We start from the raw sequence: 60,948 nt of genomic DNA, 5'->3' as shown, positions 1-60,948 counted from the left end.
GTGTTAGCTATGAGCTAGTACATTCTATTTAATTGTTCACCAATTATAGTTTTATTCTATGATTATTTACAGTTTTTCATACAAGTCTGCATTTCATACAATGGGTTCCTCCAAACTCTTTCATAAGTGCAGGCCAGTGTTTCTTCATTCCCAAGAAATGCATCAACAACATTAACATATCATACAACTTTATTACTCTTTTATGGTCAGTGTATTTTTCCAGAATGCCTGTTGTATAGTTTTGATTTCCTTGTTCCACAACTGTTCAAACCTTGGAAAACAATGCTTGCTGGAATCTGGAACCTGCCCTGGCCTTCAGCATAGGACTGAATTTCACACAGGGTGAAGAGCATATAGGTGTTCTGTTACCACTGAGGGCAAGTTTTTATTTATCTGCAGTTGAGCTCTGGTTTTCACTTGTTTATAGCCATGTTATGAGGACTTTGGTGATCCTTCATGCCAGATTAAATTGGGTGTCCCAATCCCTTGACTCCTGAGCCAGGGAGCACAGCACAATGCCAAGGTATAGTGGGAAGTATGCTCTAGAATCATAGAATGGGCTCTGTTGGAAGGGACCTTAAAGACCATCTAGTTCCAACCCCCTGCCATAGGTAGAGACACCGTCCACTAGATAGGCTGCTCAAAGCCTCATCCAACCTAGCCTTGAACACTTAAAGGAATGGGGCAGCCACAACTTCTTGAGACAACCTGTTCCAGTGTCTCACCACCCTTCCACATTCCTCAGCAGTGACCTACACCTGAGTTTTGAATTTGTCTCATGAACCATTTACAGACTTCCTCAATCACAGATAATCACAAAAATGGTTGTTAATGGGGATATCTGAAAGCCACCTAGTTCACCTTACTGCCTGGAGAAGGTCTATCACCAATCCCAGGTCATATATGTGGGTTTTCTGAGGCAGTAGAAACAGAAAAACACTAGTAGCGTATATTTTCTATTACTTTAACAAGCATGGTCATAATCTTTTTAAGCTGTTAGGCTACACTGAGAAACACAGGCATCATGCTATTTACAGTTAGTCTGTTGTCTAGTATTACTTTTAATGTCTAAGAAAAGAATCCTCACAACATTTTCTGAGCACATAAGAATTCGTGTCTCAAAACTGCAACGATTTTCAAAGACATTTTTACCCTAAAGCTTTCCTAATTTTAAAAATACGTATGATCTTCTGGTTTTGTCCAGAAAAGCTGAACGGAAAAATGTATCTCCAAAGAGTAAATGCAGCAATCCTTTTTCCTTTTAAGTCTGCAGTTAAGTTGGCATAATCACTATTCTGAAACTAGTATGAGAAAAACCCAAGAAGTTCTGTTGAATTTAACAGGCAAGACTTTGATAAGGACCTACTGATTCCATGGTTAAACGAAGAGAACTGTCCCCCTCCTGAGGTCCGTTGAGTCTAGAAGGGCCCCAAGACTTTTTCAGGGTCATGAGCACACATCCTGTTGGTATGCATTTCAAATGATCACAAGGAATTGGAGTCCTGAAGAGAATATTACTGCTCGTTGGCACTCCCTAATCAGTTAAGCTCCACCTGCACCAGCTTTGCAAGTCATGCATGTAGATGATGAAAATCTTCAATATGATAATCCGACAGAAACGGGTGGTGGAATCTATCATAGTTCAAAACACAAATGATATTCTGTTGTAACTATTATATGATGGAAAACTGGGGGGGGGGGGGGGGGGGGGGAGGAGGCACAAAAGCATTTTGAAAAATGAGCCGTACATATTTCCAAAGGCCAGAACTTGAACTATGATATTACAGAACTAATTGCCACAGAGCATTCCAGCAAGTCCTCAGAGGCTTGCATTATTCCCCATCAAAAAGGTTCATTTGAGCCTAAGCTTGCAATGCAGACTGGAATCCTGCTGAACTTGCACTTCTTTTAAAGATAATTTTTACTCTACCACATTCCTACTGGTATAGATGAGGAAAAATGTAAATCACTTCCCAGCACAGACAGCAACATTATAAAAAACTGGAAGTATTTGTAGCATGTTAGATTTTTGTCATACAAATGACTGCAATCACTATAAACTGAATTCAAAATTCCTACTGCTCTTCTTTACTCCACTATTACATTGCATACTTAATGAATAGAGGCTATTATGTCACTAGGGGCCAGCACTTTCTCAAAGTAGTTGTATAAAAGGAGCAATGTCTAAACCCCAAACATTCAAAACCGGTTGTCAGCCTCAAACAACTAAGGGCATTGGGGCAAAACCAATTTCCTAGGTTTCATGATAAAATACCGAGAACTGGTAAGGTGCTATGAATTAGATGGGTTAAAGCCAAGGGTTAAACCCAAAATTTGGGTTAAGGCCCAAATTCCCTAATGGACATGTTTGGCAGATTCTTATCAGGGGTTCCTGATATCAATTTTAGGGCTCCAAGATCCAACTGGAATTTTCAATGCCATATTCAATATGTAACTTTGTGGGACTTAACCATGGCCAAAAGTCTCTGTGACCAAAGATAAGCTGAGATCTGAATTCTCTCCTTAGTGAGAAGACATTAAAACCCACATTTCTCACTGCAGTATTCTTATCACCACACCAAATGTATTCCAGGGTTGAAGTTATTTCACTGTGGTTTACAAGCAAAACAAAGGTAGAAATGAATGTCTAGCTTACTTGTAAGGAAACTACTGTGGGCACTTTCTACCTAAGTGCCTGTGCTCTGTTTGACTCACTTTTACTTTTCTTCTGCCTACTCAAACTTTATTTTTTGTATGTAAACCAGAATCATTTCATTAAGAAGTGAGAATCCCCTCATGCCACAGCTGCCTGTGGAGTAGGAAAACAGAAAAATAAGGAAAAGCTGTATGATATTAAAGACTGAATCTAAGGGTCCCACCTCCTTTATAACTGTGGTCCTATAAAGGTGAGGATGCAATCTTGCTTCCTTTGATAGTTTTAAAGGAGTTGTATCCAAAGTTAGGTTTGCAAATCTACTAAGGGTCAACTAGTTCATCCTGGTTTCATATGGGAAGATCAATTTTAACCTTGCCACCTGCAGTTTAAAACCATAAAACTTTGTCCTGTTTGCATAAAAATATTTTAGGACTTTCTTCATATTAGCCCTTATTCTTCTCCTCCCAGTCTAACCATGGACATTTTTAAAAATCTTTTCCTTTAGAATCTTTTTTTCCAGATCTTCCATTGCTTGTTCCCTCTGGACTCTAGCATGTTTCTTGATGGGTGGCTATCAAAATTACAGACTATCCTACAACAGGATAAATTAGCAGCCTGCAAGTCCTACCTACAACAATTTTGGGTACCTTCCAGAATAATGTTCACTTTTTGATGATAGTAAGAAATTATTTTCTGCCATAACCTGACTCTCCATCTAGAACTGTTTCTTACCCAGTTCTTTCCCAAGATCACTGTGCAATTGCCAACCCCCTCCCAAACAAAACCCAAAACAAGAAAAACGCCCTCTAAAGAACCAAAACACAAAACAAAAAAATAAAAAAAAAACAAACCCGCACCAAAAATCTCAACTGCAAACCATCTTTTACTCTGTGAAGAAAAACAAGCGCAGTAAATTTCAAAAGGGAGTTCATTTTTATGTTTTGAGGGATGTACCTTCTCATTACACTGACAGGTGTTTACACAAGCAGTATTGGATTTACAGCATTCTCTCCTCAAAACTCTTAGCAGCATATTCACTGCAATGCTGACTTTTCAGATTCACGTTTATAAACGCTTAACTCTCCCTGTGGTATTGCTGAAGTGGTGTTGTCTTTTATTGATGGCTGCCCCTATATAATTGCTTAACTTCTGTTTCGTAGAATCATACAATCAGCTAGGCTGGAGAAGACCTTTAAGCTCATCAAGTCCAACCTTCATCCCAGGACTGACAAGTCCACCACTAAATCACATCACTAAGGGCCACAGCTATACGTTGTTTGAACACTTCCAGGGGTGGCGATTCCAGCACTTCCCTAGGAAGCCTGTCTTTTGGTGAAGAATTTTTCCTAATATCCAGTTTAAACCTCCCCTGGCACAGCATGTGACTACTACCTCTTGTCCTGTCACTTGTTACCTGGGAGAAGAGACCAGCCACCTTCCCTTATCCTCCCTTCAGGTAGCTGTAGAGAGCAATAAGGTCCCCCCTGAGCCTTTTCTTCTCCAGACTGACCAATCCCAGTTCCCTCAGTTGTTTCTTGTAAGAGTTGTGCTCCAGACCTTTCCTCAGCTTTGTTGCCCTTCTCTGGACCTTTTCCCCCAAGCAGCTTTCCAGCCACTCTTCCCCAAGCCTGCAGCATTGCATGGAATTGTTGTGGGCCAAGTGAAAGACCCAGCCTTGTTGTACCTCATACCACTGGCCTTTGCCCATCAATCTAGCCTGTCCAAATCCCTCTGCAAAACCTTCCCACCCTCCAGCAGCTCAACACTCCCACCCAGCTTGGTGCTGCCTGCAAGTTTACCGAGTTTGCACTGATTAAGGCCTATGTCCTTTGTTAATGATGGAGATGAAAGCAGCCATATAAAAAATAAAAAAATAGTGAAGCATATGACAACCGTTTGCTCCCCACCAAACCTGTATCAAAGCACAGACATCCCACGACAAAGAGCCCAGCAACAGAACTCAGTGGACGAGGGCTGCACGATAAGCGTTACACCACGTAATCCCACCATCCAGGAGCTCTCCCGGCCAGACGTACCGCATCACCGCGTACAACCGGAGCACGGGACGCGGCGGCGGAGGCCAAGCAGAGGACGCCCAGCAAAGGCAGTGACAGAAGGTCAACCCAAGCTCACCACAGACTAACGGCCGCTAACAGGAGCCGGGCTGAAACCCCTCACAGCACCGCTATCCTGACCGCCCTCCTCCCGGACTACTCCCGCGGCTCAAGGGCAGCAGAGTGGCAGAAATTAAAGCTGCCTGCCGCCTCACCGAGCGCTCCTCAGCGGTGCCACAAAGCACGCCACACACGGGAACCCACGCACACACTCCCCACCGCCGGCGACGAGGGACTGAAGGGCGTGGCAAGGGCTCCTTCCGCTCGCGCCCCGCCCCGCGCACGCGCGCTCCCACCAGCGGCAGCCCGCGGGGCTATGCTTCCCGCCCCACGTGACATGGAGGCGGAGACGGGAAGGGAAAGGTCAGTGTCGACGCCGGCGGAGGGGGAGCGGAAGGTCAGGGTGCCGCGGAGCGGAAGTGGGAGCCTGAGCTCGTCCGCCATTGTGGGGAAGCGGAGCCTAGAGCAGGGGGGGAAGCGGTGCTGCGTCCGGCCGGTCGGCTCCTTCCAGTGGGAACCCGATCGGCGGCGGCAGCGAGCCTACGCGGCGGCGACGACAATCAAGCGGCGGCGGGGAGGAGGCGGAGGAGGAGGAGGCGGCGTCCGCTGCGGTGAGCGGAGCGGCGGGCGAGCGAGCGAGCGAATCTCTGGCGTGCGGAATCACTCGAGGCCCAGGCGGAGCGGAGCGAGGGGATCGCGGCTCCCCGTGAAGAATGTCAGCCACCAGCGTCGACCAGGTACCGGCCGCGGAGCGGAGGGGCGGTCGCCCGCTCCCTGCCCTTTTCTCATCTCTGGCTCATCGTTAGCCCCGGCGGGGGAGGGGGGGGGGGTGGCAGCTAGGCGGCCACCTGCACCTTCCCTCGTCGTTGGGGCGGTGCGGTTCGCGGCCTTCTCCTTCCCGCCCTCCCTCTTTCCCCCGCCGCCGCCATAGGGAGCAGCGATTAATCGGAGCCGGTGGCGCCCGGGATGGCAGACCCCTTTCCCAGCCCGGCAGGCCCTATTTATAACTAATGATCCGCGGCAGAGCCGCTCCGCCTCCTCGCCCGCAGGGCCCGCCGGCGCTCAGCCCCGCGCCTCCCGGCCCGCCGCCCGCTCGGCTCTCCCCGCCTGGCCGGCCCTTCGGTGTGTTCCGACACCCTCCCGGCCCAGCCCCTCCGAGCTCCCGTTTTCTCTCTCGGCTCCGGGAGCGCCTGGGTGCCGGGCTCCCCGCGGCTCTCTACTCCGTCTCTTCCCTCCCAGGGCACCCCTAATTTCTCAGGCTCCTCCTTACCGCATCATTTCTCTTCTGTCACCCATCTCTTCTCCCTTCGGGCTCCTGGTTTTTCGTCCTTCCCCGCGGCCTCCGCTTTTCCTAGCTGTTCTCTCTGCGTGCGCTGTGCTGCACTTTTTTAGATGCTTCTTCATGGAGCTTAAGAGTTTGTTATTTTGTATGTTTGCTAGGCCTCCACTGGCGTTTCTTTCCGGCTGGAATCTGTTCTGTCTTGGTCTTTGCTTCTTCATGGGCTTCTGCCACTCCCTGAAAGTTTTGGCCCTGCATTCTGCTGCTCCCTTTAATTTTGTGTCTCTGTCTTTAATGTTTTATTTCTTAAGTCCCTGTGCATGCTCCCAAGTTTCCTTTTAAGCACTTCTTTCTAGCTGAATGATCTCTTAGTTTTTCATTGCTCAGTCTTCCACGAAGGCTTCTTCCCAACTTTTCTAGTTCTATGTCTCTTGTTCGTCTCTGCATGCCTTGGTGTTTGGATCAGAATCGTCCTAAATGATGAGGCGTTTGGGGGGTTTAAGTTTACAGAGGTTTTTTCTCTGGTTTTGGGAGATGGAAGTAACCAGTGCAGCCTTAGAACAGTGTTAAGCACTGTTACGATAACTCTGAGGCAGATGCACATGAAAGCAAGATGGAGGGGGTTGCCTTCTAAACTTTCAAACCTCTGAATACTGTTTTTTTCAGGACTAAAAATCATTAGAGAGTAATGGAGCTTTGGAAACCCTCCCATGTTTAGTTGTATGTAGGAGCAGAGATGAACTAGATTTTCATGAGCTGACTTTGTTTTTTCCTAAGCTATTTTATTTTGCTATAGAGGAATTAAGGATACTGCAACTTGTACTGTTACAGTGATTCTTAGTGCATGGCAGAGTGTTTTGTAATAACTAATCGTGAAAAGAAAAAAGTCCTTATTAGTTCCTTGTGTGAAAGCTTCATACAGGCTGCATCATTTTCTCAGTGTGATTGCCTAGATGAGGAATGCACAACTTGTAGTTAAGCTTACGATATCACTCTATATTCCTTTGTGTATCTAAACAACAAGGCACTGTACAGTACTGCCTGATAAGAACCCATCAGTCAAAAGATGACATATGATAAGTTCTCATGAAGTTCTAGTACTGGTAGTTACCTTAAGCTACTAACCTTAATTGTTCTTTTACTCTATGCTTTGTTTATTGTTTATATTTTGGGGAACACATGACACAATCAAAATCCATTTGTTCACGTTTTCAACGCCATTTATACTTTACAAGCTGTAGAAGACTAGGTTATTTCAATGTTTTTTGGTGAAATTACTTCTGTTTTTAAGTTTTGCTTAAGGTAATATTTTACATTATTTTATATAACAATAGTTTTTACAATAGAATGTTTTTAATAATATTTTAAACTGATACATAAGTTGAAAGAGCAGGTTGGCAAATAAATGGAATTATCCTGAAGTAAACATTAGAGGATTCTAACTGTATTTGTTTTGCCTCTCCCCCCCCCAATTTTCTACATACAGAGACCTAAAGGACAGGGAAATAAAGGTAAGTTGAGTCCTTGTATTTCATCACTAATATTGCTGCTTATGGAGGTTAATATGTCTTCAGAAAATCATGGGAAGAGAACGTAGCTATTGAATGTCTTTTATTTCAGAGCAAGATGACAGGAAATTTTGTGCCAAAATGTTGTTTCCCAGCATTTTTACTGCAGCACAGCAGTGCATCAATTTAAAATGGTTTATTTTGCAAATGAAAATTAATGTCAGAAGTAAGATGATAACCTAGGAATTTCTTTTTAGTTGATAGTGATATGATTGTGTAATCTCTTTAACAGTACACCTTGGGCCTTTCTGTGCAGAGAATAGAATCAGTCTACTAGAATCATCAGGAAGAATCTTTTGAACAGCTTCCTTAGCTTGTGAGACAACAGCCACGTGACTATTTAGTTACTCATATCTATCTGTGAGCAGAACACATCACCTTCCTTATTCTCGGAATCTTTGTGGGCTTTTCATTTCACTGTCAGTATAGAATATTCCCTTAGTGTTAGTAGGCCTTCTGCTATTCTACTTTTTTCCATATTTCTGCCAACACCTTAATTTTTAAATGCCATATTCAGTGGGGTTTCTTCTCTCCCACAAAAATAAGGAATGAACTACTTTATGTTCTTCTCTCTAAAATTCTTGGCAAGTCTGTTGTAAACAGCATCTCAGCTTGTATCTTGCAGTTTCTTTCTGGTTGGCAATTTCTTTTCTTTGACATAAAGACTAATACTCTGGGAATTCTTTTTGCCTAATCTGTACACTTGTGCCCATTTAATTTTTAGGTATAGAATAACATGTGCACCGTTACCTTCTTGTGTTAATATCCTTATTGTTTGTTTACGCAGATAAACTTTGCCTCTCACTGTTCATTATCTGAACTAGTCTAATTGTTCTCTATGAATTGTCATTCAATGTTAACTGCAGCATACTTTTTCTGTGTGCATATTACCTGCTGCTTATTACAAATATCACTTATGATGATGTTTGGTGAGTGGCACATGATTCTTGAATCTTGCGGAATTTGTTTGTTCCCTTTCATTTCTCTGCATTCAGAGTAAAATGAGCTTGTGTTTACATCCTCAGACCTCCTCAGTTTCATCACTCTTGAGTACTTGTTGTCTCGTATTCTAATACTTCTATATTTCCTTCCCCCCCCCCCAAAAAAAAATAAAATGGAGTTTTTAACTATTTCTTTGTGTCTTTGAAATAGTTTTTATTTATATATTCCATATTGCCCTAAAATGAGAAGAAAAGTGAGAATCATTTTAACAAGTAGTTTGGGGCGTTGTGTTCTTTGAATTACCCTATCTCAGTTTTAGTAAGGTTATTGAGATGCATCTTCTAGAGAGTCATGCAAGTAGTGTTTGAACTGTACTCCATTTATATGGATAGGAGCAGATATATTAACCATTTCTAATTGTGTGTTATGTTGCAGTTTAACAGTGAAAGTGTAAAAGTCAGCTTTAACTTATTTATGTTGGCATATTTTTGTGTGCTGTTGTTTGTAAATACCACAGAATGTTTGCATCAAAACACATCTCCTAGTTTGCTATGTATGGAAGAAATTCTTGTACTTCTGTACTTGGATTTGTATGGAATATATCCTTTTAAATATTGTATACTTCCTGTATATTTTCTTGGTAAGAATATAACCTAAATGAAAACTGTAGTGAAACAAAGCAAAATCTCCTCCATTCTATTAAATTATTTGGTTTAATGTCTATTTAATGACACTAAGTTATGATTCAGCATTAGATTAAAGGGCTAGGAGGTTGGAGATATGGTAGCACAGTGGAACATGAGTAGTTGCTTTGGTTTAGAGACTTTTTTGAGAGGATAAATTAAGTTGGTATCAGCAATCCTTACTAACAACATATTAGCAGACAGTATTTTCTTTTCAGGTGCCATGTTAGGCCCCAGGTTAAGGGAGCCTCAAGGGAAGATGTGATACTGAGTTTATAGACTAACCAGGGGTTGGTTCTGTGCATAAGAATTACAACGTTAGAGGATGCTAAAAGATTACGGTCCGCGGTTTTGGCAGCGCATATGAGAGAATGTGAGTGAGCAGTATAAGGGGTGTATGCATGGAAGTAAAACAGTTTTTCATATTGAAACAAAAAATCCTAGACCTGCAAATGACAGGGGGAGGTAGCTGATTTGTATTGTTTAGTAAAATGTTTAGTGTGCCTTGTTTTAGTTAATTATAAATTGGTGTATTGTGCTGTTTCCCTTGACCAGAATTTGTGGGATTGAAATTCTAGTAGAACTGTACTATCCATCTGTTGTGTTGGATATCAATGATAGCATTTCAGAGACTTGAGTGAGTAAATTATCCTGTCTTCAAAGTTTTCTTTTGATTGTCAGCTACTGTACAGTTGACAAAACGTCAGAGCTGACATCAGTCAAATGATGATTTTTTTTTTTTCCTTTGTTTGTTGTGCCAGTGTATCACACCTGTTGTAGGGAAGTGCTGACTTGTGTTTACATGTGTGTGTATAATCTTGGTTTTGTAGAAGGTTTAAATGTAAGCATTAGTTTTAAAACAAGAATGAAATGTTCTTTCTTTTTGTATTTATTGTTCACATTACCCAGGGTGTAATAACATCTAATGAAAAATTTATTCTTATGCCTTTGGCCATCGTTTGTGCATTTTGCAAGTGGTTATTCAAAGGACAGTAGTGGTTAAAAGAATATAAGCTTTAAGTTCCTTTACTTAATGAGTTGTTTCTTCCCAATATCCAATTACACTGTATGTTTTCACAGTGTTTGCAAAAGTATATGGTATTTTCAGAATTGGATTGATACAGATATTTTTAGTAACTGTAGATTAGTTTCAATTGGTATTCTTCATTACTGCCCTGTTCAGTTGGAACTTAATGTGAGATTTTGGGAATAAGGCATGCATCTTAATCTGTTTGCTCTTGTTAAATGTGTGTGGGGGCTACATTCTTCATTATTAACACATTATGTAAGTTAGAATGAAAAAACAGAGGAACATGCTTCCACTGATGCTGTTTCACTGAAAAATGTGTATGTTTACTAGGAAGGATGTCAGTGCAGAACTGTTTTGTGTCACTGACTTAAGATCTTGGTACAAAATGAATAAGAAATAATATTCTTGTAAGTGTATTTTCTATGTTACTTGTAATGGCAGACCAAAAATAATTGTGTCTTAAGTGACCTTTAGATACCTCTGAAATAATAAGCACAGCAGATGCATGTTTTGTGAAGATTAGCTGTCAGTATGAGGAGATTAATTTTGATAGGATTCTGGTCTTGACATACAGCTGTTTATTCCTTTGTTTGTGGTAGCATGCTTTTAAGAAACTTGTATGCTGCCATCTGTGTTTTTCATTATAACAGAATTCTGTGTGAGAATTGTGCTCTCCTACTATTTGGTTAAGTCTAAGCAATAGCATTGACAAAAGATTTTGAGGCTCATCCGTCATGTGACTGGGCCAAATATAGAGAGAAATATAGTCTTCCAGCTCATTGATATGTTATCATTGTGTGTGAATTTAGGATGATTAATGACCTTTCCTGAAACTCTTTATGGGGAAGAAAAAACCTCAACACCTGCAATAAATTTTTAAATCTTCAAGAAGATATTTAAAACACAAGTTGCTTTCTTCCTTTCCAGATACTTGCTTTGAAAAAAAATCTTATGTTGTTCTGTGTTAAATTATGCATTTTTAGCTCTTTACTACTGTCTGAAGTGAAATTTTCTCAGAATTTTAGTTGCTCCTGGTGATTTTGTCTATTCTTCTGTATTTTTTTTTTTCTTTCCAGTTAGTTTCGTTCCTTGAAAGCAGTTTGTTTCAGAGATGTTAAAGTCAAATGTGGGGAAAGGAAAAATAATAATGAAATGAAGTGTCTTGGTCCAGGCACCCCTTAGTTTGCAACATGAACTTTGGGTGGCAAAGCCTCCTTCTAATAAATTGGAAAAAACACCGCTCTTAAACACTAATTCCAATAAAGTTGAAGGTTTTGTTATATGGTTGCGTATACTTTTCAGAAGCTAAAACAGGGAAACCACTGAGTCAGCTCCTGATTTGTCATCTCAAGTTGTAAGAAAGTCAGCTGTTGTAACTTCTGCTGTCACGGTTTCTCAGTGCACCTTCCTGATCACTATAAAACCTTGAGAAATAACAAAAAAAATGCATTCAGAAAAGCAGTTATTTATTTTTGAGAAGAGGTCTTAATCTTCAAACTGTATAACTGCAAACTGCTGTTTTAAGTCCCTGTTCTACTTCGCACCACAGGAAGCAGTGGAACCTAGTAGAAATTTGTGCAATTTGACTTTGTTTGAATAGTAGCCTAGGGGAGGGTAGAGAGACACTTCAAGTAATTTGGGCAGCTGGAAAATTCCAGGTAGGTGTAATGCCTTAGATGAAATTAAAGGTAATAGGAGGCCAAGTAGAGCTGGTAAGAAGAGATTCCAATGTATAGGGGCATACATGCTAGGAAAGGATTTGTAATCACCGTTGGGGACTTTAGCTCTTGTTTCTCTCCTGCTTTGTCCCCTCAGAGCTTCAGAGATGCCACTAATGCAGAACACCGTAATAGTTACGTAGGAAATACAGAATAAATAGCTGAATAATGGTGTCCTTCATGGTTGTCTTGGTGGGTAACTGCCTTTCCTCCTGGCAGGAGAATGTTGTATGTTACAACTTTCCCTGAACCTATTGAGTATGTCTGATCTGGTTGGTCGGTCTGCACATTTGCACTTGGTCTGGTACTTCTGGAAATGCTGGATTTACTGCCTGTGCAAATAAGGTGTGCCTATAGTTTTTTCTTTGTCTTTGGAGCTCAGGAAGGAGTAGTCAGGAATAGTCTTCTCTGGTTTCCATCTTTCCAGACCTCTCTTGAGATCTGATCAGGATCATCAGTAGAATGAGCTATTTTCTTTGACTTTAGAAAGCAGTGTGTAGAATAGTACGTCCAGTCTTAACAAAGCATAAGTAGAAGCATTTCAGTTTACAAGTGATTAAGAAGTATTATCTAGATTAAAAGTGCAACATAGATCTTCCAGAGAGCATACCTAATACAGATTTACTTTTAGTTTCAGTACAAAACGGTTCGATTCATCAAAAGGATGCAGTAAATGACGATGATTTTGAGCCATATCTAAGTAGTCAGACAAATCAGGTAAGTGAGCATTGTTTACTATATTGAAGTTAATTTTGGAGTTCAACTGACTTCTAGACTTAATTTTTGGATGATATTTCTTAGCATTACTTGCTTGAATATTCACTGAATTTTTATTTATTTATTTTTTTATCCTTGTCTTATCATACAGTATCTTAAACAGGTAAAATCTTCTTAATCATTCTGGAAAAAATTTGGTTTAAAAGCATGCTCTGATGTGTTCTACTTTTGTGCTTGTGCTCTGACTTCAGAAAAATAAAGTTACAAGAAGCTTGAGGAAAAAAAACAAACCCAAAGACCAAAACGCAAACCCTAAATCAAAACCCTACAACTTAAAACTTGCCATGAGATCATCATTTATTGGATACAGTTCAAAACAACAACTTAATTTGCTCTGAGAAAATGTTAACTGCTTGGACATGATTTCTTTTGAAGTTGGTAGAGGTAGCTCACAGTTGATGGCAAAATAGATTGAAGTGTAATATTACTACAGTTTAGTTACAACTCTTCTGCCAGGAAGTTAATGAGCAGTGAATTGTTTCTGTAGTTGAAAGTTAATACTTGTTAAGTTTGTAAACTGTAGCAGTCTTGAAAGAGGGAGAAAGTACAAATTATTAAAAGGCTTTGAGAATTTTGCTTGCATTCTCATTTTGTTGTTTTTTTTTTAGTTTTTTTTTTTTAACACAACATGAAGGAAGCATCAGCTAGAAGATGATAATTTTGCATTACTTTCCCAAAACCATCAGAAATGATATATGGGTAGTCCTTCAAGTGTCTTTGAACTTTATCTTCTCAAGAAGTAAATGCTGTGGTTTTCCATGAGTCTTGGGAAGTATGATTTGAATTTAGCTAGGAAACTTTGTTCTGCTGTATAGTACTTAATGACCATTCTCAACAGCGTAGAAATGTTATGGTTTGATTGTTGTTCCTCCTGAAAGACAGACATTCTTGTATCCTTTTCACTGTAATATTCCAGCAGGAAGCGAGAAACAGCTAGAAGTGAGGAATTTGACAAATAACTAAGAATACCAAAACTTCAGATCGTAGTTGCAGCTATTTTTCTGTGTTTATGAAATTACAGTTGTTAAGACTTTCTTTTTTTTCCTTTTTTCTTTTAGTAGCTTGTTATTTTCTTCATACTGTTGACATGGAGGCATTTTAAGCTTAGCTTAGTTACTAAAAATAATCTATTACAAAAATGGAGCTCCTTAGTCCTTTGAGAAGGTCTCTTGAGGAAAAAATGGTCATATCTAATGGATACCTTGTGCATCTTTTACACTAGGAGGAATGGTGGAAGTTACAAACGCATTCATGTAATCTTTAAAAATGTTTTGGACTGCAGTACAGTGTATTGGGTCTTTTTCCCTGAACATAATGTCTGTATTGCTGATTTTTGGTCTTATTTTCTTTTTCAGAGTAACAGCTATCCACCAATGTCAGACCCATATATGCCTAGTTATTACGCTCCATCTATTGGATTTCCATACTCTTTAGGCGAAGCAGCATGGTCAACTGCAGGTGACCCTCCAATGCCATACTTGACAACTTATGGACAGATGAGTAATGGTGAACACCATTACATACCTGATGGTGTATTTAGTCAACCTGGGGCATTAGGAAATACCCCTCCATTTCTCGGGCAGCATGGATTTAATTTTTTTCCTGGGAATGCAGACTTCTCTACATGGGGGACAAGTGGATCTCAGGGACAATCAACGCAAAGCTCTGCTTATAGCAGCAGCTATGGCTATCCGCCTAGTTCTCTTGGGAGAGCCATAGCAGATGGACAGGCTGGATTTGGCAGTGATACTCTGAGCAAGGTGCCTGGGATTAGCAGCATTGAGCAAGGCATGACTGGACTGAAAATTGGTGGAGATATGACAGCCGCTGTGACAAAAACTGTAGGCTCAGCTCTTAGCAGTACAGGTATGACAAGCATTGCAGCAAACAGCGTGCCCCCAGTTAGCAGTTCAGCACCTAAACCAACCTCATGGGCTGCCATTGCAAGGAAGCCTGCTAAACCTCAGCCGAAGCTCAAGCCTAAAGGTAATGTGGGCATTGGGGGTCCTGCTGTACCGCCACCACCTATAAAACACAACATGAATATTGGAACTTGGGATGACAAAGGGTCAGTAGTAAAAGCACCCCCAGCCCAACCAGTACTGCCTCCTCAGACTATAATCCAGCAGCCTCAGCCATTAATTCAACCACCACCACTGGTGCAAAGCCAACTGCCTCAACAGCAGCCTCAGCCACAGCAACCACAACAGCAACAAGGACCTCAGCAGCAGGCCCAGCCTCACCAGTTGCAGCAGCAGCAGCTGCAAAACCGCTGGGTAGCTCCTCGTAATAGGGGTGTTGGCTTCAGCCAGAATAATGGAGCTGGTAGTGAGAACTTTGGTTTAGGTGTTGTATCCGTCAGTTCCTCACCTTCTGGTGTGGAAGTGCACCCAGTGCTGGAGAAACTAAAGGCCATAAATAACTATAATCCCAAAGACTTCGATTGGAATCTGAAGAATGGACGGGTGTTTATAATCAAAAGTTATTCAGAGGACGATATTCATCGCTCCATTAAGTACTCTATCTGGTGTAGTACTGAGCATGGTAATAAGCGCTTGGATGCTGCTTACCGTTCCCTGAATGGAAAAGGCCCGCTCTATTTACTCTTCAGTGTGAATGGCAGTGGACACTTTTGTGGAGTGGCTGAGATGAAGTCTGTTGTGGACTACAATGCATATGCTGGTGTCTGGTCTCAGGATAAGTGGAAGGGGAAGTTTGATGTCAAATGGATCTTTGTCAAGGACGTTCCCAATAACCAACTGCGGCATATTCGCTTGGAAAACAATGACAACAAACCAGTTACCAATTCGAGGGACACTCAAGAGGTACCCCTAGAAAAAGCCAAGCAAGTGCTTAAAATAATTGCTACTTTCAAGCATACCACCTCAATCTTTGATGACTTTGCACATTATGAGAAGCGTCAAGAGGAGGAGGAAGCCATGCGTAGGGTAAGAAATCAGTGTCATTATACTAGCTCTTCTGGTTTTTTCTGGTTTTGGAAACCTTGTTTTTCATACAGCTGGAACTTGAATGTGTGAGTGTTGAATCAGAAAGTGGTGCTTTTTACCCAGGGTGTCTGTACTTGATATAATTGGCTTTTAATGAAAAGATTGCAGTTCCTGTAACTTAGCACAGGTATGTGTTTAACCACAATACTAACGTAGGCCTGCACAAGTGGACTTCTAACATGTTTCACCCTTCAAAGTAAACAAAACCTGAATTAAGTATATTATCTATAACTCAGGTATTTTAGTTTAGATGGACATTTCTGATAGTTAATTTCCTAAAAAAAAAATAATTAAAGAGTAATATATAGTTAATATCTGCAAAGAAGAGTATACATAGGATAAATCTATACAGAAACTTTTTTGTACTGGAGAAACTTCAGATAAACAGACAAGCAAAAAAGGCATTTAATTTAGGCTGCTGTGTAGTACTTTGTCTTGTGTGTACTTTCCCTACTTGTGTTCACCATTGTCCACATTATTTACTTTTACTATATTTATTTTCCCCCCGAGGCTTGCTAGTAACTAAATGATATGGTTAGAAACGTATCAGGAACTATTGTACTTGTTAGATGATGTGCAAGTATGCAGAAATGGGAGTTTGCATCAGTGCAGTTGGGTGGTAGTGCTCTCTGTTCAACCTGTCACACCACCTACATAACCACGCCCCAGCCCCAAAAATCTAGGGTTTATACTAGGTAGGGGCCTTGTGGGATGTGGCATCTTGAAGTTCACTTCTTGAAGCTGCCACAATTTTGGCTGTGCAAGAAGTTCACCTGCTTCACAGTCTCCTTTTAGATTTCTAGTGCTGCAGTGGTTCCGCTCTTCTTGTACGTTCCTAATCCTTCAACACACGTGTTGCATCTTATAAACCAGTTGTGCATGCACAAAATCAATTTTATAGTTTTACTGCACAGCTCTGCAATAAATTGTCACATTGAAAGTTTTTATTGTTTGGAGACAAGATGAATATCCCAGTTGGGTGTGTAGTGCCTTTTGAATTTTTTTTTCCAGAAAGAAAACTCAATATGTCCTAAGTCAGTATTGTTACTTCCATGCTATCTTGATGGTGGAAGAATGGGCAACATTCTAAACTATATATTCAATGTAAGGGAAAACTTTGAGGTTTTAGTACAACTTCACTGTGATTTTGATAATGTTTCAGGACTAAGACTATCATCTTTCTTCTGTGTCATTCTTGTTTCAGTATTTTGTAAATTTTTGATGGTGTAAGGCACTCCACAAATGACTGGCTTGCTTCAAAAGTATGTACTTTTGTGAAAAAAGGAGTTACAATCCAGACATGCCCAAGCAACTGAGGAAGATATATTCCATTTGTGGTTTTGTTTCCTCAGTAGTAGATGAAACCACAAAGTATAATGGAGAGGGGGAACACAATGTTTCTGTATATGCTTAACTTAAAATGCAGAGTACAAAATTCAGCATTTAGTAGGTCTCTAACTAGTCGACTCTGATTATGCATATTTGTGTAATAAATAACATTGTTTCTTTTAATACCCTCAGGGAACCATACAGTACCTGTATGACTCAAGTACTGAACTCTGCGTTTGTCTGTTAAGCTATCTTTGCCAATACTATTGAGAGAAAACATAGTGGTCAAAGATACTAGGCATTGATTCTTCTGCAGCATTGTACAAACTGGTTTTGAGACAAATGCTGAAAAAATTACTTTAGAGCTGGATATTTGGTTGTAAGGTTTTGTCTTTGTAGATATATTTGAGATTGACCTTAAGGAAATGAGTACGTATTTAAAATATAGGAAGTCCAAATTAATCTGTAGTTACTAAGAGTTCATCTTTATCATTCTCTTATGATTATTGATGTTAAACCTCTAGGTTTCTTCTGTATCGCACAATGTACAAGCAACCCATCTTTAAATTGTAAACATACAATTGTTAACTCTTCTATGATTCAAGTATAGTTTGGAAATGCAACAATTAGTATTGTAAGCCCTGGTTTATGGTTAATTGAGTAATCCTTTATTACTAGTGCCAGCTAGGCTTTTATGGAGCTGTATTTAAATTTGTGTACTTTCTACTGCCAGTAGAACTGTGTAAATTAAGTTCGTGCCCATTTTCTGTGGCAGCTGGGGCAGTCAGTTTCTAGTGTTTTGGTCATGAAAAATATGTTTACCGCTTTTAATAAAATATTAAATGCATCAGGCAGTAGTAGTCATTTACATGTTCCTTGAAGGTTCAGTTAATGTTTTATTGTTGCATAGGTGGTAGCAAACTTTCATGTAACCAGTGATCTAAACATAGTAAACAGCATGTGATTTATGGATTTACTTTATGACTGTTCATCATTCTAGCTAACTTACTTTAAAATAATTGGTTGTAAAAGTTTAATCTTAACAACTCGGGGGGATCAATAATTAATTTCCAATATGACCCAGCAGTATGTTTTATTAAAATATGGCAGCATAGTTATAAAAGTGCAAGGAATAATATGTGACTAACATGAAACTTCAGTCACTTTGCCATTTGATAGTTTACTTGCAAATGACTATGAATAGTCTCTTTAAGTGTAAATATTAGAACTCTGGTGTCTGCCACTATTTGATGTGATCCTGGTGTCTGGAGGGTACCTACAGTTGGGGTTGGAACCAAATTGTGCACTAACTATTCACACTTTTCTTATGGCTCAGGTTTCAGTGTTCTATTTTAAACATACAAGTGCTGTGATCTTTTACCAAAGGAGCTAAGAAATCTGTGAAGTTCTCCATGAGTTCTCTCCGTAGGATATTGAAGTAATCTGAAATTGCATTAGTCCTTAGTTTGACCTGTTGCTTTGTGGTGTAAATGTGCATATTTGTTTGGGGGGGGTGGTGGGGGGGGCGGAGTTTGTATTAGTAGTTATGCACCTGATCTTCAGTAAATATATAGATCAAAAATAAATGTCTCGTATTAAAAATGCAGCTGTTGGAAGATTATACCTTACCTTCAGATGGTGGCTTGTTAACCTGCAGTTACCTCTTGTCCAGGGACAACTTTTGTTGCTTTTTGCTGCACAGTTCTACTTTTGTAGCATATCATTGAAAAAAAGATCATGGCTCCATGTAACTGTAAAACACTTTAAATGTTTTTCTTAGTGAGATAGTTCAGAAAAACAATATAATTTTCATCCATGGGGAAGATAGAGGAATTCAATATGTATTTGTTTATCTAATTTGCGTTTAGAATTTTTACTTTTCAGGAAGCCTTTGGCCGATAAATAGCATTTAAAATACTAGCTTTCTCCTGTTGTACTACATATCTTGTAATAGGAATGCAGATATAGCTGAAACTTTGACTGTTGAAGTGAGTATTTCCTCTGCCCCACTTCCGATACTCGTGTAATTGGTTGTTAATCTGGCTGCAGTGTTAAGCAGTGTAACTCCTTTCCACTCCAGGTCATTGCTGACTTTGTGCTTGATTTGATATTTCTTAAAAATACATTGAAGGAAGGAAGGGAGAGAACATCCATCAACTGTAGACACTTCTTCCTCCTCCAACCATCCCTATTAGGTTATAATGTCAAAATGAGTACATTCACATTCCTTGTACAAGCCAAGAATTGGACGTTTTTAATGTAGTTAAATGATAGTTGTACCAGATGACTTTATAAGGTTTGTGTATTTTCATCTAAGAGAGATTCAAAACAGTAAATGAAACGGGTTGTGTAATACCTGCTGAGAAACTTGTGCATTTCCTGTGTGCTTTTGATGATGTTTCAAGGACTATTATTTTTCAGTTTCCTTGAACTTGATGCTTATCTACAGTTTCATCTTCATAAATTAAAATGGTATTGCAGGTATCATGTTTGTTTTAAGAAGAAAGAAGGAGAAGATATGTTTTTGTTCTGTTGATAATGATGAGTATGTACTCCTTGTCTTGGGAGAAGAGAATTATTTGGCTAGTGTAATTTTAGACATACTGTTCCAGAATTTTCATCCCATGGTGATGTGCTTATTTACCATGTCTTCATTTGCTTTTGTATCTCTAGTCTTTTGGAAATGCTTAAAAATTACCTGCAAATTCTCATGTTACAGACACAGGGATTTCAAATGTGCCTGGTTTTGGTGCATTTGGTGGAGTCAATTGTTTCTGTTCAGTGGTAGAGTTTAGAATTTGTTACAGGATGGGGATAGTATGGAGAGGTCTCCATGTTAAAATATGGTATTAGAGTGACTGTGTAGGAGTTTGAGCAGTGATGTGTCCTGCCCTTCTCTAGTATGGGAAAAGATAATGCAAGGGGAAAAGTGCAGTATTGGACAGTTGAATGAAGGAGATGGAATGTAATTCAATTTACAGGCAGACTTAGTTTATAGTGATGCTTGCATTGATCTTGTCACGTTTTACCTTATGGTTTAAAATTCCTACCTACAAAGTTGAGCCTACAGAGTCCCTTTGCAGGGTGGATTTAAATTCTCTGACCCTGGGACTTGAAAGACCAGTTTCTCCTGTAAAATAGGGACCCCTATTGGAAAAGATAGGAATATCAACCAAATGGTTTACTTTAATGCTCAAGAGACCAGTTGTTTTTGGAATCTAATTCTTTAGTGTCCTTAAATATGAAGGTAGCTATCAAAGGAGGGACTACAAACTTCAGTTGAGCTAGAACTGTGACAGTTTACTTTTTCTAAATGCTGTGTCTTCAAGTTGGTTTTAAAGCAGAGAAATAATTTCAATCTCTACGTCTAGAGCAAAAGCAGAACCTTGAGTATATGTGAATAGCTGTTAAAATTCATGCAGCAGCTTTCTGCTTCCTGCTGTTCCTCCTCAGATTGCAGTGCTTTGTTAAGAACAAACTGACTAGGACACTGGTGATTTTTCTGCAGTTTGCAGGGAAGAAATATGCCTGCATATTGCAAGGAAGTCACAACCTGTGTGACTTTCCACATAGTACTTCAGCCTTGCTTCATTGACTCATATCACAGATGGCCTGGTTAGCAAAAACTCAAGTGAAGATTGCTGGTGGTGCTTTGTTAGAAAAAATAGAACTGTAAAACCATACAGATCTTGCATTGCTAGTAAAACTGTTTCTGTAGATTCAGTTGAATTAGGATTGTTTTATATCAAAGTTGATTGGCTTTAGCCTTCAGATTCATCTAGTTGAAATGGTACATTACAAGAGTTCGCATCAGATAATAAGTAGTTTGAGCCCAGTTGTTCGTGAGCACCTTTTCAGAGGTTTGGTAGTGTACTTAATATTGACAGGTAATTATAATTCTTGTTTCTGTACCTAGTGATTGTAGTCAGTTATGAAAAAGTAAACACAGCATTGCATGTTCATTGAATATATGAAATAGAATATAATGAGAAACCAACATAAAATAAGTTAATATTTACTTATGGCAGACTGGAATTTGCGTTACATGTATGCAAAGAGCATGTATGCAAAGAGCATGAGTGGTGAGGCTTAAAGAAAAATTGTCTGAGAAATTCTACCACAGTGTATTTTGTAGGCCCCGCAGTGGATGTCATTTCCCTTCCAAGGCTACTATAGAATCCTTAGCAGAGTAATTAAATAAGATCATCTTGTTGTTGCCCTTAGGCGTCTGAGAAAAATTAATGAAGGTGTTAGTCATTCTTTTGCTTCTTTTGCTGGGACAGTGTTCATCACTGAATGCAATTTCCATAGATGTAGCTAGAAGCTACCTGTTGTCAGACTTCAGAAGCTGATGCTGTATGCTGAGTATTGGTAACAAACATTAATGAGGATTTAGAAGCTTGATTTTTAACTTTTTAACGAACTTGCTGAAATGGCTGTCTTGTAGCTAATTGAAGTCTGATATTTCAAAGTGATGTGCAGCACTGAAAAAGACTCGCTACTTGTAGTTAGAATTGACCAATCCATCACTGAAGGTATCTACTGGGGAAAACAAGACTGGAAGGGTTTTTCTGGTGCATGGAGTTCAAGCTTGATTTCTGTAGAGCCTTTCCTTGTAGTGTTGTCATATGATACCTTTAGATAGGTTTCTTTCCTCACCTCTGCCTTCTGAATGTTTGTATCCTTTTATTTATGTACTGTGGAATTTCACATGTGAATTAAGTTCTTATTACCTTTATCATTTACCATAATAAAATAATACGTGCTGTCCATGTTCCATTAACGATGCATGTGTCTGCTCAAATGTAAACTTACTTACATTTTACTGTAATTTGTTCATACTATTATCATGAAGTATATTTCAGAGAGTGAAAGAAGTAAAATGCCATCAAAACTGATAGGAAGATAAATAAATTAGAAGTCTAGGTCTTGCAGCTTTTTAGACTTTCTTAATATTTATATGCTTTAAAGCCTTGTTTACTGTCTGGAGTTCAAATGATCTGCAGCAGCAGGGTCTTGGATGAGTATTAATTCATAAGGCTTACTGGGAGAAGGAACTGCTCTGGAGTTGTGAAACCTCATTTAACTTCCTATGTTGAAGTTGATTTTTAATTTGTGGCTAGTAGTTTTCACATTGGGATAAGGAATAGAAGCCATCCCTACAGGAGATAATTTCTGGGTCCATGTAAGGCTTCTATAAATCCTTCCCATCTGATTCTCCCTTCCCATCTTTCCAGAATTTCCAGAAGTGCTTCTCTCAAAAATTTATTTAAGTATTTTTACCTAGTTTTGAGGTAATACCTGTGTTTAGGAGATTTGCCCTCTCTAGTTTGGAATTCAGGAGTGAGAAGCTTAAAACTATGTAAAATAAAGGTTCTTTTTTAAGTTTCAGTAATGTAGTTTATGTTAACAGCTGAGATCCTTGTCCTAAATGGAGTATAAACTCTTTCCAGCATTTTTCAGTTTTCTTAGTGATCTGTTTATCGTTGTGGTTCTCAAGCACTAAGGTCAACATTTATGCTGTCATAACTGTAATGGTACACTGGGGTGCAATAAACTGCAGATTATGGCTGATGCCATTAGTAAATGAGATTTCATGAACTCTGCTGCGGCTTCTCACCACCTCTGCAGCTGTCTGTTCTGCCTCTGCCAGGTGTTTGTGCCCACGCAGCAGAGCTGGCAATGGAGATGTGTGCCTGCGCCTCGCTTCACAGAATGCAGTCTGACATGTTAGCTTACAGTGCAGATGAACAGGGCTTTTAAATTGAAGATTATATCGCAGTTTGCAGTGAAGCAACTAAGATGTGCTACGTGTTCCCTTCTGCAGCTGCTGTGAGAAGGCTGCCTCTTGGCAGAGTGGCAAGGCAGACAGCTTCAGGCATGAACGTTTTAAACACTGCAGTAAGATGCAAAAGTAAGATGCAAAAGTTCGGCAAAACACAGGGGTATCTTTGCAAGTAGAGCTGATGGTGCAGGAGTTGACTCTGTGTGTGAGCTCTGCACTGTGAGTTTGCAATCCTGGATAGCTTTCAAAATGTACACAGTGAAATACTTGCACTTGCAACTGCTATAAAAAAAGCAAAGGTCCTTTCAGGTCTGCTTTCCCTCACCTTGAGATTCAGTTTGTGGGATCTTGGTGAAAAAACAAAAATACAGGTGAGGACTTTAGTAAGTTGTTGTTGTTAGCGTATCATTTATATTTTTGCTACTTAGAGTGAGGCTTTTTGATTTACCTTCTGTGTGACAAAAAGTTCTAGGGGTCAATGTTGTATGTATCTTGATAGTTTTGTTTTTTATCAGATTGGGTCAGGAGTCATTTTTGTTGCTTTGAATTTTGAAATTCTGTTAGCGTAGAGATTTTGTTAAGCCTGAGGATAAATTACATTGCATCTACTTTCCAGTGTGGGATCATTTGATTAATGCCCTAAATTCAGAGGACTGAAATTTGGAAGTAAGTCACCCAGCCTTGCAGTTCAGACAGAGCGAATTCCAGATTTTTGTTTGCACTAGATCAATGCCTGTTTCTCAGGTCCAAGTATTTTTAGATTCACTTTCACTTGGTTAGTTTGTTGTGTGTGTGAAATCTGCTCACCGTATGGTATGCAGCTGGCAGGTACCTTTAACCAGCCGATACATTCCCACATTGTTCTCACTCAGATGGTATTTAAATTCCAAGTCCCACTCAGAAACTCCCCCTAAAGATGGGTAACCTCACCCTGGAAAGTTCTGAAGTGAAGTTGGCCTTTGGCAGGGAACTTAAGTTGATTGGAGAAGCTTTTTATCTGAGAGCGTCCGAAGAGATGTGACTCATCTGAATGTAAGAAATGAGACGTTGTGTGAAAGGGAAATGCAGTCATTTATGCTGGAAACTTCCTCTGCTCCTGTGGTGGAAACCTGCTGGGGATAAAGTCTTCTGCTAGTTTGCCCATAATCACTGTTTATATAAAACCAGTCAAACAAAAGCCATCCCCAAAACCCAGAAGAATACTACTTTTTGAGACATGAAAAGGCAGTGGTAGCAAGTCTCACCAGACTTGGAAGCAGGGTGTGTGTGTGTGTGTGTGTTTGTTAGTTCACTTTTGAGTGTAATACCACTACCTGTGTTTTAAATAAATCAAGTTTTCTCTGTCTGTTTTGCTGTCCAGAGTATCCAAATATCCTTGATACCAGTATCTGAAGAAAGTAATGTTGACTTGCACTGAAAAATGTCAAGTTTGTATGTCTGTGTTAAGTATTTAAATGTAAACATAGTAAAATGAAACTTTTGAGACTACAGAAAGTGGGTTGGGGGTGTTTTGAAGCCTTTTTTCCTCATAGAATTCAGAATGGACTTGAAATTTGTAACAACAGGTAGTCAGGATATCGTTCCCTATCTACTTTGAAATTTTATGAGCTTAAAAGCATTTTGATTTCGGGGCTATGGAAAGCACAAGCTTGGTCAGTTTACTGTGCAATGCAGAGAGAGGCTTTCTAGACAGCTTGACTTAGTGGTTACAAATGTAATACCTGCACATGAGCTGGAAGTGATGCTTAATTTATATATAGGTAGTATTGAAAATTGTTAAAATATTAATAACTCATTCATTAACACTGCAGTTTCACAGGCTCCTACTTCATACCACAGTAGTGTTTTTCAGCATGGTGCAGTTCTTCCAGTTGAACTCTGCTAATTGTAGAAGAATAATCCGAGATGTGCACAAGCAGGCTATTTTTGCATGCCTTACATGCATAGTGAGGCACGAGGCCAGTGATCATCTGTTTTCAGCCAAGATATGCCCTGTTAACATATCAGTTTGATAGTATCAGTCATTAATACCATCTCACATTTTAAAAACAGTATCTTGCTATGAAAATACTAGTCATGTCTCTTTGAACTAGGAATAAAATGATACCTAGCAGAACAGTGCAATTATTGCTCCCCCTCTAAAAAACACTGAAGTTCTGCCCTAGAGAATGTCCAATCTTAGATATATATCTCTTGGAACCATGGGTTGCTTATTGTGACCAAGGCCTCTGTGTGAGTTCTACTTTGGTGTTCATCTTGAGATAACTTTGGAGGTCTGCCTTGGAGAGAACTAGATCATCACCTGGACTCTAATAACCAGTATAAATGTTATATATCCTCTTATTTCATAATAGTGTCTTTTTGGCACCATGTGCTTGGGTTCATACACTAATTTGCACTTTTCCTAAACAGTTTCTAACATAATAAAGTTTCAGTATGGTATCAGAGTGGTTTTGAAATGCCTTCTGGTTTATTTTTGTTTTCCCTGCTACATTTATGTTCCATTTATAACATGCTGTGTAATACAATAATAATAAAAATACTGGGAATGAGGTTTCTGTTTTCTTCTGAGTGGAGGAGGGAGCCTACCTCTCTTCCACAAAGGTATTTTAAAACATTTATATGACATGCTCAATTGTACATGTTAAGAAAGGCAATGCAACTGGAGATAAATTCTTAGCTTCTTAGAGTCAAACTACAGTGTTTTTACAGTCTAGAAGATGTAACGAAGGCAGTGAGATACAGTTTATTGATCTGTTGTTTGTTTGTTTTTTTTTTTTCCCTAGGGGTAGTCATAAAGCCTAAGTGTATGTTTGTCTCAAAGTAAAGGAAATGGAGGGTGCTGAGAAAGCACTCAATGTTACTCTGTTTAGTAACTTGTAGACTTATAAGAAAGCGTAAGAATTTGTTAGTCCCTGATAAAGTGCAATTAGTATTTTAGCCCTTAATCGTAGAAAGTTATTATATCATTGTTTGTATTGCACAGATGACATTGCACACTTTATTCCTTTACACCAAATGCAGCATCTTGCAATGCTGTGAAGGTGTTGTACGTGAATATGGCCTTGGCTGCAACTCAGGTGTGCATTCAAGTGGGTTTTTTTTTTCCAGTCATTCCAACCTCGCTGGTTTTGCATTTTGTTATTTAAAAAAAAAAGTGTGGATGGCTTATTTTTATTGTTTTTCTTGCTACTTGAGAAATATGTTTATATGGAAGAGGAGGAGGTAATGGGCCAACTTGTTCCTTTACCTTTTGACCACATGCTGTGACATTTTATTGTAGGGGGCTTTGAATGACATAGTTGGGAATGGGATCTTTGCTTTTCCAGGGATATAATGGATGGAGAGTAGAATGTTTAAATATTCATGCAGAGCATTTCTTGACAAGTGAAGCTTTTTCCTTGAAAGCTTGTTGCCTGAATTAGAAATGGCAAGCAGTGCAACTGTTCTAATGAGAAGAAAGCAAGCAGATAATGTTTAACTGTATGTATTAACATGATTTTCTTTGTTTATGTTTCTGTTTTTTTTCAGGAGAGAAATAGAAACAAACAATAACTAAATGGAGATGTCCTGCTAGAATTACAACACTAATGATGTAGACTCTGGAAATGCCTAATATGTCTAAGAAGACGTTATTAAAGCTTTTTTCTGCTTAAGGTGACATCTTTGAACACTTTAACACAAAATTGACTCTTCTTGTAATGGTTCTCATCAGTGCATCTGCCCTTATACTCTCTCACCAAACACACTTGAGAACTGTACCTTCGTCAAGCACTTTCTGTCCTGAAGCTTTTACCAGTATCTGCTGTCTTTTGTATTTATGCATCCTAGCTAAGGCACAGGAGACGGAACGAATGCAAGGATTCATTAATTCTTTGAATTTGTTAAATACTAACATTTAACCATTAGAAGTGGTTCAATGATGTGAGATTCACATTGCTTCAACTTAATTTTTTCTTTGTTGTAGTTTTTTTAATTGTCAGTTTTTAGCTATTCAACAGATTAAAAGCAAATCATGCCATATTTAGTCCTGGAGTAAAACTCAAGTCTAAATGTTCATGTGAAAATTATTGTAGTAATCTTTTAATATGGCAAAGCAACTTTAAGCTGCAGTTTAGCCAAATGAAACGTAACATGAAATTATACTAGAATGACATTTCCCTTGTTTCAAACTGTTTGGTGTAAGAGAATATTAATATGCAGCTTGGTGGACACCACCAGTTAATGCACATTTCTTTATTTTTTTTTTTCTGTAACATGTATACTGAAAAAAGTGCATTTGTCTGAGGAACTGTTTGTTTGCTACCACTCAATGAATCTCAGTTTTGAGTAAATGTACCTCAGTCTAAATCAGACTTTTTATGACCTTTATAACTACATTTAAAATAATCTTTAATTCCTATTTCTGGGTGTTTGCAAGCCTTGACAGACTGCTATCATGAAAGTGAAAATTTACTCCTCTAGGTGATTCACTAGCTAAATAAACATAATTCTTGTTTAGCAAGCATATACTGTTTCTCAAATTTTTTTTCTTTCATTGTCCCAATATCCAGGTGTTTTTTTTCCCTATTAAAAAATATTTTGAGAAAAATACTTTAATCCCTGGAGATGACATATTCATAGCCATGTTAACATGATTTTTTTGTTAGAGCCATTCATCAAGAATTTTAGAATGCGTAATTCTATATAAGTTTCTAACTTCTAAAAACGCTATCTTTTCTTTCAGCTTGTGTAGCAACACATTCTGTCTGCTGGAAGAGAATATTAAAAAAATGTTAAGCGGGTGTATTGACTGTACAAAATACTGAACAGCCTGTACTAAACTCCAGGGATAGCTTTCTCTTTTTAGAATGGCAGTGTAGAAGTCAGATATGTTATAGCTTAAAATAGCAATACCACATATTATTTGAACATGTTTCACATCTTACTGCCCAACACAGATGTTTATATTGTGTTTCAAGTCCTTCAGTTACAGATTCTGGCAAACAAAGTTCTGGAGTTTAAGTGGGAAAGGTTCACTTTGAATACAGACTATTTTGCTGTATTTTATTTCCTCTCTTCCAAAGCCCCTTGCACTCTTCTAACTTTGCAAATACAAAGTTCAATACACACTTATTTCTTGCTCATTGTTTAAAATGTTGTTTGAGACTGTGGAGTAGCAAATGGGAATCTTAATTCTTAGTGCCAGTTTTCTGGAAGCTCGAAAGAGAAGTCAGTCCTGTATTTTGGAGAAAAGAAGCAACCTCACTTAAATGCGTATGTGTAACAAATAGCAAGTGGGTAAGGGAGTGATAAGCAAAGTGTGTATTGTAAGAGGAGACTAGGAGATAAAGGTTTCAAGCCCAAACCATATGAAATTTGGCTTAAGCCCCAAAATTGCCACTTCCATGTGTATCTGTTTCTTGCTAACAAGTTTTAAAGCTATTTGTTTCCCTCTGTTGGCTGATTTATGGATTACTGCCTATTATTGCAACTGTCATTGATCAGTTGAAGTGGCAAAGGTCAGTGTTGTGAGTCCAAAGAATGTAGTCCTGATGATCCCTCAGAGGATCAGCATGCTTCAGTTTCTTTGTTACAAAAATATCTAATGAAAATGCACAGAAGTTTCCAGTTAAAAGAAAGCTACTGTTAGAGTCAGGCATTCAGGAATTGATTGCATGTGCAACCTTAATTTGCTTCCACTGCAGTATACATATTTTTGCCGGCTTTGTTAGTATTCCCTGCTTTATCCCTTGCCTCTTCTATTCTAATAGCATGAGCATTGCTCTTGGGTTGAATCAGGTTTAGTATAAAATGGGTTCATCATGCCATTGCAGCCTTTGAAAGCTTGGAAAATGAGACAGGATTGTGAGAGAAGGAGGTGATCACATTTAGAGAGCTGTGACAGTTCTTACACTCTTCCAGGATTGCTAGCAAATCCACAAATAGAAGAGTTTTATTGCTGATGGTGTTAGTCATGTTGCGACCGATTTGCTGACTGCTGAGGGTTTAGTATGTGCAGCTGAAATTAAAAGGAATTTTATGTGCATATAAAGTACTGTAAAAATAGTATATAACATTGTAAAATCAGCTATAGAGTGCTGTACTAATTAATGGACATGTCAAACTTCTAGCCTTCAGCTTCCTTATGCACAAGTTCTTTTCCTCCAGAAAGAAAAGGAATGGTGCTTAATATCTCAAATAAATGTAGAAATACCTTTTTTTTTTATTTTTGGTCTGATTTTTCAATACAGTGAAATTGTTGTAATGGCTGCTTGCTAATGGAGGAGTCAGTGGAACCCCTTTTCTGTTCCTGATGGATGTCTCCTCCTTTCTGTCAGAATTTGTTTTCCTGCGGTCCATACTGAGCCAGTTGAAGATGTTTTCTGCTGATTGAATGGTCTGGGCAGTCCTCTGTGAGGTTGTATGTTTGGAAGGGAGATGGCGGGAGGGGAAGGATGTGTCCTCTCAGAAGCAGGTACCCACTGTTGAATAGGCTTAGCTGCACTATAGCTACACACCTGTGGGTTGGTCAGCCAGAAGTGCAACAGGATGTTTAAAACTGGGAAAGGCTCCCCAAGAAAAACAAAGAAGATCAATTCTGGTTTCAGTGTAAGATTTCAGTAGTTATACAGTGAAACATGGTAGCATGCACATTTAGCGATACCAGGAGGAGGGGAGTAATGCAGGGTATTTTCCATTTTGACCACTTTTTTCACTTTGGAAGAGACTTGTGAATTCATTACAGAAAAGTTAAAGCTGGATGGCTTGTCCTAAAAATGCAAGTGGGACACATTAAAGTTGTATGAGTTTTGCTGACCTTTGAGTCTCTTGACTTTGTAACATCAGCATCTTCAACATACTTTTTTGGTATTTGACTTTGACAAGAAATAATTCCTGTCAGTTGAATGCTGAAGTTGCAGCCTTAAGAAGGATGTGGACACTAACCTGAGGGACTTGGATTGGGAAAAACTTGATATTTACAAGCAGACAAATTTAACTACTTCATATATTTTGTACTTCCAGGTTTAATTTATGAAATACTTGCTTCTCTGCATCCTCTTGCTCTGTTTTCTTTTTTGGAGACTGGCAGTTTCATGATGCACGGTCTACAAAATTTAGATACAAAAAACCCCCAAACCCTGCCAAAATTATTCTTGTTCCAGACAAATCTGTGGCACCAAAAAAAAAAGATAACATTGAACTCTTGGTCAAGTGTAAATATTCTAATATGTAGGAAGAAGCATCTTATAACTTGTCACTGTTCACTCAAAGTTGTATTTTGAAGGTGCTTTCTATTTCATAGGAGAATGTACATACTTACAACAATATTCCTTGCACAAAGGAAGCTTCAAATAAACTACAAAAGTTTAAAATAAACTGGTTTGATATATAAGCATCAGTGCATTTTTCCTAGCTGAAATTGAGTTGAAGCAACAGTAACAGTGTTTTTAATTCTGTGCATAGCAGTTACCTTAATTTTTCAAAATGGTTGGTGACTCTTTCAGCAGAAGGATATTTACATACTTCAGCTGATTCTAGTGCAGTGAAAATCCAGCGTGGACAGTATTTGAATTTTCTGCAGCACTGATTTTTAAATGAATAATTCTAGGCATTCAGAACCAAATCACCCTTTAGGAATGGATTTTATGTGCTTTTCAAAACTATTTGAACTCATCTTCCCCTACCATTTTGCTAACGAAATACACACAGATTTTTCAGTGTCATGTTTATTCTTTTACCAGGTGAAGATCTGTGTAATTTATTGACAAGCTAAGAGAGATTGAGAGCAGTTCATTCTCTATCCAGTTGCAGCAAACCCTTGGTTTAAATTTCATGGTTTTTTTTTTGCGTGTCTGTGTTTGAGTATGGTAACTTCGATTAGACATCATTGGCATGAGAACTGACCGTTTGATCTTATTTAATTAGCTTGAAAGTTTCCCCAAAACTGACCTTCTTTTTACATCCTTGTTTATTTTATTTTTCAGCCTGACCCATCCACTATAGTTTAGCATGGGAGAGGAAAGAATTTCCCTATGTATTATAGGAATTTTAAGTAAATAAGTTTGGCCTCATATAAAATAAAAATATTAGTGTACAGCTGGCATGTTTTCCTCAAAAAATCTGCTCTGTAATGTTCTACTTAATACAGTGCATTTTAATATAAATACGGACCTTTCCATTCACAAAGTTGAAAGCCTGGCCTGGATACAAGCTTGACAGCATTTCTCTTCCAGTAATAATCTTGATGCATTCTTGGTGATGATACTTTCAGTATCCAAGGATCTCTAAGCCAAATGTCAATAAAAAACTTGCCATTTGTTAATATAAAGGGGTGCATAATGTTTGTGTTATCTCTTCTTTTCTGACACTGTCCTTTCTCCACAAGTGGAAGTCTGGCAAACAGAAGTCAGTGATCAGTTGGACCTCCCCTTCAACTTCCTTACATGTTTTGCAAGAAACTGTCTTGTCACACTGCAAGCAGAGCGCAAATGAGCGGGTCTTCAGCTCTTCCTCTAGAAGTCTTTTCTTAGTCAGACATTGAAGAGGCAGTGAATTTCTTACTCCCATCTGAGTAAGAATTCCTTCCCCCTTCCTTATCCTTTCTGGGAAGACTCTGTTGTGTTTTTTTGTCTTCTGCTTCATTTGGGTGCCCATGAGGGAAGCCTGGCATTGGATGCTGTTTGCACAATCTACAAAAACACTTCTGACTTTACTTATTTTCCTCTCTCGAAAGAGGAAATCTCCTGACTGAGTTTGATTTGACTCAGTCTGTTTGGCACAATGTAAATAGAGAAATATTGCTTTAATAACTGAGTGAATTCAGTCTCCCATGTGGATTATGGCTTTTTTTTTTTTAAACTTAACTGCAGCATTTTCATTCAGAAAGTGGAAAGAAACATTATTTCATTGGGATTTTAAAGGGCATACAGTTATTCAAATACAAGGCTCCACTTTAAGCGTGCTTCTAAATTTTAGTGGTGGTAATAACCTATGTGTTAACAGTGAGAGTTTATAAGCTGTTTGCATACCCTGTGTGCATTTGCACTTGCCATCTTAATACTGAATTAACTTCCTTTGCTTGTAAAATCAGTTTGTAACACTTGAGAAACTTCATTGTTTTTTTTCTTGCTTTGAATTTCTCATGTGCTCATAGGTACTACAACATTTCATCTGCCTGCACAAGTTTACGTGCATCTTGAGAATGAAGTGGATGTTTGTGTAAAATGAAACAAGGTACTCCAGATTGATGACTGTATTTTAAGTTGAGTTCGTGGGCTTTCAGATGAACAAGCTGTCTTGATTTGTGCCCTCATGTGTAAAGCATTACACTTTAATCTTGAACTCTGAATTTATGCATCCTTTATTTCCTGTTCTGTAAACATCTGAAAGAACCTCAGATGTTAAAAAGTCCTTGCTTTATGCTTAGTCCAGGAATAAAAATTTCCAAACTAAGCATTTGAGCAAGCTAGATGGAGGTTTAGCTTTAATTTGAGCTAAGCTATTACATTTCAGCAAAAGGATGATATAAAAGGTTGCGGGTCTTTCATTATGTACTGTAATTGTATATCTACTAAAAAAAAAGCTGAAATTTTATTTTGCAAGCATTAATATATGCAGCTGGTGTTCAGTATTACCCAAGAATCTTACAAGTGTTTGCATCAGTTCAGATTAGCAGCTATGTAAAACAAAGGATGAAAGGATTGAGAGCTCTCTTTTTCAGGAATACAGAACTGTTAAACTGGTTGAAATTCAGGTGTTTGTGCTATGTGACCACAATACATTGGATGATAAATCTGTCCGTCTTCTGCTGTTTCTCTGGAAAACATTGCTACTAAATTCTTATCGTAATTTTTTATTTATTTTTTTACCTAAATTGGCTGCCAGTTTGTTTTCAAATGCTTAACTCATTTGCAGCTTAGTTCTCATGAGATGCTTCACTGGGTCTGTGAGTGTGGTGCTTCATCAAAAAATGCATGAAACTTTATTTTTTCTTTAGGTTAATATAACTTAATTGCTATTGATCTGTATTTCATTCAGCTTCATATTTCATGATAATGCGTGGTCTTTCAGTTGTATTGATCTTCTTTAATTTCAAGAATACCAGAAATATGCAGAATAATTCAGAGGAGTTTTTAGTTCCTGAAATTTATGCTTATTTTGTTTTAAATGTTAATAAATAGGTATTGTATCTGCTTTTTGGGTTGCTAGTGAGTATTGACGATTTTTTGGAAAGCTGAAAGTAAAAGGTGGAAACAGGAATACTTGTCCTGGGAAGTAGATGAAAATGCTGGAACACCAAACAGCACTAACGGGTGCATGAGACAACGGATGTTAAACAGCAAAGAAGGGTTGATTCTTCCCCTTGCACTTCAGTGTAGCTTTTCAGATGCCGGAAGAATCTTTTGAGCAAAGAATTAAAATTAAGTATATTTACATAGTCCAGTTGAATTCCTAATTGGTGTGCTTGTTTTGTGTTTTTTTGTTTTGTTTTGTTTTGGGGTCATTTCTTTCTTCTTTCCCCCATTTATCTCTTATATATTTCTTCCTCTTTTAACGTGATTCTGCTTTTGGCCTTACATCAGTTTACAGTCTTAAGAGTTAACTTGCGCTCCAGTATAAAGTTCCCTATTTCACATTTTCTTTAAATAAGCCTTATATTTTCCAAGGCTCTGAAGGTTAGTTGTGTTCGGTGTATAGGCCATTCCCCTGCCACGGGTCCTCCTTGCTCTTTACTAGACTTCCCCAGCTGATTTCATGGTTGGTGATTTTTCTAGTCTTGCTTAATTTTAAGTTCCTTATCTGAAGAAGTTACTCAGTTACTAGTTTATTTTTTTGAATAATTGTTAATCTTTGAAGCTGGCTATACTGAAAAGTTGCATCATTTATTTTTTTATCCTCATAATAAGTAAATGACAAGATAATGAAATACGATTAAGTAAGTTCTGTATTCAATTAAAAAAATACGGAAGGTTTCTCACACAAGTTGTGTTCTGAATACTTTCACTGCTTAACTCTCTTACAAGTTCTAGTTAGTTTTCTCTCTGCCAAATGTGTCTTAATGGTGTTAAAGGCTTTTTAGGTAGACTGAAAAAGTCTCTGCTTAAACACAGGTTTTCTGCAGGAGTACACCATGATGGAGTTTCTTGTTTAGTGTCTCTCTTTAGATCTAAGAGTAAGATTGTGACTGTTGAGTAACTGAGCCTACCTGCTTGCTCTGCAACAGAAAATTCACTTGAAAGGACACTTTGACTTTCTACCTTCTTTTTCTTTTGATGTTTTCCTCCTGTTCCTTGCAATTCAATTAATCATACCTATCACATGTAAAAGAACAATGAGCTGTTGGTTTATTCAGTTGGAACAAGTGGGGAGGGATAATTGGAAATCTTTCAAGAAAATGGGAAACAGATGGAATTGTGAGATATTCCCACCTGCAGGGAGCAAACACACCAACAAAGCCTAAGGTAAAAGGAAACTGAGGAAATGCTGTCCAGATGTATGCTGTTTCTCTGTGCATTTATATGTTGGTTCAGAAGTTTATGTTGTTGTAGGTTTTTTTGTTTTCTTTTTGTTTTTTTTTAATTGAAGGAGTTTGCTGTTCTTAAACCTATAGTTCTAATGACTGCAAAGAATAAAACTTTTTCTGTTGGGAGAAACTGTAATTTTCCATTTTTTTAAATTTATTGATTTTAAATTTGGAAGGTACTTCTCAGTCCTTTACTCCTTCTCTTCCATCTTCAAATTCCCCAGAAAGCTCTACAAGCAATGCAGGAAAAAAGTTTCTGTAACACAGACTTTTCAACAAGTAAGTCTTGGAAGTTTGGGAGCTTGGAAGCAAACTGCCAGCCCATGGAGGAATGTACAGAGAGAAGCATCAGCCTGGGGTGATGCTACGTGGGTGATCCTGGATGATAATGCAGGTGACTTTTCAAGATGAGAATGTAAAAAGAGAAATAGGGTATGGCTAGAAGTTAAGGTACCACTAAGGCAGAAGCTTACCTGAGACCCCAAATGCGACCATCCCTGCTGCAGTGTCTTTCAAATGATGCATGAGCAACACGGATGAAAAGCACCCTGGGTACAGATTGGGAATTAATGATTTAATAAAGCACTGGGATAATAGTGTGATGAAGTGAACAGAACAGAGTAACTACTTACTGTGCTGTACTTTTAAGTCACTCAATGTGATAAGATTTATTTAAATAAGCCAGCTAGCTTTCCTGAAATCCTGGTATCAAAATACTGCTGGAAGAAAGAAATCGTTACTCATTTGGCAGTCAAAGGTAATCTTGAGTGTGATATTCAAAATGTTTACTTCTGCAAACAGTGTGCTCAAATTTCTCCTCTTAGACAACATCTTCAACTAAAATGCACAAAATAATGCAGTAATTTTTCCATTTACACCTAGTCAGCCATCAGTGGGCACCAACTCATCTATATTTAAGTGATAATGTAATAATCCTATTGTAATAAATCACATTTTCTGCAGGAGAGTTGAAGGACATCAAAGGGTGAGACACTGCACAAATAGACTGGACTTTAATTAAGATAGACTGAGGAAATGGGGATAGTTGAGGGAAAAACGTACTGCAGCAAATATATTACTTTTTTTTTATTGGTTCATTTTGGTTATCTTTTATGTGGAGTGGAAAAAAATAGTGGGATACATGGAAACTATGTAAAAGATGTTGAAGGTAGGAAAGTAATAGGTAGGGGCTGAGAACATTTTAGTGATGAAGGTACAGGATGAACCGTGGATAGCGAATGTGTGGAAATGGATGTAAAGGGATCTTGAAATAAATTTGTTGATAGTAATTGGGGATGTTTTAGTCTTAAGACTGGCTGAATTGAGAAGAAAGAACTGTAGCACAGGTATTTCATTACACAGGAGGAAAGAGTTGAAAGTATGGGTGCCTACTGCAGGACGGCTGCAGTTCTCTGGTGGTTGTAGCGTCCTGCACAGAGGTAAGAGCTTGACCTTGAGTCACATCTGCCTGAGGAGGGAAGTCAAGAGGAAAACATTCAGGTTGGTAAGTACTTTACCCACTAATCTGCCAGCAAAATTTAGAGGGATGAGCCCTGTGCAGCTTTTCAAAGACAAGAACAGCTCAGAATCTTAAAGGAGACTACACTTCTGACTATGAAAGCTTGCAGGAGACTTAAGACAATTTAGCATTCCCCTGTCATCCAGCTTTCATCACTAATAAGTTCACTGCTGCTTGATTTGGATCAGGTTTTGTAGTTCTTTCAGTCTTCATGGAATGCTGCGATACTGCAGAAAATTTTGGAGCCATGTGCTTTTTAAGCACAAAGCTTCACAGACTTAAGGCTAGCGCAAAGTCCTTGGTCAGTAATGTCACCGAGGCTAACACCCACCACAGATCAAATCTGTAATATAAACAAACAAGCAAAAAAACTAGGAGTTTTCTACTCCACTAACTCTAGAGAAACAACCCGAAATGGGGGATGTAAAAAAAAATGAATTTATTTTATTGCCTGAACTGACATCCAGAAAATATGGAAAAAATAAACTGAAGTCTAAAGTTTTAACAAGTTCAAGAAGTTTGTTGCAAAACATTTTGAAATTTCAACCCTTTCTGCAGATGTTTGACAATCAAAATCTCTCCACAGATGGCATTGTGTAAGAATGGATATGCCAGTTAGGCCAAAGATCTGGCTAATCTGATATTCTCCCTCTGATCACAGCTAACTGAAAGAAGAGCGTAAGAGCAAGGAAAGCAGAAGCTGTCTGGTTAGCTTCCCTAGTCCAAAACTAGCCGGGACTTTCTAAATCGGGTCCCTTTCTGGATTTTTGCTTCAGTGAGTAAAATAGTATTAACATATCTGCAGCAGAAATGTGACTCATTTGACAGCCAAGAACAAGAAAATCCATTGAGAACTTTCTCAAAAGGACTAAGTTAAGCATTGATGTTATCTGTTAGGGAGAAACTTTAACCGAATAAGAAAAATGATTAAGATATTGCATAGAGTGCCATTTTACAGGCAAAATGGCATTTACTTTGCAAAATTAAGTCTGTACTGCACATGACAGAAATGCGGCTGGAAAGTTTCAGTTACTAGGTGTAGCTGAAGGACTATCCACAGACTTTCCACATTATGTTTTCCTCTAGAAAAATATCTGAGCTCCAGCAGTTAGTTACCTTTGGAGAGCATTTGGTCGAAGTTTCCATCTTTGAATGTGTTTGGTATTCCAGAGGAATCATACTAAAGCAACCTACAGAAGAACTAAATATAGGAGCTGGATGGAGGCAGGTGCTGCACTCCCACTAACTAAAGTGTTCTGTCCCTGAACAAAGACAAAATGTGCTTGACATTGGGTTAGTTACTGGCTTGGGTTCACTCTTTCCTGTTGATTTCTTCCCTCATGCTCATGTCAAGGCCTGCAGGAATTAGCATAGGAAAATGTGTTCCCTGGTGAAAACTAGGTCCTTTGCTTTTAGCTGAAGTTTAATTGCTGGAGGAAATAGCTTTCTGAAATAAAGAGATGTTGCTTAGGAATCCAGGTTTTCCTTCCAGGAACTTCTATTCCCAGAACAGGGGTGAGATGCTGTTGGATATTACTTCTTATATTCTACATATTTTAACCTGAGTATTCAGCTTTCTTTACAGACATAGAAACCTTTTGTAAAAGATTAAATTTCAAGCAGACTGTAATTTGCGCAGAGCTCAGATTATTCTAAAGCTGGTATAAAGATGTCGTTACCCAAGGTAGTTGTCTTATTTTGAGAGAGTAAGAGCTAGGATGGGAAAAGTCCTTTTTATAAGTCTGTGATCATAGTTGTCGTCTGTGCAAGTGCTGATCTATTTGTCAACTTTGTTATGTACCTCTGTTGCCTGTGTGCCCACTTCTGCAGTGCACTGTTGGCAGCACGGTTCTGGACCAGAGCAATGAGCTTTCCTGCTTGGATTGCTCTCAATTTACCAGACTTAACAGCTCAGCAGCACCCTTGGCCTGCTGCAGGCTTCTGTCTCATAGCTGGATCATTTGTAGGGAGTTTAGAGCAGGATCAGTTAAAATGTGCTGGAGTCTATCTGCACTGGGTGAGCAAACAACACATCTGACAGTGTAGTGAAATGAAAAGATTTAGTATCCACGACTTTCTGGCTTAATTCACTCATTAACAGCACTGATTAACAGTTCTGGTGTCCTCAACATAAGGACATGGAGCTGTTGGAAGTAAGTCCAGAGAAGGCCACGAGGATGATCAGAGGCTGGAGCACCTCCCGTATGAAGACAGGCTGAGAAAGTTGGGGCTGTTCAGCCTGGAGAAGAGAAGGCTGCGTGGAGACCTCATGGCAGCCTTCCAGTATCTGAAGGGGGCCTCTAGGGATGCTGGGGAGGGACTCTTCATTAGGGACTGTAGTGACAGGACAAGGGGTAATGGGTTAAAACTTAAACAGGGGAAGATACCAGGTAGGTAATCAGGTTAGATATAAGGAAAAGTTCTTTAAGGGTGGTGAGGCAGTGGAATGGGTTTGCCCAGGGAGGTTGTGAATGCTCTGTCCCTGTCAGTGTTCAAGGCCAGGTTGGACAGAGCCTTGGGTGCCTGCCCAAGGCAGGGGGGTTGGAACTAGATGATCTTAAGGTGCTTTCCAACCCCAACTGTTCTATGATTATAGAAAAGGAGGGGACAGGGTTGGAATGTTTTCATTTTTCCATTTTGGTGCCTCAAACTTTCTGTGGAACAGGAAACATCCTTTACTCTTCATGCCTTGGTTTCATGTCAGTAACATGACACCTCTTCACCTACCAGGCATTAGGCAAACAATGAGCATGCAAATACAGTAAAGGTAAGTTTCATGAACTTCTTTTGTTTCAGACTTTGACACTCAGTTGATCCCAAGTCAGGCTAATTATTCCAGATCTGTAGGCAGAGTTTGGAATAGGTGCAAGAGGAGCCTTGGGAGGCTGTGTTCTCTCTTCTGTCTAAAAAAGCACAGTGGATGGGCTTGCTAGCTACTTGCATTAACTATTTGCATTCCTCTTCTATCCCTTGTTTTCCAGTTTAAGGTATCTCGAAGGGGCAGGTGTAAGTGTGCCTAAAGTTTTTCTGGCTTTCTAGTATAATAAGCAATTACTGTATGAAAATTGCTCTTTCCAAGCCTGCCAGTCAGGAAAATAATACCAGTGAACCATACAGCAGTTGGACTGAACTCTAGGAAATAAAGATGCAACTTCTTACAAATATGTCAAAAGATTTAATCTGTGCAGTAGGTGAATGTGCAGACCACTCTGTTGCATCTGCATGCTTGACAGCACTACAAAGTTCCTTATGAAGAAACATGCTTTAACTTTTTTTGGACATTCTAGTTAGCTTTTTCAACTGATTCTTGTATATAGTATCTACCTCCAATAAGCTGATCAATTAATTTGTATTTGCAATTAATGTAAATAAGACCAGACTTCAGTTCATTGCCCATGGGCTTTTATAGCAAAGGATCAGGACTGTAAGCTGAAGGCATTTGGGAGATTTTAAATAATCAGCTATCTTAATATTATTTTGGTGTGCTTCACTTGAAATGTTTCAAAAGCTCTTTCAGATTTTTCTTGTCAGATTTGGACGGTCCACCTTCAGGTTAAATCTGCAATGTTGGAGAATGTCAGGATGTTAGCATAGATAGAATTCAATGCACAAGCTTAGCTGAGTAAAATGAGAGAGCAAGGCCATTTCATGCTAAGAGGTTGCTAGTAATAAATTAGTGTTTGTATTGCTTTACAAAGAATAAACTAGACTTGCTTCCTGTAGGAGGATTAGCCTATCATAACGATAAAAATATATGGGGGAAAAAGTAAAAAGAAAGCAAAAGTTGAAATCTAAAGGGTTGTTTTGTTCTGCCAAGGATGTGGGAAGAGTGGAAACATGCTGTCTTTTAGCATGTTTTCTGAAGAAAGGTATTTGGATAGATGCAGCTGGGTCTAATCTTACGGCAAAATTAAGCTGTTAGTGCTGCCTCAGCAATTTGAGGAGAAAGAGGCAGACTGTTTTCCACCAGTTTAAGTGCATACCAAATGAAAAGTGGAGTAAGTGGAAAAGCCTGGAACATCAGCAATCTAAATTTCACCGCCAGATGAGTGAGATGACTGCTGGCTATTTAAGTGTGTACATCTGAGCATGGTTTAGACAGGGCACCACAAATGCACCAAGAAGTCTGAAGTGGAGACCCAGTAGAGAAGGGTTAAGGTTGGTCCTGGGCATGACAGAAGCTGCTTAATTTAGAACCATGAGAGCATCAAACATTGCAGTGTGTGAGGGGTAAATATAGCTCCTGGTTTGGGAGGTATCGGGTTCGGAGTGGAAAGAGGATGGAAACAATTGAGGCAAAGTCCGTGACGGGTACGGAAATATTCACTGCAGTCATTCCATTAACCTCAGGCACCAAATATACTTTAGGGAAGCATTAGGGGAATGTGTTGCTTGGCCAAGGCCAAGGTGGTGGGAGCCCTGCTGTGGGGAAGTCCCTCCCTGATTGTCCCTCCTTGTCTGCCTCCCACTGAATGGGAAGGGGGGTTTCACACTCTCCGGGAAGTGAAGTGCTCAGGTATTTTGTTTTCTTCTTAAACTCACACTTCTGTGTTTTGACCCAGTGCTGCAGAAAACTGTTGATTTTCATTGCCCTCCCTGTTTGTACATTGCTGGGAATAAATGACATCCTTCAGAGTTCTTTGTTCTTAACTGTGGGAGGGTAGATTTTTGTGGTCTGTGTCTGGCTTGTTTGAGGGACCTGTTGCCTCTGTGGTTTGGAGCTAGGTCCCCAGTGGAGTATTTATTGCTAAGCTTCCTACCGTGATGCTGAGCGGCAGACAAGTCCTTCTCAGCTTTGTGGCAAGACACCCTGATACTGCTCCTTTGCTGCTCACGTGGGACTGGTAACTTCAATCATCTGTCTCCTGGGACTGGCAAGGAATGAGGCGGAATGGTTGCCAGAGGCGTTATAGCTATCCAGGTTCATTGGCTGTGGACTGTTTTTCGTTTTAGGAGGAATGTGTTCCATCTCTAGGATAGTTCCCATAGTTCTGAAATTTTTGTTACTCTTCAATACAGTTGCTTCATATGAAGTGATCTAGCCTTGTTAGAGACAAAATCTGTATCTCTGTCTGCAGTTAAATACAGCTCAACCCCAAAGCTGATGGTGAAGATGGTGACCTATTCATAAGCATTTTTTTTTTCCTGTTACTATGTGTAGCTGCCACACAAACATAAAGGGATGCTACTGTTCCAGCCCGGATAAGCAGGTATTGAATTGCCCTTTGAGGAATATACTTTTGGATAAAGGTCTCTTTGAATCTCCAAAGCTGGAACATCTTATGAAGTGTGAAAATACCAGATAAAATCCCCCAACAAACCAAAACAAAACCCAAACCCAAATATAATGAAACTTCTAAGACATGACAGCAGAGGGAGCCATTGAGTTGTAGTTTGTTTGCTGCGTTAAAAGAAAAAAAAACCAAACTCTTTGATTTCAAGTTGTAGAGCACTTTTTCCTTTCACGTTTAACTGACTCGACAGATGAGAATTTGGTTAAAAAAATAAAATCCATGTTAGGTCAATACATTTTACACTAGTGTCACTTGTGGTATTGAGATGCCCCAGATACTTGATTATATTGGCATTCTGGGCAGCCTCCTAAATAAATTCTGAGAACATAGCTTTGTGCAGCGAGCAATGACATTAGTTTGTCACATGCACACAGTTTCTACTAGAATGTACAATATTGTTTATTAAAATCTGTACCATAAACTGTGTTATTTTAAACCTGTATTTGTTACTGGCCTCATTTTTCTATCTAGTGATAGTTGTGATACTTCTTTCTACTGTTTGTATTTACTTCAGTCTATATATTCCCATATGTTTGCACAGTGCCTGGAGCTGTGTGGGCTTTGCGAGAATGTTAACAGAAGTTTCCAAAAGTGAGCTATGAGTGCACAAAATGTGTTTCTATGTTTTCAAAAAAGTAATAACAGTTAGACTGTGGCAAATGTGTGAGAAGAGAAAAGCATTTAAATTCTTGAGTCTTCTTATTACCTGCTAGAAACCACAACAAAAAAATGCCGTTTCATGGTGCTATGTGTCATCTCCACAAATGCATTGAGGGATGTGGTCCCTGAGTCCAACAGTGCGACATAAACTGTGGTGTGGGAGGAGAAAGTGTAGGTGGGAAGATGAAGTTAGCTGACGAGAGTAGATCAATGCCAGATGAGATCTGACTCCAGGCATCTTAATTCCTGTAACCTAGAGCTAAATGATAGTGTTTGCCTTAGAAGCAGTGTTTAGTATGCTTACTGTGTTTTGTTTCCATCAGGGCTCTGCTATTACGCAGTACCTGTTCTCTAGTTTTGAATAGCAGGAGTAAGAGTATCACGTATATTCTTCATGATGATTTCTATTTAGTTACATCCTGAATGCACATCAGTCTCAAAACGCAGATATTCTTCAGTTCAGGGGTGTTTTTTCTTGTGGAAACATCTAAGATACAATGCTGATTCAATGTTTAACACTTCTTGTGTCTTTGTGAGGGGAGGTTTTAATTTCATGCATATCTTGCCATCCCATCTTCACCATTGTTCTTGTGCACCCTTCACAGCTCACCTAGTCTAACCATTCCTGCAGTGAGCAGGGGTGTCTTCAACTAGATCAGGTTTCCCAGAACCACATCCAACCTGGCCTCGAATGTCTTCAGGGATGGCGCATCCACCACCTCTCTGGGCAACCTGTGCCAGTGTTTTACCACCCTCATCGTAAAAACTTTCTTTCTCATGTCCAGCCTGAATCTCTCCTCTTTTAATTTAAACCCATCACCCCTCGTCCTATTGCAAAAGACCCTGCTAAAAAGTCTCTCCCCACCTTTCTTATAGGCCCCTTTTAAGTACTAAAAGGTCTTCCTGAAGTCTTCTGTTCCCCAACTTTCTCAGCCATTCCTCATAGCAGAGGTCCTCCAGCCCTCTGAACATTTGTGTGGCTCTAATGAAATCAGTCCAGAGTTCAGTGCAAATTATTAAATATTGCTTTAATGATCAAAGATATAACTGAAGATCATCAGGTGTCAGTGGGAAAAGATTTAACTGAAGATAAAAACATGCCCAGGACCAAAGCCCATGTTCTAGAAAACCTAGGCTCAAATAAATGTACACAAAAATGAGAGTCCAGAGTTTAAATGAATACAGAAATGAGACTTCATCAACATGCTAGAAGCCCTTATTGCAGTCAGACAGCTTGATATTGTTTTCATGCTACCATATCTGATTGTATAGCACCTGTAGAGGTAAATATGTTGTAAGGAGGGACAGATTTACTGATCCTGTCACTTCTTTGCAGTGGTCACCTCTCTATGTCAGCTCTGGCAGTAGTTTTAAAACATAGAAAGTTAGATGGGAAACTAAGATGTCAAACAGTTTATGCATAATATAAGCTTCATGTACAGAATTGTGATCAGGGGAAGCTGAGGTCTTGGTTCAATGCTGACATCCGGGATCTCAGCTGAGAAGCCCAAATGTAGTATTGTACCTTGTAGTATCTGTTGTATTTAGAAATTAACTTAATTTAGAAATTAACTTCACAAACTCTCAGAGAGATTCTGATGTGGACTTTAGTGCAGTCAAAATAATCCAGAAATTCATCTCTGACATCTCTGTTAACAAGTCATTGAAGATATTCATACTTCCCAAAAAGATTTCAATACAATTCATGAGGTGTGTGCTGTTGGGTATGATCCTGCAATATTTCTCTACCCATAAATGGCAATCACTTTCTTAAAAGAGAAATGATAAAAATTCTTCTTATTTTGATGGATCTATTAGTCTTTATTCTGAACAAGGAAATTATGCTTCCAGAGAGAAATCTGTACACGTAGAGCTCTGAAAAGAAAACACAGACAATTAAAATAATGATTCTGGGCATTTGTAGAATCTTAGGTTACTATATGCATTCACACCAACTTAAAACTAAAAATACAATCTTATGTTTTACTCCTTTTGGATATTTGCTCTGAAATTAGACCATCAAAACATGGTCTTGTTCTTGCTTTTGAATTCTTTGAAAGATTAAATTAACATCTAAACTCTTGAGATTTAGGCTTACCAAAATTTAGAGCTGAGCAGAATGAGTGTTGCCTTCACGTTTTTAATTTCAATAGCTGCCACAACTGTAATTCGATGGACTTTTGCATTGGACAGCAAGGAAGGAGCATTAAGCTTCTGTCCTTTTAAAGACTGCTGCTTCTGAAATCTAATGCCAACAGTTTACCTACCTTAACAGATTTTTCACGGCTGTTTATTCAAGTAGATGTGCAGAGGTCTAAGGACATTAGCTTTTAGGTTAAAGAAATGTGTATTATTTTTAATTGCAGAGTAAGACCCAGTTTCAATCAAAATTGAAATGTATATTCTGTATAGTAATTATATTTCAAATCCTGTTATACCAGCTAATTCTTCTACTGAGATTGTTGATGTTTTACTTTAATGTATGATGCCTGAACTTAACAATTTATTTAAGAAGTGTATTTTATATTTCAGAAGGTCACTAAACCTTTTATGAGTCAAGTTACAGATATTCTCAATCTCCTTGGTGTTTTTATAGCATCATAGAATTATAGAATAATTAGGTTTGGAAAGGACCCTAAGATCATCTAGTTCCACCCCCCCTGCCATGGGCAGGGACACCTCCCACTAAACCACATCATCCAAGGCTCTGTCCAGCCTAGCCTTGAACACCATGAGGGATGGAGCATTCACAGCTTCCCTGGGCAAACCCATTCCACTGCCTCATCACCCTAACAGGAAAGAATTTCTTCCTTATATCCAATCTAAACTTCCCCTGTTTAAGTTTTAACCCGTTGCCCCTTGTCCTGTCACTACAGTCCCTAATGAAGAGTCCCTCCCCAGCATCCCTATAGGCCCCCTTCAGATACTGGAAGGCTGCTATGAGGTCTCCATGCAGCCTTCTCTTCTCCAGGCTGAACAGCCCCAACTTCCTCAGCCTATCTTCATACAGGAGGTGCTCCAGTCCCCTGATCATCCTCGTGGCCCTCCTCTGGACTTGTTCCAACAGTTCCATGTCCTTTTTATGTTGAGGACACCAGAACTGCACACAATACTCCAAGTGAGGTCTCACAAGAGCAGAGTAGAGGGGCAGGATCACCTCCTTTGACCTGCTGGTCATGCTCCTTTTGATGCAGCCCAGTGTTATTAAAGTGAGGCCTGCAAATGGAGAGAGAACTGCTTTTCTTTAATCTTCTTATTTTAATGTATGTTAATGGCATGAGAGAGTGCTTTTAACTGAAACAATCTTCACACCATTTCTATGATTTGTTTTTCGCTTTTGCTCTCACTCATTCAAGTTACCCATTTGCTGGTAGATGGTTGGCCATGTTACCATCTTCCTCTTTGAAGAATTATGACTGTCTTTCAGTTCTTGCAGTTGACTTGAAACAGCTCCTGAGTTGAAAATGCAAAACTCTAATAACCTGAAGTTCCAAGAACTTGTGTTTAATTTAAAGCATATAAATAAATAAATAAAAATCCATGAATAAATTACAAATGAGGATAAAAGAAGGCTGAAGTATTTTGATTACTGTTTCAAGCAATATTTGGGTTAAGACATAAATTTCCAGTACACAACAGAAGAATTAACCTTTCTTTTTACTTCAGTAGTTTTGTTGATATCTTTTCTTCCTGCAAACTAATCATGCCATTCTTAATTCCTAGACAGAGCATCAAATAAAAGCTGGGGCACTCTGGCATGTCTGTCCATTGTAATTACTTGAAGATTATTTTTTTTTGGTGACAAGTTGACCTTGTTAGGTTCCAGCTGTCATGTACTAATATACACAACAACATAGTATTATACTCTACAGCGACCTTCATCTTCCCATATGTACTTGTCCTTCCTTGTTCCCATTCACATGTCTAGATAGTTTCCAGTTATAGCTGCTAAAATTATGAAGTTGATGCTGAAACTCTTGTCACTTCTTGCAAATGTAATGTCTGACCTTCATAGCTGTAGTCTGCCATTGGGGCCCAGAGATAAACAACTCATCTTGTTGGCACTTTTATTCCTGTGGGCAGATGTACACTCATGAGATCATCAGGTTGGAAGTCATTCTATGACCTTTGACAACTTAGCTGCTTATTAGCAAAGCACTAAAAAGAAAAGCAAACCCAAAAAACTGAACAAACCGACTTGCAGCTGTATTCTGAATTATACTGATTGGTGTTATGCATAGAAAGTGTCAGTGCACTCTGGAGTCTGGCCCCTCATGGAAATAGTCTGTGGTCCATAAACTGCAGACCGTTATTGTAGATACTGAGCTGTAGTTTGCTGTTAGTTCTTCGAGCCACATCTTCATGTCTGAAATAGAATGTTGCTCTGATGCCTGGAGACCTGTGTTGCTCCTCAGAAAGGCTGTGATCTCACCTATGCCAATGGCATCAAAAGGTGCTGATGCCTACTGCTAGATTTCTCAGAGGCTATGGCTCAGGCCATGTAATCTTTCATACTCATCATAAAGAAGGCTGAATGCTACCACAATTGCAGATATGGTTGCATGAAGTTTGGATTTGTTTACTTCTCCCAGAGGCTGCCATTAGTTTGATATTGAAATATTCGTATGCAGTCAGGGTTGGTTTAGTTTGATTCATTCTATCTTCAGAGAATTCTGAGCTTTTTTGAAACAGGATAATTTTATGACCATTTGTAGATGTAAAACAGTGAGTAGGAATGAAGTTGTCTAAGTTAGATTTTCCATTGGCTAAGCACAGTATACTTCTTGCCTTCAGAAATTTGTTTTCTTTCTCTGATTGACTACAAATAATAGGTCTAAACCAGTTGCTATTGAGGAGTTTATCATGCATCTGATGTTACTTATTGCTCTTATACTTGTTGCAATAGATAACTCATGTAACTTACTTGAAAAAGGATACTGATGATGCAGTCAGGCTGGTTGCTTTCTAAATATTTGATCCGGGGAACATTTATAGAACAATAGAGCACATCTTTCTGAAAAGTGGGATGGAAGAGCTGCAATGAATTGAATTGCATTAAATGTCAGGTTATGTAGTCCAGTGGACAGAGTAGAAGCTGAAGTGTCATGAGATGCAGTTTCTACATTAGATTTATTGTCACATTATTAACTTAACAACTGTTTAGGCCTTAGATGAGCTGCTTTCTGAATGGGAATGGAAATTGCCTCACAGTTAGTAGTGAGCTAATCCCTCTGAATGAACAATATTAGAAATAAGTAATCAAGCAAAAATCCCTACTTGCTCTGACACTAATAAAGGAATTGGAAAAAAATAGACTTAACCAAGAGAAGCATTTGTAGCATTTATTATGCTCTCAAAGTACAGGGTATAGTTTTGTACTTGTTTTACTGTTTGGTATAGACCTTAGGGGCACGAGTGGTCAATAAGCAAGATGCAATGTACAAAACAGTCTCTGAAGTTATAAGAAGAAAATAAAACTGCACAAAGTAGGGAAAAAAAGAAGTGTTCCAACATTTTCAAGTTTATAATATTTGGAATATGGAAGATTATTTCTGAGTTCCAAAGCATGTTATTTACCACACTGAAATTGAAGCTCATGGGAACTTCAGAGGATGCACTGCTTAAAACATTATTCAAAAGAAAGTGTAGTGAAAAAAAAAATTTAAAGATTAAAAGTTATTCACAAGTTATCAAAAAAACCAAGGCTTTTCCCCAAAGCATCATATCTTTAAATAATTAACTACATTCACATTTGATCTTGACACTTAATTCAAATTCAGGAAAGACTCCAGACCCAAACTGAAAGAAAATGCTGGTATTTTTCCTCCCTTATTTGCTCAATGTCATATTGCTTGTTTACTTCTCTATAATGCTCCATTTATCTAGTTATGTTCCATAACGCACATGCTTTAATATTTGATCATGGAAGCTGAGCTCCTGGGCAAAGAGAAGGCTTGATCTCTTGAGACTGTCTAGATCATAGGCCAAATATCTAAGGCATAGATAACACTTTCCTCTGACTTGAATGGGAATTAATACTTCAGGTTTAATTTTGGCATCAAGTACCCACTCTCTGTTAGCTGCATACTTTCTTTCTCTTACGTTTTAATTTGATCTACAGTTACTTCAAACTTCCGTCAGGAGACCATTCACCTAGCTTACTCTTTAGCAAACTGTGCCCTCTGTCTCTGCTGCTTCATTCCCTCTTTCCAGCCATCCTCTAGCCCTGCTTATCAGATACATCTTTGCATGCTCTCTGACTGTTGATTTATCAGTGTTGGCTTCAGTTCTTGTTTTTTTTTCTCTCACTTTTGCTTCTCCAAGATCAGTAGAAGTCCTCCTGCTATCATTTTTGCTTTTCTTTTCCAGTTCTAGAAAATTGTGCTAGGCCATTTCCTATTCTGCTTCTTTCCCTTGTATGCCTCATAAGCAACAATCACAAGCTCCTGATGATTTCTTTCTAGTTCTTAGTGTTGGTAATGCTTTGACTACATCTGGTTTTAGCTTTTATTCCTCTGTTCCCTCTCTTTCTTTTTAAAATGAATGGTGTCTTATTTGTCAGAGCTGTATTTGTCAGAAATTGCTTTTATTTTTGCACTTGCAGACTTACTCTCTGTTGTCAAATTACCTTCTACTCCCCACTCACTCCCCCTTCCAACTTTGTGATATCATGAATGTCCAGTCATTAGTCACGTTGCTAAAGGGTCTATATATATTTATAGCCTTTATATTTGAATGAATGCAAGTATGTTTTATACATGCACACATGCATGCATATAAAGCATACATATATAAAAAGAAGACAAATTTTCCTTTCTGCTACATAATCACACACCCACATCCCATATTTATCTGTGAAGGCAACTTTGCTCTCTTCCTTCATTCAAGCCTATAAAGGAAGGCATATTTTTGGGTACCATCTTTGCTTCTGTGGCATGTTACAACCAACTGTTGCAGATTTTTCAGGGGTTTCCAATACAGTCGGTCTTTTCAATCCCATTACACAGTTAAAATTTTCCTAATTTTTGTGTCAGTTGTTATAATATCTATTTTGGCATGAGAATTGCAGCTCTATGCAAATGTGCAGGACCAGGACGCAGCTGAAAAGATTATTATTTTTTTTAGGCCATTTCTTAGACTTTATCACTTCTTTGGTATATCACACACAAGCTTCATTTCACAGCTCCTTCCCAGCCTACCCACTTTCTTCCACTGTGAATACGCCAACTTCTTACTCTGAAATAGCCTAACATGCCAATTTCTTTCTATCTTTTAATTTTTCATATACATACCATCAATCTTTTCCATCCTACCAACTTATCACTGTACCATCCTTCAAAACCTTCATCTTCTCTGCTTTTTAGAAAGGCTGATGCTGACCAGCAGCATATCACCTTCTTGTACTTCCCCTGACAGGAGGTGAGCTTCAGATGGCTTTTATACAGCTGCCTAGATTCAGTTAACCATCTGTAAGTAGTGTCTACTGTCCACGGCAAGACACGAGGATGACTCGCTGTGTCCTGTGATGTGAACCCAAGGCACCTCAGAAACTTTTTTACATTGCAACAATGGTTCACTGGCCAGCTGATGGATGGAATACGCCATTTGTGACTTCACTGTTTTTCTTCTGTCACCTTACAAACCCTGCATGGTAAGGCAAGGATATCTGGGTTTTGGGTTTTTTTGTTTTGTCTGTGTTGTCTGTCCCCATGTGTCCCACCCCCTCTCCTGAACCTGTAGGTCTCTATGTTGTCCTGCTGCTAAAAGCAGTCCTGATCCATGACCAAATCTCTTTGATCCTGTCATAATAAGAATAATGCAGATACGTCAAATGATAGGTGAAACTTTTGGGGGTGTTGTTTGCATCCTAACAATCTTGTTCTATTGAAAAATCCTGATGAGTCGTTAAATCACAAAATCTACATTTTTATTGTTTGCTAATAGTAATAATTACAATTTTTCTATCTTAGCTAAAAGATTTTATTTGGTTGGTTGGTTTTTATCTGAAACATTTGAGCCAGTTCCAGAGCTTCAAAGGTTGCTGTGTTTTTTGGGGCTGATAACTGGGTTTTGAGAATTGAATTGCTTTTTCTTCTTGTCAAAGAAATACATAGTAAAGTCAGTTGCTGGTGTTTCAATCTGTATTGATCAGCTGACTCACCCTTTGGCCAGGGCAAATTATAAAGCACTTGCACTGTGTTTTGTGTAGATTACGTAGCACTTTGGCACTCAAAAAGCTACCAGGAAAGTCTTGTATGGCTTTACCTGTCACCAGAGGCTTTTTGGATTTCGTGGAAAACCTAAAGTGACTAACAAGTGGAAGAAAATATTGTGACATATTGACTTTTCATTGTCGTATTTCTCAGTGTTGCTGATGCATCTGGTGGAAGATGCTTTCCAAACTTGGAGTATCTCCAGTGGTGTGGTGAAGGCAGTTTGTTGCCACCCTGCACCTTGCAAGTGCCTTACTTTCAGCTATGCTTCTTTTTCGAGCCTTACAACTTCATAGTTAATTACTAATTTTTTTTTTTTATTTTTTTTTAAGTGAAACTTGCATTTTCTGTTTGCCAGCAGATGGCAGTGGTGTAGGGGTGTTGAATATAAGCATCAGCGAAAAAGGGCTTTGCTACTACAGCTCTTTGCAGGCTGCTGTGTACTCGTCTCTTCCAGCTGCAATGGGATTATGAACGTATTCCTCCTTGGTCTGCACAAGTTGGTTCACCCCATCAGAACTTTCTGATCAATTGATATGTTTTTGAAAGCATGGTTTTGGCAATTACTTTTCAGTATGTGAAATGATACCGTCTTGGGTATTAATGAACATGGATGCTAGTGTAATAAACAGAACTATTTTTTACACAGCCTTTCCCTAGTGACATAGGCGCATTAAACATCTTCAAGTGTTATTCCTTTTCGAAATGGCCAGATGAACAATTTTTCTGATTTTTAAATATAAAAGTCTTTTTAAAAACCTGTTTGTACCATGATGCAGTATTTGAAATTGACTTTTTTGATAGCTTTTTATTTCTAAGGATTCATCACTCTGTGTTTATCTTGATTGGCTTTATTGGAGGGCAATATAATGAGCTGTTAAGCTCTTGTTTGTTTGAGTGGATGTGGGTCTTGCTTCCATCTCCTGGCTCCACAGCCTTCCTACTCAGGTCAGAGCTGGAACCAGTTACCTGCTTTCACAATGTGCTCTGCTTACGAGTCATGCCCATCAACATACAAATGCCAGAAAGCACGTATTTTGGCCTCACAATGAACCTACCTACTCAACTGCTCTTGAAATCCAAGTACCCCTGCATGAATATATCTCTAAAAGTTTACTGATTTTTGGGTGTTAATCAAAATTATAAAACTGTATTAAATGCAAGGCCAGATTTGTTTGAATTTTGCAAGTGCCAGGCATCCCAGTGTCTTATTTGTGCTTGAGCCTTTTCAGGATTCAGAAAATTGAGTGTTTCTCCACTTAGGTCCCTGACACAGTAGATGAGATGTGAGATTGACTAGCATAGCCTGATGGACTAGGGCGCCTCGTAACTTCAGTTGTTGCTTCTGCTCTTCTTTTTCGTGCACCTGAAGCCTGATATCGTGATGACTCTTCTTTGTATAACACCTTTTTTCTGAAGTGCACCAAGCATTTCTCAAAAGCTCTTGAAGTCCTCAGCTCAGCTTCATCACACCTGCGTCAGGATCTTGCTTCCTAGTTGATAGAAGGAAAGAGGCAGGTTGTCTCCAGTCGTGACTCAGGTCTTAAGAGTATGAAAATAACTCCCAGAAGCTCTTTCGTTTGTGTTGTATGAAGAAGTTTAAAACTGCTAGTCTCCGCTGCATCTAGACTTTCAGTGTAAGCTTTTTGGTTAGCTGGCTAAACTTAGGTGACACTAGTCTCTACCACAGCTAACATTCTGAGTGAAGAAAACCAGCACACATAGTTATTCTTCACAGTCCTGGAGCTAATTTGGAAAAAATTCCATTTGAGAAGGAATTCAAGAGACAGGCAGTTGTATAAGTAAATGACTCAAGTGGAAGATCTTGTACAGGATTATCAGTAAGGATGAAAACATGAAAAAAAGTAGATAAATTGCTAGCTGTAGATCAACTTTTGAATTTATCATCCTAAGCGCAGAAGGACGAGTAAGAAAACCAAAGAATAAAGCATAAGGAGAGGAGAAAGTACGGAAGATGCTTAAATGAGGGGACAAGAAGTTCAGCAGAAGGTTGGTGAGGGAAGGACTGAAGGAGGGTCATCAAAATATTTGCAAGAAGATTTTAGGAACTGGAAAATTGATGTGCTACATAGGGAAGGAAGCAGTGAGTGATGTTATCAAGGAAGTCAAGTAAGAGGGGGCTGAGATGATTACTGTTCTTTTTCCCTTCTGTAGAAGATGACATAGGTGATATGCTCTTCCTTCACGCGTCAAAAGAGCTACCTTGACTCTATCTGCAAGGAAAAGGTGCTTGAACATTTTGTGCCACATATTGTAAGTGCACATTTTGCTATAATAAATGCTAGTCTAACCCCATTTTCTGACAGAATTGTAGTAAGTACAGAAATATAATTTACTTTTAAGTGTAATTAAATATGAGACAAAATACTTCTGAGAGACTCCACAGTAGACATGAGTGCCTTCATTTTACTTAATTTTGCTGTCTTTTCTTTGGGTTTGATGGGTTTGCTTCTTATTTGCAATACAAATTATGGTCCTGCTGTGTGGCGAAAAGTTTTAATGTGAGGGCACCCACAGAAGGGTTATATTGAATCACTGGTCTTGCTACTTACAGGCATCTGAAAGCTCTGGTTACTTCTATTGTTGCCTTTGAACTTCTATCATGTTTGGAGAGGCAGTGATAAGTACCAGCTGCTACAGAAAAATGCTTTGGTCTTAAATTCAGGATCTTTTGGAAGAAAAGATTTTTCCACTATATTTTCATTCGTTTTCCTGGGGAGCAAGAAGTACAAACAGTCTTGTTGCCAAGTATCTCTGTCCAAAGCCAAGCATGTAATTGCTTATGTATTGTGAAAGTTATATAGGTTACTGGCCTTTCTGAAATATGCAGTAGTTAGACTCTTCAATTTACTTCAGTGATTTACGCAGGAGCTGTGTAGAGGAATGCTGACTTGCTCTTTGTAGCCTGCAGGTCATTTTATGCTTTGAAATAATTGAATATATATAGAAAAATAAGGAGCTGTCAAAGATGAAATCAGTTTTTAAAGGAAAAAAAAGAAAGTCATGCTCAAATGCAGATCATGATTTGGTAGTTGTAAGCACTGAACACACCAGGGTTCTGGGCTTGGGATACAGAATATTATTGCAATACAAATAAAGACTGCTCATGCTTTAATGATTGAACATAGTACTCATGGGGCCAGTGAACTGTACCAGTCAGTGCTTTCTGTAACTACTGAAAACTGCTCACGTGAACTACCAGCATGCTTGTGTAGATCCAATATTGTTTGCTTTGTACTACACCTTTTAATTTTTGATGGCACTGCCATTTTGAGAGAGAATTTATGTAGTTTATTACAGAGAAGGAGGTATGTTGTACTTAAGGTGAAAATGGGTTCACTGCACCTAAGGTGAAATAAGAATTTTGGCATCATTTCTGTATTCACCACTAAAACCCATCTGTGAATGAAAAAGGGGGTACATGTTTGGCCATAGAAGCATATGTGTGTCTCACAAAAATATGCAGGTGCACCTAGCCCCCACTCCAATTAACAGAATAATGAGGGAGGTGGTGGGGAATGTACTTTGTAATCCTTTTGGATGAAAATGACATGCAAACTTAAAATCTAAAGGAAAGAGGGGTAACGGGTAGATGAGGAAGGTAGGATTGAGAGGAGTAACGGTCTGTCTGGTTTTGTGGTTACTTCATCTCCTGCCTGTGAGGATCAGGGAGGTCTCACACCGTCCAACAGGGTGAAGGGACTTTCAGGGCTGGGGAGGGCTGGTGCTGTGTGAGTATAGAGGGGCTGAGACAGGGAAGCAGGGGAGGGTGGAAAGAACCTTGCAGCTGATGGAAGCATTAGCAGCCAGCCTGTCAAAAGCACTGTGAAAAAAAATGAGTGACATTGCAAATGAAGACAGATGTGTTGCAATGGCAGGCGACCACACTTCAGTGACAAGAATGCTCTTACACCAGCAGGCTAGGGTAAGTAACACTGTCTGTGACCCACACAGGGGCAGGGCAATGTTCAGTGATCATTAGAAAGAGATGCCAATTTCCCTTTCAGGTGCTGTGGAAATATACAGTACTTGTAGGTACCTGTTGACATTGTGTGCTTGCAATTCTGTTGCAATTGCATCAGTCACCTACCGTTTAGATCATGATTTGTGAAGGAGAGGGAAATTAAGCAGACAAGTAATGTTGCTGTACTTTGTCTCCTGTTGATGGAAACCAGATTTTTATGAATCCAGCGATGTTTTGGAATGCAGTAAACTCTACTTGAATATGCTTTTTATGATTATCAGAAATGCCATAACATTTCAAGGTACTAGCTTCTGAGGATAGATATATATGATTGAAAAATCTTTGAGAAGAACAGATGTGAGCACTGAAATCAAATGAGAGCATGAATTTCTCACATCTGTCCCTTTAATTTTCTGCATCGCTCTTGTCTGGAATGACGGAATGCTATATCTGTCATATGCCAACAGATGGCAACATTATAAGTCCATTTTTAAAGTTGGTTAGAAATAACCAACCTCTCATCTGCTCCAAATTTAGTCAGAAGAAAAAAATGAGGAAAATTAATTGCATTTTTCCTCAGATGTAAAATGATTTTGTGTGCCAGTTAAAAAAAACCAACAAACAACACCACAAAAAAATCTCACCTAAAAACCCACAATCACAGGTACAGTTATTTGTTCCTTCTTTTTCTAATAATTCTTACAACAACTCCTGTATTTCTTTCTTTTAACACATTAAATTTAGTATTCAGTGTTGTTTGACCTGGTTTTATTATGTTACCCTTTCATGAGCATGTATGAAACAATGTTCAGTGATGTTTCCTAAGCCTTTTGAGATCCCAGAAGTAATAAAACTTTAATGTAGATAGACATCTCAGGTGTTTTCTATTGGTTTCCTTAATATGTTTGCATAATATTTTATCAGAAGCAGCAACACAGAAGTCACAGGGTGAATTCCCATTGTTTCGCATTTTACAGAAATCAGATGAGATAAGCCATTGATCCAGCTGGCTTAAACTACAATGCTTTATAATACTGAATGAAATTCAGACCGAGCCTTTACAATTTGTGAATAAAGCAGTTTGCTTGGCTTGCTGCAGCCAGCTCTCTTATACCACTGGGCCATGTGTGGCACATTGATGGGCTATGAGGCTTGTGACAGCTTCTCCAGCCTGCTCAGCAATTCAGCAAGTGACTCCAGGGGGTATTACAGCAGTGCAAAATCTTTAGGGGATCACCATCTTGCTTGAAATTGTGTCTCTGCTTCAGAATTCATTGACTTTTTTTTTTTTCCCCTGCATGCATATAGTTTTAAAATGTATATGGCACCCCAAACAGATCTGCTTTTTTAATGTAAATAACATCCTAATTTAGATACAATGTAAGTATCCTCACTGAAAAAAAATATTTGTCATATATACAGCCTTCACCTGTTTTCTAAAAACACTGTTCTCTGAAATTAAATTTGTAAGCAATCAGTCTTTAGGGCTAATCTGCACAAAATCCAGTGTGAGGGGATTCAGAGATGGGGTAGATACTGGGACCCCAGATAAGCGGTTGTGAAGGTAGGGGCATTGCTGGTGGATAGGCAGCCTCCAGGCTAAACTTTTTATATTGGCCTAGGTGATACCTGTTTGTGTTCAGGTGGGTAGCTGCACAGGAGAGGCTTGTTTGTTTGAAGTTACTTTTTTTTTTATAAAGAGATTTTGAACATGTGAAGGTGAAAAATCCTTTACAAGTATGGGATGATTATTGCTATCATTGTGCCTGCTGTTACAATGTGTGTGTGTCAGCACCTACTTGGAGTCCTACAGCACAATATCATTGAACTGAAATGTTCAGAGAATAGAATCCAGGCAGGACTCTTGATTTTGTTACAAAGCAGAGACTAATGACACTACTGTAGATTGGCTTTAGGCCAAAACCTGTTGCTTTTCATAATTAATTGGCTTGTTAGCTTGCAAATAAGAATGTGCTTAGGTTGTACTAAATGGTGTCAAGTCAATCTTAGAAGCAGGCAGCACAGTGTACCTCAAGGGTCTGCTCTTGAACTTTTTCTTCATCACTAGCAGGCAAGTTAGTGAAAAAAACACTGGGTATTTTTGACGGTTAGGGCATCTGTGACAGCAGCTGCTTTTCTTCCTGCTGAATCTTAAATCCAGTTTGCTTCAAATATGAACTGCTGACAGAGATACTGTCCAAACTGTGTAGCTGGCTTTGTGAATTTATTGCACTTAGCAATTAGCTCTTTCACCTCCAATACTCGAGTACGAGCTAACGGAAGAAGCTCTCTGTGGTGTGCACCACACTACTTCTGGGTCTACATTTCTGCATGCCTCAGCTATGAAGCCTAAGGTGGTCCTTCCCTGTCTCCTTCCTGAAGTCCAGGTCCCTCCCACTGGGGACCAGCTGGGTCACACTGTACTCCAGACAAATTCAGATTAATACATGGAAGTGAGAAGGGATGGTGCTGCTTCTGGTCTGCTCTGACTCAATGCTTGAGGACCAAGAAGGGGAGAGTACCCAGGTTTCCCAGCTTTATAAAAATTGTCCTTCAAGTACCCATTTCTGGGCACTGATTTATGTTTCTGGCAGCTGGGGAAAAGTTCCTGTGTCCCACTACAGAACTTTCTCCTTCCGCTGTGTATCTGATGAACGGTGTCCTGTTTTTTGTTTGAAAGTGCCAAATCAGAAGCCAACCTGTGCTATTACCCAAGCTTAATGCTGCTGTGCTCCACTTGGGATTTGTCTATGGCTATTGAGCATCAACAGGGCAATTCCTGCTGGGCAGCCTGAGAGATGTGAGGTTGCAGCCTGAGGAAAGAGCCAGGCCTTAGAAAAACCTTTAGAAGCTATAGGTGTTCATACACATATGTCCTGGGTTCAGCAGTAGCAGTCATTTTTTCTCCTTCTTGGTAGCTGGTGCAGTGCTGTGTTTTTGACTTTCAGCCTGGGAACGGTGCTGATAGCACAAATGTTTTTAGTTACTGCTCAAATGTTTGGTGTGACCAAGGACTTTGTGAGCCTCATGCTCTGCCAGGGAGGAGGGGAAGCCGGGAGGAAGCAGAGACAGGACACCTGACCCAAACTGACCAAAGAGGTATTCCATACCACAGCACGTCATGCCCAGGATGTAACTGGGAGTTACCTGGAAGGGTTAGGGCACTGCAGGGTTGGACCAGGTATCGGTTGGTTCTCGGTTGGGTGGGGTGGGGCAAGTTATTGGTCAGCTGGTGCTGAGGCGTTGTATTTTCTTCCCCTTGTTATTTCCTTTATCATTGTTGTTATTGGTGGTAGCAGTAGTGATCTGTGTTATACCTTAGTTACTAAACTGTTCTTATCTCAACCTGTGGGAGTTGCATTCTTTTCAGTTCTCCTCTCCGTCCCTCTGGGAGTAGGGGGAGGAAAAGAATGGGGGGAGTGAGTGAACGAGCTGCCTGACTGGTTTTAAACCACAACAACATATTAACCTCAACCATGTGGAAGCAGTTGTTCAGCTTCATAAAAAGCCTGCTTCTGAATTATTTCAGGAGTAATGCATGATTATTTCGGGCTATGAAACCCCCATAAAGTGTGGGATTTACTGTTTTTAGAAATTATCTGGAGATACTGCTTTCATGTGGAACTGGACCTGAGAAAGCTTGCAGTCTGTGAAATGTACTCTAAATGTGCTGTTGATCAAGGACTGTAGTGATAGGACAAGGGGTAGTGGCTTCAAACTTAAACAGGGGAGATTTAGGTTAGATATAAGGAAGAAATTCTTTGCTGTGAGAGTGGTGAGGCACTGGAATGGGTTGCCCAAGGAAGTTGTGAATGCTCCATCCCTGGAAGTACTCAAGGCCAGGTTGGACAGGGCCTTAAGCAACCTGGTCTAGTTGAAGGTGTCCCTGCCCAAGGCAGCAGGCTTGGAACTAGACAATCCTAAGGTCCTTTTCAACCCAAGCCATTCTATGATTCTATGAGTTCTTTAATCTGTGGCACCCTTCAAAAGACAGACCCTCTGGGAGACTGGAGAAAGGTTGCCAGGGAGGGAGCAAATTGGGGTGAGAGCTGAGCCTTGTGGCATTTAGTTTAGAAATTCCGTTGCCTAATAATCCACATTGCTCTGCGTGTTAGAAGGTGTTTTACTAATATGTTTTGTCCAGTAGTTTGGATGCCTTTCTGGGACCAAATACAACGTGAATTGGAAGGCAGAAGAGTGAAGGCATCTGTCTGCTGCTGTGACATCGTACTTTTATGGGGGCCATGCTATGGAGGAGGTACTGGTAAATCTGTGTTAAAACTGCACCTGGATGTCTAAGTGGTTCCAAAGAAACTTTCAGAGTCTGCATCTGGAACAACATAAGTCAATTAAGTTACCTTTGATCAAGGTCCTTTTTCTTGTGAGCTTTCTCAGTTGCTACTTCCTAGCATGTCACCACTGACAGAAGGAAAGTGTCTTATTTCATCAAGGTATCCTGATAAAATATATAAATAATACTGAAGTGCACCACTAGTCACGTGAAAAGACCTGTAAGCCATGATAGCAATGTCACCTCAACTTGCAGGATACAGACTGTAGATTTATGCAAGTATTTAATAGTGGCTTGCCAAGAGAATCTGTACTCTTTTCAAAAGGAATCTTTCTTTGTGTCTTTTGATATTTAAAGAGCTGTAATTACAATGGCAAAGCTTTGAATTCTTTTTTTTTTTTCTGTCCTCTTTTACACATTAATTTATGGACCAATCCAACATTACAGACAAGCTAATGAAAGAACCACACACTCCCTTTATAATTTTTTCTTCTTTTTACAGTTTCACTTGTGTGGATGAATGCAAAGTAGCTAATGCTATAAATAAGTTTAATGATGTATCTCTTCTCTCAATTGCTGGTTGTTGATGCTGTGGTCCTGCATAATAGGAAAAGAAAAGAATTGAATTTAAATCTTTGTCTCTTTCTTTCTCATGCTCCGAAAGGTTCCTCCAAATACTAAATACATGTATTGCTCCCTTAGTTCTATTCTATATATTTAAAGCTCTCGATTCCCTTACCACCTCCCTTCCACTCCCTTTTTTGTATTTTTAGCTTTGTGAAAATATCAAAATTGCATAAGCCAATTTGTTCAGCAAAATTTAGCAACCTCCTATGAAATGATGTATTTTCAGACGGTCAGGGTTGCTGGTGAACAGCAGCAGGTATAAAGAGGAAGGAAATTCCTGCTGTGAGATTTTTACTACTGCCTCATGCAGCATCCACGTGTTGTCAGATATGTTGTGGGGAAACCTAGGACTTGCACTCTTCAGGTCTGAAAATGACATTCAGTCCTGAACAGTAAAGATTGTGCTATATCCAGGTCAAGAGGCTTAATAACAATCTATTTGTAACCTAAACTGGGGGGAATGCCTGGGTTGTCTTTTGGAGTTTTTTCACAGGGATAATAAACCTGGGTGCAATCCCCTGCTAACAGGACTATACAGCTTCGAGGCTTTTTTTATTTGGTTAGACTGGGACAGAGACAGAACAAGCCTAAATTTGCCTTGAAACAAGACAAGGAGGGCTTCTACAGTTCCCAAGAGGTGGGAAAAGGTGAAAAGCTATAAATAACTTCCATAAAACCTATCAACACTACCTGTAATGATGATGGGACATGTAATCTCTACACAAGGAAAGCAGTACCTTGATCAGAAATCAGAAGTCTAACAAAGCAGCTGACCTCATCCATCTCACATTTTTGCAACAGGTTTAGACACAATCTACCTCTGATGGCTATAGTTACCTTTAGACCTGAGAGGTAATTTCTTCTTAAGGGACAACTGGCAAGTGAAAAGCCTAATCATGCCTTTTTATTTAAGGAGGCAAAAATAATGTAAAATATATTCCAGGATATCTTTGAAAACAATGAGCCCTTTTCACAAAGGATTGTAAAAGATACAGATTACCCTGGGATTCAGCTGTCTGTCTGTAAAGCTGACACAGTGGTGTGACAATCTCAATTTTGAAGGGTTCAGAAAGATATGAGCTTTGGGATTAGGGTTGCTAGGTGCTATGGGACCAGAGCTGTTGGCAAGCGCAACATATCATGGTCCTTCACCATTGTGTCAAGCTGGGCCTGACAGAAATGATCTGTGTTCCTTCAGACGGGGATCACATCCAGTTTCTTTGAGATGCAAGAAGATAGTTTCTGCTAATCTCAGAAGAGACTGCAAAGTCCTAGGGTGTTTTGATGAAATTTTCCTTCAGAAGACTGAATAAAATGTTTTAAAGGGACCAGTGAGTGAAACTTGAAACTTCTTCCCTTAGAGAGGTCTACGTGTGTCCTGGAGACTATTCACAGAATTGCAGAATCACAGTGATTCTACATTAGGGTTGGAAGGGACCTTTGGAGATCATGTAGTTCAAAGCCATTCCATCCTGTTATCCCCACTCTCTTCCCTTGGTGCCATTGCTAATTAATTCTTCATAGAAGTAAAAGAAGAATGGCAAAGGTGGAGGGTGCCTCAACCCCTGTTAGCTTGGAGGGTGATGTTTTGAATTTAACATCACCTAAACCTGAGGAATGAATACAACTAAGCATCATTGAGCTCTGAAAAGGATATTTATTCACTGAGCCGTTCCACAAAAGATCAGATGTCTTTCCTGCTTTTTCACACTACATTGCTTTAGAAATGGAGTAGAAGTCTCCCCTGTAATGAAAGAGAGCAGATGCCTGCTCCCTGAAGTGGATCTTGGAGTGGGTAAGTATGGTACCAAAGATCAAGCAATGGATGGAGTTAATGAAGACCTAGTTAGACGTCTTTTTGGGCCCTTGTGTATATGTGTAAAGAAATTTAATTCAGGGCTTATAAACAAGACAGATAAATACTGGTTGACTTTTGTGAGTTTGCCTTGAAAGGACAAGGCATG

The 60,948-nt window shown here is 39.1% G+C and overlaps 1 protein-coding gene across 2 annotated transcripts; it reads left to right on the top strand.

Annotated features, from left to right (window-relative positions):
- The first annotated feature begins 5,349 nt into the window (after positions 1-5,349).
- On the top strand, positions 5,350-29,090 carry YTHDF3 (YTH N6-methyladenosine RNA binding protein F3). 2 transcript variants are annotated; one of them, XM_061448390.1, is made up of 5 exons: positions 5,350-5,507; positions 7,536-7,560; positions 12,622-12,707; positions 14,123-15,715; positions 26,421-29,090. In XM_061448390.1, the coding sequence occupies exons 1-5, from the start codon at positions 5,484-5,486 to the stop codon at positions 26,442-26,444; spliced, it is 1,752 nt and encodes a 583-aa protein (XP_061304374.1). In that variant the 5' UTR covers positions 5,350-5,483; the 3' UTR covers positions 26,445-29,090. The 2 variants fall into 2 exon arrangements, with proteins under 2 accessions (XP_061304374.1, XP_061304375.1); XM_061448391.1 differs by lacking the exon at positions 12,622-12,707 and having other exon boundaries at positions 5,386-5,507.
- Positions 29,091-60,948: the final 31,858 nt, after the last annotated feature.

This window comes from Pezoporus flaviventris, unplaced genomic scaffold, assembly GCF_033815535.1.
Source record: "Pezoporus flaviventris isolate CSIRO_AGI_PZ_B2104156 unplaced genomic scaffold, CSIRO_AGI_Pfla_v1 ptg000007l, whole genome shotgun sequence".
Taxonomy (NCBI): domain Eukaryota; kingdom Metazoa; phylum Chordata; class Aves; order Psittaciformes; family Psittacidae; genus Pezoporus; species Pezoporus flaviventris.
Note: the sequence above shows the minus strand (reverse complement) of the source record. Positions and strands in the feature narration are given on the sequence as shown.

Bases quoted from the DNA above. Each gene is read 5' to 3' on its own strand.
- YTHDF3 (XM_061448390.1), top strand. From the start codon at position 5,484: ATGTCAGCCACCAGCGTCGACCAG. The intron at 12,708-14,122 runs GTAAGTGAGCAT...TTTCTTTTTCAG, and splicing joins TAAGTAGTCAGACAAATCAG to AGTAACAGCTATCCACCAAT. The intron at 15,716-26,420 runs GTAAGAAATCAG...GTTTTTTTTCAG, and splicing joins AGGAGGAAGCCATGCGTAGG to GAGAGAAATAGAAACAAACA.